Here is a 72,089-nt window from a genome sequence, read left to right on the forward strand (position 1 = left end):
GGTATATCCAAAAGCTACTGGGGTCCCGGGAACCCACATGTAATAGGCTGGATCCGCCCCTGAGTCTCGGAGCAACGGTAAAGTTGTCTCTGTGTGACCTATAGCTTAACGGTTCAAGCCGTGAAATAAGCCATTGATGTTTGCATCAGGGTAGGTTATCTACATCTCACTCCTTGGGGTGCGACTCTTTCGCGGACCATGCATGTGTTTGACCAAAAAGTATAACTTTCGGTTAAAACTATTGTATTTATATAATAAAGGGTTAAACCTAGTTAATGATAATATCTCTATATGCGGGTCCTGAAAGTGTTGATAATGTGGGACAAATTAAATCTAGCGAGAGATTGAGAATAACAAGCATTAAATGTTCCAAAAAGTATGATCAATAATGGAGGAGTAACTAGTAATAAATAGCAATAAATGGCATTTAAGTAAATAGGAGGAGTGATTTATCCAATGAAGAATGAACTAGATGACTGTTCCTCCCGACAATGATGAGTGACAGATAAATTCTAGAATGTTCGAACTATTTTCGGATTTGATGGAAAAGTATGGAATAATACCAATAAGAATCTTGATGAAAAGGTAATTTTTGTATCTTTGCTAGAGAGAATCTTTTTTCGAAATCTGTTCTTATCACCTGAATATTACATATCTCTTTTCCTTATCTTTTATTCTCCTTATATGGGACATACCCCTAGCAAACCCTAATAGTACATGTGTAGAGAATATTCTCTCTATTATTCTATTCTAAAAACTAGCTGTTACAACTTTTTTCGCGGATCTAGTACTCGACCATTGTAAGCATCCCGACCCCAAGCTTCGCCATTTCCTGATCGACCTCGACTGCCCTAAATGTTCCGTGATAGATTTCGACCTATACAACATGAACACGGGATATTTCATGCACCGGGGTGCCCTTTTACTCTGAATTCTTTATGTTATAGAACTAGTGCTACATTATAATATTATATTTTGAAATTTGTAGGGATTCTTCCCTATTTAATATATGATCCCCTTAATAATCAAAGGACTTTAGCTTCACTCGTAGTTCCGAGTTCCATCTTATTAGCCCATCAAATTTCCGAGATGGGATGAAATATGACTAATAATTTAAGACCAAAATGGTTGAAGTTGCCTTTCATATTAGGTCCCATGTTCAATATATCCTCCTTTCACTTTTCTTCTATACTTTCTTTTTTTGTTGTTTATGGCTTTTTCTTGTTATAGTAGAGGTGGACTGGAAGTAAAGCAATGTTCCATCTCCATTCCCACTTACAAGAAATTACCTGTCTCCATTCTCCGACATCTTCAACCACAAGAAAGAATTTGTAAAATAGTAAAGCAAAAAAAACTGACAGAAAATGATCCCAATTCTCATTTCTCACCCCATCTTTCCTTTTCTCAAACCTAACTCTTTTGTTCATTTGATTTCTCCATTCCTACCGTTACTTGGACACTAACCAAGTACCTAAAAACTGATCCTTCCTTTTTGGTCCCACCTTATATTCAGAGGCGGACCCGGGATTTAAAGATTATGGGTTTTGATTTTATCACTGAACCCTAGCTCGTTGTAATTGATGGGTTCACAATTAAATATTCTTACATATTTTAAGAATTTTCTAATACAGATACAAGGTTTAAGCAAAAGCTATTGGGTTCGCCCATACTTATATCTTAGATTGTATTAATCATGCTCTTTTGTCTAATGTGTGTGTCTATTTTTGGTAGTTAAATATGTTTAGTGCTAGTTAATTGACCTAACGTCAGATTAAATCATGACACCACATACAACAGGTTGTTAATTAGCTAACTATCAACAGGCCAGCCATTTAAAGTTAATTACTTTAGGGTGGTAAATCTTCCTCAATTCAAAAAAAAAAAAAAAACCTTACCTACTAGAAATGTGATTAAAATGACTCTTGTTTTGGTAGATTATGTCCATCAGTTATCTTCTGATTTACATTTCTTAAGATATTTTATGTTGGCTAACTAAAAATTAAAAATTCGTACAGAACGGAGCAATTCAACAGCATTCTAGAGTTTAACTTCTATATACGGAAAGTACATTATTAGATTACTAACAAGTTAAAATTACTGACTAGTATTGTGTCAAAATTATGTACATTATCAGTGTACAACAACAACAACCACCACCTTTGTGTAATCTCACAAGTGGAATCTGGAAGGATATTATATACGCAAACCTTACTCCTACATTGTGAAGGTAGACAGTTTATTTTCGATTGACACTTGGCTCAAGGAAAGCATAGTCGCAGCAATATTGAAAAATATACGATGGTGTACAAATCATAAAAAAAAGAATCAATATAATAAAATATCAAGATAATAAGAATATTAATGTATGTAAGTGAATTAATTCTTGCTTGAATTCATGAGCCAATATCAAGTAGTACAGCTTAGTGGATACTGATGCCGTTGAAGTTTGTTAGCATCTTCTAAAGCTGGCCAAAGGCGTAGAGCCAAAGATTTTTAATTGGAAGTTGAAATTAATGTTATAATCAGCTAGAAGCAATAAATCCTGCTGTTTTCAACTCACCTACTAAGCTGAAAATATTTAATATGCTTATAAGTAGAACGTATACACTATATTTGGAAGCTCTCATTCAATATAAATGAATTGTCAAAACAAAAAAATTGAGTACACCAAATCCTTAAGTTCTGTTCTTTCTATTCTTTGCTTTTTCTTTATGTATCTAATTGTGTTGGACGGTGGGGGAGGCGTTTAAGTTTTCTTTCTTTTTTCTTCCTTTAGGTCGGTCATCTAATCTGTAGTTTAATTAGTTTTCTCTTTAATTTGTCCCAAAAATGATCATTGGTGGTTCAGTAGTTCCATCGTTCTAATATATTGACCAATCACAAAATCTTAAAAAGTAGCATTCAAGAAGTTATTAGTCTAAACATGTTCGAATAAACAACTACTTAAGTGCATATTCTATCCAACTTAAACAAATTTCAATTAATTATACAAAGTTTTTAAGGACAAAGGTATAGTAGTCAGACATTCGAGAGTCAGAGGAAACTTAATCTAATACCCCAATCTGGAGCAGAAGTTAAAAAAAAAAAAAAAGGCAAGTGATTTTTTAGCAGAAGTAAAAAAAAAAGGTAAGTGATTTCTTAACGTCATTAGTTTTTATACGGATAAAATTATTCGGTACTTATACAGATAAAAATAACACAACTCGACACGATCTAGCTATTTCGGACACGACCAATATAAAATACTAACTAATGATCTAATATTCCAATCCATCTATAAGAATGTCTCTACTGTAGTGCCAAGTCTGCTACTGCTAGTACTTTTTTACCTTTTCCCTTTTTAACCTTTCTAGTTGGCGTTAACATGTTTACAGCTTTATGGCAATCTCTTAGTGCCACTTCTATAATTACTGCAAAGCCAACACAACATTCTCATTAGGTCAAAAGGACATGAACCACATAATTGATCCCAATCTTATACTCCTCCTTTCTTTTTTTATTTTACAGCCAATGAGGTTGCCTTTTTTTTCTTCTCACTAAATCCCATACTTAAAGATGTCACACTACTTCTATTTGTGTAATGTTTTGTGGGTTTTAGGAACTTTACTCCCAAAGAAAACCCCACCCCCTTTTTTTTCTCTTTTGATCTTTTCAACCCATGTGGAACTTTAGATCACATGCTCCCACCTCCTTTTCACTACAAGCATTATTCTTATCCTTCTTTTTTACATATATAATTCTGTCCCCCTCCCATTGGATCAATCCCATGAGCAAGCTCTCAAGTCTTTACCCCTTTTTATTATTTTTTAAAATGAGAATCATTAGTAGCATAATTAAAACTAACTTAAATAGATTTCCTTTAGGTCCAATAGCGCAGTTTTCTTTGTTAATCAGTGCATTAGGCACTCATTTTAAGTACATTAAAGATAAGAGATTATGGCTTCATAGAAAGGACATGATTCCTGGGAAAAGTAATGATAACTTTTGCAGGCCCATTTGGCTAGCTCAAAGCACTAATACAATCTTATTGTTGTTCTTTTTATTTTTGTCTTCCATAATGCATTGTCTTTGTATCAAAATTTAATATATTTTTTTATATACACAAAGTGATCAATTGACCATCCTTAACAAAAGGTGGCTTCGCCCCTGTTTCTGCTATCTTAAAAGAAAAAATATTTAACACGAATTCATATTAGTCGGGTAAGTAACCTCGAATACCAAATGATTAGACGGAAAAAAGTGCATTTCCGCCAAATCCACCAGTAGAACTTGCTTCTGGTCTGAGAATTAATACTAAACTGCTTTAACAAGGAACACTATGGCTTTTGCGCCATAAGCTATAGGTACCAAAAAGTTTTGCCATTCTACGATATCACTCTCTTTTGTATAACGTTGACATTTGCGCACAAGTTTAAATTGATGAAGATTTTCGAAAAATGGTAAACTTGACTTAAAACTTAGTGGAGCAAAATTGATTTCAGAATTTATGGAGAGTATACGTATATGCACCTCAACCATTAAATTCTAAGCTTAGTTCAGGTTCTATAACACAACTGTCCATCCCAAAATAACCCTTAGGCCCAAATTAGTCGTTCGAACTACGGGCCTCATCTTGGAGAAGATATAAATAGAAAGCCCATAAGGCCCAAAACCTCTAAACCCACATGCAATATGGCCTTCTTTTTTAACTAGAAGTTTTTTTGTTGACACACGAATGGGATTTAGTAGGCATTAGAGAGAATAGGAGCTAGGGCGGCCCAACCTTATCGGAGACCTAAAGCAAAATCTTAATAAGAGGCCTTATATATATATATATATATATATATATTATTTAATGAATATCATTTTTAAAAAAATTAGACAAGTGAGGATGTGGAATTAAAAAAAATGAGAACTTAGTTTTATAAAATACAGAAAATTAAATGAATTTAACGTTGATTGCATCACAACTTAAATGGGAGAACCCAGAAAACATAAGTGACTCCTTTTTTTAAGTAAGTCCCTTACTATATTTGGTAACAATTCAACTTTAGATTTTTCTTTTTACCATTAATGAGATGATTTCTAGCCCAAAAACTTCTATGATTTATTTAAGATTACAAGTTTCAAAAGCCTTCCTTTATTTCATAAAATCCATATCCAGTCAAACACTTTCATATAAATTGGGACGGAGAGAGTATAATTTATGTAAGAAAAATAAATAATAAGTTAGATTATTAGATATAGTTACGTGACCAACTAATGAATAGAGAAAACTATTTTAGTTAAATAAAAAAGTAAAATAAGATTGACAGAAAACTATTTTAGTTATATTAATTAGAGGAAGAAATCGAATTATTAAAAATTAATATGACAATAAAGAAATAAATTTATCAATAATAAAAGATAATTATATAAATAATATACTACTATATAAAAAAAATACTAATAATTTTGGGACCTTTAAATATTTGGGGTCTAAAGCAAGTGTTTCACTTGCTTTAGGATTGGGCCGCCTGATCGGAGCAGTAGAGCACTAGAATGTAAATCTAAGAACTTCTTCCTTAATATATCGAGTGTGAACAACTTAATTAAATATTAAGAGTTGTACCAAAATGATGAAAGAAACAAGTGATAAGAATCAAGTATCTACCCTACAAGTTGGCTTGGAGGGTGATTATTCATACAGATGATTTGGGATCGATTTTTCCTCAATGTCTTTTAGGTTGAGCTTGTCGCACAGGGTTTGCCTAGTGCGGTTTATATCCCCTGTGTGGTTTGCAGGCTATTATACAAGAGGAGGTTTACCCAGTGCGCACAAAGTGCTCACCACAGAGTGCTCACCCGCAGGGGCGGAGGGAGAGTATAATTTACGGGTTCGGCCGAACCCAATAGCTTTCGTTCAAACCATGTATTTGTCTTAAGAAATTCATTGAACATGTATAAATTATTAATTTAGAACTTAGTAACTTAAAAAGATTTAGAATCCCGAACCCATAAGTTTCAAATCCTGGCTCCGCCTCTGCTCACCCGAAGGGCAGAGGTTGTAATGGCCGCGGGTTTTTCCTCTTAAAAAAAAATCAAATATTTTGCTTAATTTAAACTTTTGCTTAATGGACCTTTGAATGTTTTACAAATATTTTAGGCCCGTTTATCTCAAATTCTGTTCCAACTCATCCACATGTTTAATGACTGCGACTTTGAATGAATATTTTGTGTGTGTTCTCAAAAAGACTGTACTATTCAGAAGAAATTACAGTACTTTTTAAACTAATCTAACAAACAACTTTACACGTTACTATTCAACACTTCCCATCTTAAAAGAAGTTTAACCTAACAAGATAATTTTTAAAAAAATATTTCGACAAATAAACAATCCAATACCTCGGAAAAAAGAAAACAATCCAATAAGGAATTGTGCAACAAATGAAAATTATTATTTCTTCCATCTAAATCTAAAAAGGATTGACAGTAAATAAAAACAATGTAAAGAAAGCTAATATATATTAATCGCCCTAGTCGAACTTTTGGCATTCTCATTTTCAGAATGGAAGGAATTGGCATTTGCTAAAAAATGTTGTTTGTCTAAGGCAAATTCATGTTACGAAAATAATTATATTGTGAATGTTCATTTATTACTCCGCTATAGATAATTTTCCTGAAGAAGATTATCCATTTAGTACTCTGTTGAAGTTTATCTACAAGCAGCTGATGCAGGCAGGTTGCAAGCAGCTCAATGAAATGATTTGCAGCAGCTTCTTATTAAACAGGTAGGTTGCAAGCAGCTCATGCAGACAGCTTACAAGCAGCTAAAGAAAAGCCTTGCAGCTGCTTCCTGAAAAGCCTCGCAGCTGCTTCCTTTCTTTTATAAATAGAGAAGTTTTCAGTTCATTATGTACATAAGTTTGAAATTTGAATAATATAACAGTTTCTCTCTATACTTGTCTTTACTTTACAGTTTTTATTTTATAACACGTTATCAGCATAAGACTCTGCCATCTCGAGAAAATACTTTAAAAGTATCAGAGGTATGAACTTTTTTTTTCTAAATAATGTCAAATCTTTCTAAACTTAAGTTTGTAGCCCTAGATATATCGGGCAAAAGCTACATGCCTTGGGTGCTTGATGCCAAAATTCATCTTGATGCGATGGGTCTGGCAGACACCATCAAAGATAAAAATCAGGCATCAAACCAAGACCGTGCCAAAGCAATGATATTCCTACGCCATCACCTTGATGAGGGCTCGAAAATGAAATATCTTACTGTTAAAGATCCAGTCATACTGTGGAATAATTTGAAAGATAAATATAACCACCTGAAGATGGTCGTTCTTCCACAGGCATGTTATGATTGGACTCATCTAAGGCTACGAGATTTTAAATCTATCAGTGAGTATAATTCTGCTGTGTTCAGATTTATTTCCCAATTGAAACTATGTGGTGATAATATTACTGATCATGATATGTTGGAGAAAACTTTTACCACTTTTCATGCCTCGAATATGCTCCTGCAACAGCAATATCGAGAAATGGAATTTAAAAAGTATTCTGAACTTATCTCACATCTTATTGTAGCCGAGCAACATAATGGGCTATTAATGAAAAACCATGAAAGTCGACCTACTGGTTCTTGTCCATTCCCTGCAGTGAGTGAGACGAACTTTCACCAAGCTGAGCGTGGAAGAGGACGTGGCCCCAGTCGTGGTCATGGCCGTGGTCGGGGAGGAAACTCTAATCGTGGTAATAACAATGCACCAAAGAACCCTCCTCACCACCAGCAGTGAAAAGGGAAGGAACAAAAGCATGAAGTGGTGCAAGAAGCAAAGCCAGAAAATATATGCTATAGATGTGGAGGAAAAGGGAACTGGTCTCGTACATGTCTTACGCCAAAGCACCTGGTTGAGCTATATCAAGCCTCCCTGAAGAAGACAGAGAAAAATATTGAAGCAAATTTTATTTCTGAAGATAATTTAGACTTTATGCATTTGGATGTAGCTGATTATTTTGCACTCCCAGAAGGAGAAATAAGTCATGTGATCAGTAGTGAATCTGTAGAAATATAAATATTTTAATTTTTGTTGTTTGCAGTAGATAGTATGATTATGTAATTGTTATACATAAATAAAAGTTATGCTTTGATAATAATATTTACTATCATATTTATTTTGTTTATGTCATTTTGAAGAATGTGGATAATCCTCAAATTATGTTTGGATCAAAGACCAATCACGAAGATATTTGTGTAATTGATAGTGGAACAACTCATGCCATATTCAAAGATCATAAATACTTTTCTTATTTGCATAAGGAAAAAGCAAATATTTCTATAATTTTTGGTAATATAAGTTTGATTAAGGCTCCGAAAGAGCTATTGTATTTCTGTCTAAGGGAACAAAACTTATTATAGACAGTACATTATTCTCCTCCAAGTCCAGAAGAAACTTGTTGAGTTTTATAGATATCCGCCGAAATAAGTATCATGTTGAGACAATAGATGAAATGAACGTGGAATATCTTTGTATTACAAAGAATATTTCTGGCCAGAAATGCATTGTAGAAAAGTTACCAACTTTATCTTCTGGCTTATACTATTCAAAGATTAGTACAGTTGAAGCACACTCTATCGTAAACCAGAAGTTTACTGATTCAAATACTTTTGTGCTTTGGCATGGCCGTTTGGGCCATCTTGGATCAATAATGATGAGACGAATTACTGAAAATTCGAGTGGGCATCCATTAAAGAACTTGAAGATTCTTACAAATGATGAATTTTCTTGTGATGCTTGTTATCAAGGCAAAATGATCACTAGACCATCACTAATGAAGGTTGGTATTGAGTCCCCTACCTTTTTAGAACGTATATATGGGGATATATGTGGACCTATTCACCCACTAAGTGGGCTATTTAGATATTTTATGGTCCTAATAGACGCATCTTCAAGATGGTCTCATGTTTGCCTACTATCATCTCGCAACCTGGCATTTACAAAGTTATTAGCCCAAATAATTCGATTAAGGGCACAATTCCCAGATTATCCTATAAAGGTTTTTCGCCTTGATAATGCTGGAGAATTCTCATCTCAAGCTTTTGATAATTACTGTCTATCAGTTGGAATAAAAGTTGAACATCCTGTAGCTTATGTTCATACTCAAAATGGCCTTGCAGAGTCATTTATTAAAAGGCTACAATTGATAGCAAGACCACTACTTATGAAAATAAAATTGCCCACTACTGTTTGGAGCCATGCTATCTTGCACGCAACATCACTTATCCGTCTCAGACCAATACATTATAATAAATATTCTCCGTCACAATTAGTTTTTGGTCATGAACCAAATATTGCCCATCTACGAATTTTTAGATGTGCTGTATATGTGCCAGTAGCACCACCATATCGCAGTAAGATGGCCCCCCCAAAGAAGGTTAGGAATATATATTGGGTTTGAATCACCCTTTATTATTCGCTATCTTGAACCATTTCCGGGAGATTTATTTACTGCTCGATTTGGAGATTGTTGATTTGATGAAATAAATTTTCCACAATTAGGGGGAGAGAAAAAGGAAATCAAAAGAGAAATTGTGTGAAAAGTTTCATCATTATCTTATTTTGATCCACGTACCCCTATATGTAATCAGGAGGCCCATAAGATCACCCATTTACAAAATATAGCAAATCAAATGCCAGACGTGTTTACTGATTTGAAGATGATAACTAAGTCACATATCCATGCAGAGAATGTGCCTATATGAATTGATGTCCCAACAGGACCATCTACTAGCATAACAACTAGTGAACCTAAAGCATGCCTAAAGCGTGGTAGGCCTTTGGGTTCTAAGTATCAAAATCATAGAAAAAGAAATTCGACAAATGATCAAAATGATATTATGAAGGGATCTCCTGAAGAGACCCAAGATCTGATTAGTTCTGAGATTCCTGAAAAAATCAATGAGCCCGAGACTCAAGTGTGTGAGGAACTTTTAATAAGTTCTACTGGTGATGGGATTAATTTAAATCGATCTGAAATAGTGGTGGGTAATATTTTTGCATATAATGTTGCACTTAACATTATTCAAGATAGTGAGGATTGTGAACCCCGATCTATCGAAGAATGTCAACAAAAATCTGATTTGCCAAAATGGCAAGGGAAAATACAATCAGAATTGAACGCACTTGCTAAAAGAGAGGTCTTTGGACCAGTAGTCCAAACACCTGTTGGTGTAAAACCAGTTGGTCATAAATGGATTTTTGTGCGAAAAAGGAATGACCAAAATGAAGTTGAAATATACAAGGCTCGCCTTGTCGCACAAGGATTCCCATAATGACCTGGAGTCGATTATGAAGAAACATATTCACCAGTTATAGATGCCATAACATTTCGATATCTCATCAGTTTAGCCTTACATGAAAGACTTGAAATATATATGATGGATGTGGTTACGGCTTATCTGTATGGGTCACTTAATAATGAGATTTACATGAAAATCCCTGAAGGATTTAAAATGCCTGAAGCATATTCGAAATCTCGGAAAATGTATTCAATCAGATTACAAAGATCTTTGTACGGTTTAAAGCAATCTGAGCGCATGTGGTATAATCGCCTTAGTGAATATTTACTTAAAGAGGGTTACATAAATGATGTTATTTGTCCACGTATTTTTATAAAAAAATGACATCATAATTTATTATACTTGCTGTTTATGTTGATGACATAAATCTTGTTGGAACTCCAGAAGGGCTCCAAAAGGCAATTGAATATCTTAAGAAAGAATTTGAGATGAAAGATCTTGGGAAAACAAAACTTTGTCTTGGATTGAAAATTGAACATTTAGCAAACGGGATCTTTATGCATCAATCTGCCTATACAGAAAGGGTCTTAAAATGTTTTTACACGAACTATTGATGCCTATGCATCAATAGTTGTTCGATCACTTAAAGTGAATAAGGACCCGTTCCGACCCCCAGAAGAGGATGAGAAACTCCTTGGTCCTGAAACACCTTATCTTAGTGCAATTGGTGCACTTATGTATCTTGCTAATGCTACAAGGCCTGACATAGCATTTCCTGTTAATTTACTAGCAAGATATAGCTCTTCTCCTATTCGGAGACATTAGAATGGGATTAAGCATATTTTGCGATATTTAAAGGGAACTCTTGATATGGGTTTGTTTTATTCTAATAAAGGTAGTACAGATCTTGTTGGTTATGCAGATGCAAGTTATTTATCTGATCCCCATAAAGCTCGATCTCAAACTGGATACGTGTTTACATGTGGAGGTACTGTCATATCATGGCGCTCCACAAAGCAGTCAATTGTTACTACTTCTTCAAATCATGCTGAGATAACAGCTATTCATGAAGCAAGTAGGGAATGCGTATGGTTGAGATCAGTGATTCATTTTATTCAAGAAAAATGTGGTTTGGAGTGTGATAAAAGATCCACAATTTTATACGAAGACAATGCTGCATGCATAACTCAATTGAAGGGAGGATTTATAAAAGGAGATAGAACGAAGCACACTTCACCAAAATTATTTTACACACACGATCTTCAGAAAAATGGTGACATTGATGTGCAGCAAATCCGTTCAAGTGACAATCCGGCAGATTTATTCATTAAATTTTTGCCAACTTCAACTTTTGAGAAGATGGTATACAAGATTGGAATGCAGAGACTCACATATTTAAAACAAGGTTTTCATCAGGGGGAGTAAAATACGCGATGTACTCTTTTTTTCTTACTAAGGTTTTTTCCCATAGGGTTTTCCTTATAAAGTTTTTGATGAGGCAGCTAGAAATGCGTATTACTAAATATGTGTACTCTTTTTCCTTCACTAGGATTTTTTTTACTGGGTTTTTTTCCAGTAAGGTTTTAACGAGGCATAATACCTTTTAATGAACATCCAAGGGGGAGTGTTATGAAAATAATTATATTATGGATGTTCATTTATTACTCCTCTTCCTGAAAAAGATTATCCATTTAGTACTCTGTTGAAATTTATCTATAAGCAGCTGATGCAGGCATGTTGCAAACAGCTCAATGAAATGATTTGCAGCAGCTTCTTATTAAACAGGCAGGTTGCAAGCAACTCATGCAGACAGCTTACAAGCAGCTAAAGAAAAGCCTTGTAACTGCTTCCTTAAAAGGCTCGCAGCTGCTTCCTTTCTTTTATAAATAGAGAAGTTTTCAGTTCATTATGTACATAAGTTTGAAATTTGAATAATATATCAGTTTCTCTCTATACTTATCTTTACTTTACCGTTTTTATTTTATAACAATTCAAAAGTTATGAAACAATTAAAAAAAAAAATAGTAACAAAACTCTCCAAAAACAAAAGTGTGTATAAAAAGTAAAAACCCTTGGCTTAGAATTGAGATATTACGGATTCTTATTTGTTGCAACCTTAGGAGAGACAGAAGGAAACATGTCGGGCGGAATTGCGCGTGGTCGTCTTGCTGAGGAGAGGAAAGCATGGCGTAAGAATCATCCTCATGTGCGTTTCTCTTACTCATCTTTCTTCTGTTCATTTTAACTTTTCTTTTCTTTTTTGTATTATGGGTGCACATTAATTGTTGCTTCTCTGGATTTTGTGGTTTAGGGTTTTGTGGCAAAGCCGGAGACTGGTGCTGATGGGTCTGTCAATTTGATGATTTGGCATTGCTCTATCCCTGGTAAACCTGCTGTAAGTTTCTTCACTGCCCATTTTTTCCCCTTTGTGAATTTCTGGAGTAAAAATGAGGAGCCAGTGTCCCTGTGATTTTTTTTTCTTTCTGTTTCCTTGAAACCCCTGAATCCTTGTACATGATTGACACCGTGTGCTAGTTACTGTAGCTGTTTTCAAGGATTTGTGTTACTGTTTCTCTATTTGCTTCTGTGAAAAGCAGTTATTTTTTTTTTTGATTTGCACCGGGTGTCCAAGTCTCTTTGAGCCCCGACTAATTCCGGGGGTGCACAGGCCCTCGGCAAGGAGTTTCCCGCAAGTGCACCACGGTTAATTCAGGTTTTACCCAGTCCGATGGCCCTCATAAATTGTTTGCACCCAGTGGGTTTCGAACTTGAGACCTTGAAAGGGAGCAAACCCCAAGGCTCAAGTCAATTGCCACCAGGCTTCTGTGAAAAGCAGTTATTTTGTGCTGTAATTGCCTTCTTGCTAAGATTCATGCTTTACTTTTTTCTGATCATGTTTAAAGAACAGATTCTGGGTAGTATTGATAGTACATAACCATTTCTGGTCTGTGATAGGTGTGCTTGTTCTTGTTTGTGTTTGCTCATTTTCTCTTAAGTGTTATGCTTTTACTACATTTCTTACTCTCTTCCTATTTAATTCGTGAAACATATGGTTGAGCCAAAAAAATTAATGGGGAGAGGAAAGGAATTTGAAGAGTAGGGAGGAGAAGAATTTAAGAGTAGGAAGCAGACTTGAACTGCAATTTCTGTCTGGTTGTATGAGACATGTTGTTTCTTATACGGTTATTGATAGTACATAACCATTTCTGGTCTGTGATAGGTGTGCTTATTCTTGTTTGTGTTTGCTCATTTTCTCTTAAGTTATGCTTTTACTACATTTCTTACTCTCTTCCTATTTAATTCGTGAAACATATGGTTGAGGCAAAAAAATTAATGGGCAGAGGAAAGGAATTTGAAGAGTAGGGAGGAGAAGAATTTAAGAGTTGGAAGTAGACTTGAACTCCAATTTCTGTCTGGTTGTATGAGACATGTTGTTTCTTATATGGTTATACCTCGGTTGGTTTACTGATGGCAGTAGCCTATATCATGTGTACTCATTGTCTCTGAAGAAAGAAGTGAGTCTTTACCAGCTTTAAAATAATTGAATCTATGAAAAAGAAAAAAAAGGTGAACCTCATTTTTTCTTTCGTTCACGGAACATGTTCTCCTTTTGAAAGGAATTTGAGACTCACCTATAATCTACTAACAGTTTCAACTAGGTCATTACGGCCAGCAAGTTTGCTAATCTCCTTCTTTATAAATGTCCACTCTAGTCCACTATCCAGTATCAAATACTCCGTATTGCCCAAGGGATTAAGCTGCCACCTGGAAAGAAAGCAACAAAGGACTGCATGTTAGGTTTGGTTATATTTTGTTCTAAGAGTAACAATTATGAACCTGGAAGAAATTTTCGGACATTTGAACAAACGACTAGGATTCATGGGCTTTGGAAGTTTAGAATTTTTTTATTCAAATTGGACTCGAAAGAGATGTAAGATGATAATATAGAAGAAATATTATATTTATCCGGACACATTCTGGGAATAGAACAAAGCCCAGTCTTTGAATTATATGGAAACATCTAACGGACACCAAGATCCATTCTCACACACTTCTAAAGGAAGACAACCAGAAGACGCCTCTTAAGTCTATTCTGATATGAAATAAGTCCTTTTTCTCATTAGTCCCAGGTGAAATACCTGAATTACTTTTTGAGAAAGAGCATGAAGGCAGAAGGCTGCTATGTAGTCACCTCTTTGATCAATCTTAGAGGTGTAAACAGTGATGATATGAATCGCTTTGCGAGCTACATACCTGAATCAATTTGCTGATGTTCTGTGATAGTGATAGACACTTAAGTCCTTGGAATAGGCTTTGCATTTTGTCATTGAGAGAGCAGTAGAGAGATTTACATTTACTGTAATCAAAATCCCTTTCTTGCCTCTCTCTACACCCTGTTCCTTCATTTGATGATTGTCAAGAATAATATACAATCTAATGACTGGTACAGACTGACTGGGAGGATGGTCACTATCCACTAACAATGCACTTCAGTGAAGACTATCCAAGCAAACCCCCAAAGTGCAAGTTTCCTCAAGGTTTCTTTCACCCAAATGTCTATCCTTCAGGAACAGTATGTTTGTCTATCCTCAACGAGGACAGTGTAAGTACTTGTTGCTGCCTTTGTGGTTATTTTATATATGTATAGCTGATTGTTTTTTAACAGCTTTCAATTGAATCTGTGGATTCGTTCTCTTGCAATTACTTGTTCTTAGGGGTGGAGGCCAGCCATTACAGTTAAACAAATTTTGGTGGGTATCCAAGATTTGCTCGACCAGCCAAATCCCAATGATCCAGCACAAACCGATGGTTATCAGCTCTATATGCAGGTATTCTACTTGTGTTTGACGTGTATTTGTTCGAGTTTCCTCAAATTGGCATTTTTATTTTTGACATTCAACATTTTACCTGGATTATTCTTTATATATCCTAATCCTTGCAAGGTTTCAATTGCCATATGTCACTCATCTATGCCGAACGCGTAGTAACAAACAACTGTACAACGTACTTGAAGTCCATAACATTTGTAGTTCTAGCCACTACTTGGTTGTAGGAGCGAAATGATAATTAAATTGGTTCATTTTTAACTTCTAGTCAAATGATTCATAATTTTCCTACTTCTGATCAAGATAAAATCCTGCATTGTTAGATACGATGCTCTATGGAAATAATTTCATAGGCCCTGATAAAAAAGTTCCGAAATTTAACTGAATGGTCCAAATAGTGTTGACTGTCATTACAAATAATGTGGCAATCACTTTTGCAGGATACAGCTGAGTACAAGAGGCGAGTGAAGCAGCAGGCGAAGCTATATCCAGCTCTACTCTAGTTTTATCTGCTTTAAGACTGTGATTAAATTTGACTGTGGGCAACTTCCTTTTGATTTTTAGCAACGTCAATAGGCCTCATTGACATAGTAAGTGTGGGTAACTTTGAGTGCCTAGCTTTTTTATGATTCAGAGATGCATGTAGTTGGAGTTTGCAACTTGCAATTGCTTTCTCTTGTTTCTTATTACTTTGGAATTGTACAAAAACAGTTTTTTATCAAAAATTGTCTCCTTACTTACTGACTGCCCTTGGGGGAGAGTTGGGTGAGGGGAGATAAGGAGAAGAGGGGGTTATGGTCTTTTATCCCGATTCTTAAAATTGGGATGAGACACTGGAACACTCCCCTCTCCTTCCTCTCATCAATCGTTAGGAGCTTATTCTATCTTAATGCTGAAAGAGTTGTGAAGTGGATAACAGTATTGTCCTGCCGAGCTGCAGCTCTTTCCTTGTTATGAGCTCCATATATTACTGCAACTAGTTTCTTTAAAAGCTTCAGATGTTCCATGTTGGTGATGGATAATTAGTATATTTATCTATTTGTACCTGCATTGTCTTTCCTATTTATGAGGTTAATATGGGGGAAGTGCACGGTTAACCACTAATTAGAGTTGTATTTACTCTTAAGCCACTGTTTAAAATGTATTTACTCTTTAGCCAGTGCTTTAATAAAATTTTACCTGCTCGGACGAAAATACCTCTGTGCTAGACATGATGTCCTTAACTTCATGAGTGTTGTATAAATATTAAGGACAAAGTGTCCTGAATTAGCACCTTCTGTTTTAAACTTTAGGACGTCATGTCCTTAACTTCATATGTGCAGTGTACATGTTAAGGACATGGTGTCGTTAACTTCATGAGTGTTGTCTAAATATTAAGGACACGGTGTCAATAACTTCATGGGTGCTGTGTAAATATTAAGGACAATGTGTCCTGTATTTGCACCTTCAGTTAAACTTTAGGACATCATGTTCTTGCTTCATATGTGCAGTGTAAATGTTAAGGACTTGTATCCTTTTAACTTCATGTGTGTATTGTAAATGTTAAGGACATAGTGTCTTTAACTTCATGAGTGTTGTGTAAATATTAAGGACAAAGTGTTCTGTATTTGTACTTTTTATTGTTAAATTTTAGGACATCATCTCCTTAAAAGAAAGAGTAAAAACGTTTTTTCGTATTAATTTTTAATAGAGTTTGTGACTATTTTTCCCCACTTAATATGGTATAGCAACTTGTTTTCTTTAAAAAGATTTTGGATGTTTCCGTGTTTTGTTCTTTAGTGTATTGATTACCTGTTTTGTGGATTTTTATTTAAATTCAGACTAGTAAATGGGGAATAGAAAGAAAATAATAAAAGTAGTCCATTATGTTTAGGAGTTGGTCTAAAATAGTCCCTTAAATATAAGTTTTGCGCAGCTTTAGTCCTTTAAGTTTACTAACTTGAGCACTTTTGGTGTATGTTATCTTTGAGAAGCGCATGAATCATTTAAAAGGAAGAAACTATCAGGACAAACATCTCCAGATTCATTTCTCCCAATTCACACCTGAAAAAATAAATCCTATGCACGTTAATTGAATCCACCATACACTTTCTTTTACCCTCCAAGTATATGAAATAGTGAATGAACCAACACTTTGTCTTTTTTGGACCTTCCTTAGCGCCCTTTGTTGTTGAAATTCTAACTTAGAAATAGGAGCTGGAGGATGAAAAATAATGCTCCAAATGTGTACTTTGTGTAGTTAGAAAATCAATTAATTTTTCATTACTTTCATACCCTCATCTTTTCATATAGTTATCCTCGTGTCCTGTCCTTTAAAAGACACATAATCCACGTATAGTATACAATCTACATCACCATTCTCTTTTTCTCACCTTCGATTCTATCACCATGGCCACAAGCTTTCGACATCTGCTCTCTTTTGTTGTTCCTCTTTCTTCACTGCTTTTGCAGTAAACTAGCAGACATCAAGTCAAGCAAAAGGGCAACATTTTTGTAAATATCCAGTACTACCTTCCAAATATTAATTATTCAGTATAATGGAGAGTTTCACTAGTCATTTTATATCGTTATATAGAAAAGCTTATAAGCCTCGCATTCAGATTTATGTTTCTTATAATTTTTTTTTAGGGTATATTACGTTTAACATTACCTTCTAGAAATAAAAAAGACTGTTTCATGATAATAAGAAATTAGATCTAGTTATTTTAGACTACATATTCGGCTCTCAGAATTTAAACTTAAACAATTTCACGCAACATTCTTTTAGTTTATGTTTCAATATTTTGAACAAAACGGAATGTAAAAACAATCATAATAAAAAATTAGACCTTAGCTTCGAATTTCTCTACGAAGCTGTTTTTTTTAGTTTCAGCTTTGTGACTTGGCTTATCGTAAGAAATGGGACCTTGTTTGTTATATTTGGTGCTTTTTTGACAAGCAAAATAATGTTTTCTTCAAAAAGTAAAAGGGTGTATTATCATATCATTGCTTCCTTCCCCCCCCCTTCCAATATAAGAATATAAAGTTGTCTATACGTTCTCAAGTTAAACTTAAAAACGTGAGAGGCAAACAAGAATTAGCTTAATTGAGCCTGCAAGTAATAAGATAATAAATCCTTTTATCTACTCAACCATTAAGTTGAGAAAATAAAGTGATCAAGTTCATGCATCTGAATTATCAAATTGGAAACACCGACACCGTATATCCCCTTAGAGATTTCACAACTCATCGCTATCTTCTTTATTCATTCTTGCCTGTCAATTCTACGCGTGCCTTTATTTTGTTACAACTTATACATTCAAAACTTTATAATAATTATCATAATTATACAAATGAGATCCCATCAAGGCATAAATAAAAGTGATTGATTTCTTCCCCTCACGTTTTATACAAATATGGTTAGTTGTCCTGAATTCTCTTCCCGGATTTGTTCCCACGTATTGATAAGTGATAAACTGAGTATTAATTAATTATGGTCAAGTGATAAAAGTTTATTGCCTTAGTTAAGTAACAATTAAGGCAATATATATATATATATATATATATATATATATATATATATATATATATATATATATATATTATGTTTATTAGTTTGATATAAAAAACGAGAGTTCGAATTTCCAGGTCGCGGGTATGAATAATTTTTTCCGTAGAAAAAATGAAGATTTTTTTTCTTTTTTCTTCTAAGGGCAGTGGCATAAGGGGAAAAGAAGAAAGTGTTAATACAAATTACTGAGTTCCATGGTTTGCTACTCGGTATTTTCCCACAAAGAATGATGGCTTGAAATAGAAAAGTCAACGCATCTAATTTCTTAGCGTATTTGTTCATTGACTTTTTAATTTTTGAAATTAAATTCACATGCTTTGAAACTACTTAAAAACATACTAAAAATTACAGTTTATAGAGCTGAAAATATTTTTAAAATGTTTAAAGAATAAAACTGCTGGCTCCCGTAATTCAACGAATGTGATCCACCAGAAAGTATTCTTCAAATCTTTTTGCCTTATTTATTTTTGTTGTCTTCTGAACTTTATTGTTGTCTTCGTACAAGAATAACATGGAAAAAGCAATAAAAACAAAAAACAAAAAAAAAAAGCCTTTTCTTTTTCTTTCATAAAAAAAGGGGAAAAAGGACTAGAGGGTGCATATCAGAAATCCAAGTAGAAAACACAAATTTTAGAACACAACAAACTGATAATGACATGGAATTAGGTGGCTTCCTCTGAGATTATGACTTGACTTCTTCTCACTTCTTAATTCCTTTGGCTCTTACGTTGACCAAAAATGGCTTACTAAAGACAAATTCTCTGTTCAAGAATAGCATCATTAATGAAATTTACAAGGCAATTATATACTATCTTGTTAGTAGTTTGACAACACCACTAATTACTATTCTCTCCGTCTCATATTATCTGTTATAATTCTCTTATACACAACCTTTAAGAAAAATTAATTAGGATGAGATTTTGATTACTTTACCCTTATTCATTAATATTTAATCTTTCTTCACTGGTATTTGAACAAAGTTAAGTGTTTGTAGTCTTCAAGGATAATTATTACTAAGGGTAAAAAATAAAAAAAGATAATCAATTTTGTCTTGAACTTCTAAAATGACAAATAATTTGAGATAACTATTTTTAGTAACCACGACTAATAAGAAAGACGTAGGGAGTATATCTTACTATATAAATCACGATTATATTTCTCTATTTAAATTCATCTTATGCCTCGAAGAAAAAGGCCAAAAAATTGACAAATGAAATGATTTCAGTAGGCAGGGAACTATCTTCTTTAGTGCCCTTAATGGTCTGCCGGATCCACATAATCTGAGGCGGACCTAGGTTTTGAAAATGGTGGGACAATCACTATAAAATAAAACTTTGAGCAAATGTTGAAGTGGAAATTAAACCCAAGTATTACACTAAAAGTCAAGTTGTGTCTCTGAAGCGACCAATGCAGCTGCCTAAGCTTTGAGTTTTAATGTGCCAATCAAAATATACAGTATTGACAATGAGGGTAGGCCTGCCTCTGCACATAATAAATTGGAACCGACAATCTAAATGTCTCATTAAAACCAAAAACATGTACAAATATGATGTTTAATATGATTCTTTTTTTATGCTACAAAGGGTTAGGAGATCTTGAAGAACTATTATTATCCAAAACAATTTCAAATAAATCACCTTCAGACTCCATATCATAATCTAATACTTGTTTCAAACTATTGACAGTATTGTTATTGCTTCTTGTTGTAGTAGTACTTCTGTTAAGCCACTGAGCATCAATTCTACCCATTGAAAAAAGTTCTTTACTGTCTTCATATCCCAAAACTGGAGAATTTGCCAAAGGACCAATGAAGCAAGGATTTGGTGTCCTTTGAAAATTTGCTGGTGGATATCTGAATACACTTTGTCCAAGATTTACTAGTACTAAAATGTCACCATTTGCTGCTAAAGTTGGATATAATGGATTTCCAAATTCCTCTGATTTGCAACGGATTTCGTGTACTAGTAGTGAATCCACTGTGAAAAACACCTTCTTTTGGCTTGGATTGTACCCACAACCAATTACCTTTTCTGCTTTTCCCCACTCTTCTCTTTGTGATTCATACACCAGTTTCATTCCTGCAACAGATTATCAAGACAAAAAAACTTGAGTTTTTTTTCCTTTGAGGGAATGATTTCAAGTATGGTCATGAACTTTATCCATTATAATAATACAATAACAAAAAATTCAGTGTAATCCACAAGTGGGGTCTGAGTATGGTAGAGTGCGCAGACCTTATCCCTATCTTGTGAGGATAGAGAAATTATTTCTGTTAGACGCTCGGCTTATCCATTATAATAGTAAAGTTACAAAAGTATTCTTTTCGTATTATAATTAAGCTTCATTTGCGATAATAGTAAAGTGACTCTACATAACACACTATAATGGTAAAGTTACAAAACTATTTTTTGTCACATTAAAATAATAAACTTTACCTAATAAAATATAGTAAAGTCATTAAACTTTAGCCACTATAACGATAAAACCTACTCATTTAGGTAACTTTACTTTTATAGTGGTTAATATTTTCTATTATATCGGATAAAGTTCAATTAATTTACTGACAACAAATAATTGTGACTTTACTACTATTTGTTGGTAAAATTCAGCGAGTATACGTGAAATTAAACATTTTGAGATTGTTGTCAGTGTGGCCAATTCTGTTTGTGGCCTTACCATTCCACAATGTTGATCATAGACAATTAAAAACATATGACAGTTTACTTATGTGACCTTTGGTAAAAAGAATTATGAAAAAAAAAGCCCACTATGAAAAGTTTATGAATATTTTTCAGTGCTGAACATTGACTTCTAGAACTCTGTTTAAGCATTATAGCTACAGCAAAATGGACATAGGAATATAAAAAAGAAAAAAACAGGAACTTACCATCAAGAAAAACAGAACCATTTGAGTTAAATCCAATAGAACCTGAATAGCTGCCTGGAATCTTAGGTGGAAGAGAACCACCATTTGTAAGCCCAATTGATAACACAATGAAATCACTTCTGAAATTGTCCTTTGATTCTTGAATTTTTTTATGTCCATTTTGCCTTTGACTACTTGTAACATGAACCAAAGATTCTGAATTGGCTTTTGAATTAGAATCCTCTCTAATAAGCTTAATTTTCTCAATATTATCCTCCTTTGCTTTTCCCATAAGCTCACGATCTTCTTGATTATAAGGCAAAATTGTAATCTCAAAATAAGCTTCTTGTGGAAATGATGAATTTCCTAAAGGGGGTCCAGGCAAAGGCAAAGAAGTTTTGATAACAGAAGAAGCTGACATTAAATTAGAACTTTTGCTTAGTTTTTTAAGCCCAGAATTGAATCTAATTTTTTGCATAAAATCAGCTGAACCTTGACAAATTTCCCAATTCATATCAACTTCCAATTCACTTCCATTTTCACCTACACCACATGATCCTAAAAGAGACCTAGCTGATCGAACGGATGGAGATGGAGCATAGGTTGTAAAAGCAAATCTTGACCATCCATTTTCAACAGCATCAGTTACTAAAGATGGATGATCAGACCAATTGAAAACATTCTTAGCCGATGTTGTCCCTTGTTTGAAAACATAATAATTTGTTTTCTTTGTACCATCACGATCAAGATGATGAAGACTTACAGTGTGAAGTTTTGAAATCCCATTTTGCAAATTCTGAGGTCTTTCTGAATTTGAATCTCTACGTTTTCGGGGACAACATCTTCTCTGAATTATTATGATCATAATTAAAACAAGAATTCCACTTGAAACTGCTACAAAAGTAATCTTCAACCATTCTTGCATCTTCAAATCTTCTGCTTTTGCTCCTATAGATGAATTAGGTTAGTTGAGATGAATTAAAGAAAGTTTTAGTTTTTATTTTGTGGGAAGATTTTGTAACAGAGGAAAAACATGAGGGGTGGCGGCAAGGGACTAGGAATGGTTCAAGAAAGGCTGCAATAAAGACCAAAAAGAGAGAAAGAGAGGGAGAGAGTTGACGAAAAATTAAAAAAAGGAAACAGTAAAGAAGATAGAATTAAATGGAAAGAATGGTGTGGCATGCTGATAAGAAAGATAACATTAACACCTTTTCTTTATTGACAAAAAATGGTGGCACTCGAGGCAATCCGACTCACAAATCATTCTGTATTCACGTAGGGTTCGGGAAGGAGTAACTTTTAAAAGTGTAATATAGACTACCTATCATAATGCAAGCATTAATGACTAATTTTATGAGAACAACTTTATTATTGCTCTAATACTCTTTCAAAACACAGGCATACATATTAATACATATATAATTATTAAAAACCGACACCATTTTTTGGGCATTAGGAAACGCGTCTTCTTTTGTTTTGATTTCATTTTCAAAGGACATAGAAAGGTCAAAATGGGGAGTTCTCTTGTGTTAGTAATCCCTTCTAGATAACCAAAATTCTTGAATGGAGGTCAAAGGATGCATGGTTGGACTAGTTTCATATTTGCCAAAGACCAAAACCAATTAGTTTAATGCGCAAAATAATATTTCCTAACTTTACTGTTACCTCAGTAAAATTTAATTACTTTAATGTGGTAAAATTAGCTTTCTAACACTAACATTACAGTAGGTAAAGTATAGCGATCATATCTGAAATTAACTTTATGGCTTTGTTAATGGTTTTTTCTCAAAAGGCTTATCTAAAATTTTCTAAAAACATACAACTCAAAAAAGGAAAGAAATTAAAAACAAATTAAATATATGAATTGCAAATCATCACTATAACGAGCATAGGCACCACATTAAAAAGTTGATCAAATGATGTTTAGTTAACATACGCAAGAACAGAAGTATCTGATACTCATACCTTTGATTTCTCTTCTTTATAAGTTTAAAGTCAAATTTGAACAAATTAGTGAGTCTAGACCAGAAAATTGAGAGGGATGAGAAGCAACGAGAAGAAAAGGCATGAAAATTCTTGCAATCGAAGAATTGGGTTACATTAGGATTCTTTTGGGTTTTTGCCGTTTAAAGTTAATAAGCATTGGTAAAGTCTTTGGAGCTACGTTGCGTAATGGTTTTCACTTATCATTAAATGCAAATCACTACTTTGGTACTTATCTTTTGGCAAATTTTAGGTTTCACTTTTTTCTGTCTATATGGTTTTCATCTATAATTCTCCATTCTCGCATTTTGCAGGCTAAAATAAGTAACAAATCCATTACAGAGGGTGTTTGGCTAAGCTTATAAGCTGGTCAAACTGGTTTATAAGCACGTTTTGGCTTTTCTACGCGTTTGGTAAACATCCAAAGTGCTTATAAGCCAAGTGCTTATAAGTTAAAATCAGCCATAAGCCATTAGTTGGTCTCCCCCAACTTATGACTTTTCAGTTTATAAGCGCTTTTAGTTTGACCAAGACTTTTACTAATTTATCTTTAATAATATTTTTAAATTTATAAAATATTTTTCCCAAAATAAATTTTTAAATTTTCTCTTCATTCCATATTCGTTGTTTATCATTTTCTCTATAAAGAAACTTTTTAATTCATAATCTTTTGTCAACAATTTAAAGGTATTTTAGTCTTTTTAACAAGAAAATAACTTATTAACACTTCTCATACCAAACATATTAACTGCTTATTATCAGTTTCAGCTAGGGGTGTCAATGGTTCGGTTCGACCAGTTATTTTATAAAATTTATACCATACCAATTTTTCGGTTATTCTATTATGTATAACCAAAATAGACTTTTCGAAACCGTCCCAATCATGTCGATTTTTCTTCGGTATCGGTACTAGGGGTGTACATAGGTCGGGTTGGTTCAGATATTTCAATTATCAAACCAAACCAATAGTGTCGGATTTTTCAATCTCGGTTTTTCTCGGGATTTTTCGGGTTTTCGAATTTTTCCCGGTAAAGTCTTCATAGCATAAAATATGTAACTTGTGCTCCAAATATTTCTTAAGTCCTAATAAAATACAATTATATAACGTGTTTTTCAAGAAACTAGCACAATAATATGAGATAAGTCATAGCATTATACTAAAATATTCAATAACAAAGATAAAATAATAAAATTACATAAAATAAATATTGCTAATTAATAAGACATAATGAAAATTAACATAATCTAAAAATACTATATAGGTCATGCTAAAATAAGTATAGCTAATAAGTACTAATATTAACTACATAACTAAGCACTAACGAAAAAGATAAACTACGTTATGCATTTTCATTATAAACCAATGTAAAACTAAAATAATTATCCAATACTATCATCATTCCTAGTATTGAATTGAATTTCTTTTGTTAGCATTACTATTGATTTGAACTTTGTTTGAGTTACTACATTTATGGGCTATAAAATTTATTTATCATTTAGGAATGTTAAGTCTAAACTTGAAATAATACGTTAAAAGATAAAACTGTAAAAAAATTTAAGAAATATTTATAAATTACATTACAATAAATAGTTATATGTATAAAATATTTTTAAAAATTATATAAATATACTATCGGGTTGGTTTGGTTTCGGTTTGAATTTTTTAGTTAAAACCAAACCAAATCAATTATGGTTGGGTTTTATTTTCCAATACCAAACCAAATCAAACCAAATCACATCGGATTTTTTTCCCCAGTTTGACTCGGATTATCGGTTTGGTGCGGTTTATCGGTTTTCTTTGTACACCCCTAATCGGTACGATTCGATTAATTTTCGATATTTTTTTAAATATCATGTAAAATTCACCAGTAGAAGTAGAATGAAATAACATACGTTCTTTTATAGGACTTAGCAAAACTCTCTAGACATTTTTACTGTTTAAAGGATGATGAATTAAAAAAATAAAAGATGGCTAGAGTATAGATCCATCAACTATTCTACAACAACGTAAACGAAACCAAGCAAAGGCAAAGAAAATATAAATCACACGAGTGGAAAGATATTAACCAAGCTGAGACTCAAGAATAAAGTCAATAGAAGATTAAATATTCAAAAAAATAAATCTAAATTATATGAAAGAAAACATATTCAATACAATGTAGTTTGCTACTCATAATAGCTAGAATACTTTGTGTCTTGCTAATGAAGAAACTTGAAATAACTTAGTTTAAGTAGAATTAGCATAATAGGTTTTAAGAATTAGTATTTTGAGTTTAATATCTTGTTGACTTGTAACAATTTTCATAATTCCAAGTCCCAAATAAAAAATGCATTATTATTTTTAAACTTACTATATAAATATATTTTCCACATGTAAAATTTATTCGGTACGGTTCGGTATTTTTTCGATTTATTTTTATAAAATAAAAAACCTATCCTAATTATCGATGGGGGTAATAGATTTATATAAAAAAAAATATGGTTTCTTTAAAAGAAACCTAAAAATCGGTACGGTGATGTACGGTTCGATCGATTTAGTCGGTTTCCGAATATCCATTGATACCCCTAGTTTCAGCACTCTATCCAAACATGTAAATGCTTATTTAAAAAAGCAGTTTCAGCACTTAAAAATATTTTTCAGCACTTTAAACTTATCAGCTATTTACAATCAGCTAATCCAAGTTCTTGCGAGGCCTATGCCCCCCTCCCCCCCCAAGAATTGTCTACCTAACTTTTCTTGGTCCATCCATTATTAGAAATTCGGTCAAAATCGTTCCTAGTCCGTCGGTTTTTGAAAATAACTTTTTAATTTTTTTTTGCGAAACCAATCATTATTTTTGCGCCAAAATACGAAATATTATTTTTGCATCCGAGCAAATTTAATTTTAAATAAATCAACCAATTTCAACCAATTTTTTATTTAAAATAACTTAAAATACATATTCAGATAATTGACCGAAATCGGTCGGTAGTTATAAAAGAAACCGATCAATTTCGGTCGATAATTTTATTTTATTTTTTACCAAAATCGACCAAAAATAGTCGATTATTTTTGCCTAAAAATGCAATTAAAGAGTATAAATAAAATAAAAAAAAGTCTTAAACTAAAAAGCACCAATGGTCTAATGGTAAAATAGTATGTTGACCAGTTTTTCGGCCGTCCTTTTTTTTTGGGTCGGGTGTAAAATTTAATTGATAAACCGAAATCGGTCGGTTGTGATGGTCTTTTGGCTCTACCGACCGCTTCGAATCGGTCGTTGTTCAGTCATATTTTACCAATACCGACCGATATCGGTCGGTTTTGCCATTTGATTTTGGCCAATTTCTAGTAGTGATCGGTTCTGATATAAGATTCAAATTCTAGCTCCGCTCAACTCTAAGTAGAAATATAATGTCTAATGGTGAATAACTTAGTAGTTAAAAAGTTACTGTTCAGAAAATAGTATTAGGGGTGTCAATGGATATTTAAAAACTGACTAAATCGACCGAACTGTACCGCACCAGACCGATTTTTAGGTTTCTTTTAACAAAATTGTAGGTACTTATATAAATATACAACCGTACCAATAATTAGGTTAGGTTTTTTATTTTATGAAAACAAACCGAACTGTACCGAATAATTTTATATGAGAAAATATATTTATATATTAAGTTTAAAAATAATAAAGTATTGAATTTTTCCTTGGGCCTTGGAATTTTAAAAATGGTTACAAGCCAATAAGTAATTAAAATTAAAATCCTAATTACCAAACCTATTATGCTACTCTTACTGAAACTAAGTGGGCATTTGGACATAAGAATTGTAAAATTCTAAAAAAAGTAAAAAAAAATTCAAGTGAAAATGGTATTTGAAAATTAGAGTTGTGTTTGGACATGAATATAATTTTGGGTTGTTTTTGAATTTTTGTGAGTGATATGAGTGAAAATTTTAAAAAATAGCTTTTTGGAGTTTTTCAAATTTTCGAAAAAATTTCAAAATTCATTTTCAAGTGAAAATCAAAAATTTTATGGCCAAACATTGATTTCGAAAAAACTGTTTTATTTTTGAAAAAGTAAAAAAAATTTCATGGCCAAACATGCTCTAAATTATTTCAAGCATATTCATTAGCAAGACACAAAGTATTGTAACGATTATGAGTAGCAAAATACAATGTATTGAATATGTTTCCTTTCGTATTAGATTTATCTTTTTGAATATTTAATCTTCTATAGACTTTATTCTTGAGGCCCAACTTGGTTAATATCTTTCTACTCGTGTGATTTATCTTTTCTTTGTCTTTGCTTAGTTTCTTTTACATTATTGTAGAGTAGTTGATGGATCTATACTTTAACCATCTTTCATGTTTCTTAATCATCACCATTTATATCTTGTTTGGCCAAGCTTCTCCAAACATAGAAGCGCTTTTTTCAATGTTGAAGTGTTTGGCCAAGCTTTTGGAAGAAAAAAAAAGTGTTTTTGAGGAGAAGCAGAAAAAAATAGCTTCTCCCCCAAAACACTTTTTTGAAAAACACTTTTGAGAAAAATACACTTTATATCACTTTTTAAAAGCTTGCCCAAACACTAATTGCTGCTCAGAAGTGCTTTTCAAGTTAACTAACCAAACACAAACTCTTTCTTTCTAAAAGTACTTCTAAGAAGAGCATTTTTGAGAAAAGACACTTCTCAAAATAAGCTGATTTTAGAAGTTTGGCCAAACAGGCTATTAAGCAGTAAAACTGTCTAGAGAAACCGATATTATCGGGACGGTTTCGAAAAGTATAATTTTGGTTATACATAATAGAATAATCAAAAAATTGGTATGGTACAAATTTTATAAAATAACTGTTCGAACCGAATCATTGACGCACCTAGTTTGATGACTATGTGTACGGGTAAAATCGGGGTTAATGTCTACCCCGATTCCCCGATGAGACAATGGAAGTAGGGGACGGACGCACGAGATTGTGATCGAGAATAGATACCGCTCGTATCGAGATCTATGAAAAGTGAATGATGTGCTCATCGTCGGGCAGGATAAAGCAACGCACCCCGGGCCTAGATCGAGTTCCGAGACCTCGGGAGACACGACAAATGGTTACACACGACGGATAGAGGGCCATGATATTCGCACCTAACCGGATATCACGGCGCGAATCTCGTTCGATGTTAGTTATGGATCAGTAATTAACGAAGAAGGAAGATTTTTACCTTTTTAGACTTATACTAGGGATGAAACTCTCCTACTATATAAAGAAAAGTTTTTTCTTTTGTAGGACACATTGTAACACGCAAATCAAAGCAATTCATATTTACCTTTTTGCTTTCCAGCTACTGTTAAAGTGCTTATTTAATTATTCTGTTCTTCATTCACAATTGGGCTTGATCCATGGGTCCAATCGAGGACGGGGTTACAGTTCAACCTAGGTTCGAGCTAGGCCATAACATTACAACTGTTTTGATCGTTTATTTTGTCTTTAACTCGTTTATCTAATATTCTTGAATATTTTTGTTGAATCAAACGACATATCCTTAAAATTGCGTACAAATTTAATTGTTATCCGATTTAGGGGTAAACAGTTTAGCGCCCACCGTGGGACTAGGGATAATAGTGATGATTTAATATGAATCTCCATAACACACCCTATTTTACGCTTGTTTTTTGAAGTCTTAATTTCAAGTCAGCCCAAAAATGTCAAACTCTCAGTCTGCTCACTTGAACGTTGACGCTGAGTTTGGCCATCATGGCGAAAATAATAATTTGGTGCCTAACAACGAGGTGTCTCCTGCTGATCCCAACAGTGTCCCTGTTGCCGATCCGGTCGATGCTAACTCACAGGTGGCCATCGACATCAATTGACCGACAGATCCCGAAAATAGTATTCGCGGGGGACCCCAACCACCAGCTTTAGAAGCCCCCGAAGGCGAAGGTGATGGGGTAAGTGTTGATACCCAATTTTGCCTCCGTATTTTATAAATATCATGTATATTTTTAAAATATCATTTTCTGCATCATCATCAATTTACAAGAGTCCTATAAGTATTTTATATAATTTTTCATAATTATTTTTAGGCTTAAAATTGATTTTCTTGCATTTAAAATATTTAATATTTATTAATTTTCCTTTGAAATTATGTTTTGTTATAAATTAATCATCCAAATTTATTATTACACCGACTTATATATTTTATAACATTTTACTTCATTTCATATAATTAAATTTGTATTTTTGAACTATTTACGTATTTTTGCAATAATACCCTATATTTTATAACTAATTGTATTTTTTTATTTTATTCAGGGTAAAAATAATTTTTTATATTTTATTACCTTAATCTATTATTTTAAAATATTAAGTTTCATAAATAGTATTTTTATATTTATTCAGCTATTTTATTAAATTATTTTCCCTTAGTTTCTTGTACTTAAAATCCCGCCCAATACACGGCTAATTTCGGACCAAACTAAAGGCCCAAACACTTCGCCCATTCATCTTTTCTCTTCAGCAACCCAACCAAATGACCCCTTTTAAACCCGGTCGCGACCCGCTCATTTAACCCGCCCCGTTTCCTATTCGATCTTGGCCGTTGATCTTAAATGATTAATGGCCCATAATAAATACCCCATTATCCTTATATCCCCATAACCAAACCCTAAAGACCATTCCCGCAAACCGGCTGCCTTTGCATTCTCTTTATTTCCCCTCTATTCACAAAACCCTAGCCGCGTTATTCCCAAAATTCTCTTTGAATCCGGCTATACTATAGAATCCCATCACGATCTACTTGCCTTATTCCGCTACTACTCACGCGTTCATGGTGTTACTTAGTACTTGCCCAATTTTAGCAAGTACAACCTTTCAAAATCAGGCCTGATTGACTTTGATTTTCAAGGATTCAGACGGTATTTCGTCTACATACACTTGAAAGGAGGCGATTCTTGCACTCTTAGTTTGATTTACAGTTGGTTGAACCCAAGTAGGGTTTGATATCTCCATCTCCTTTACCGATTCTGATTACATGAGATCTTTTCTTTCCTTTTCTATGTCTAAATTGATTAGTTTCCATAATTGTTTGTTCAAATCGATCGCTATATAAACCCCTTTCCCCGCTTCCCCTCTAAGTCTAAACGACTACTGCTATGACTACTACTACCATTGTTCTCGCACTCTCATTCATTCTATACTATTCTGAGATTTTGATTTTTGGCCGGCTGAATGTAAAGGCCACCGGATTCTGTTCATTAACCTCCTCCAGTGCAAGCACTGCTCGGAGCCCATTTCGAGGCTCCTGTGAATTCTGAAGCACTGGGGGTTTGGGATTTCATCATTCTCTAGTAATCACATCTATTCTTGAGATTTTGAGTTCATCTTTTATTTAGTTTGTTCGCAACTGGTTAGTATCTTATACTCTCGTAATTTCATTACCCTATGATTGTGTGCATTCCTTTGGGTGTTTAATATTATGCCACTTCAAGCCTGCTCTAATTTTGATTTTTGGCATAGTTAGCTAAATCGATTCATGGTGTTTACTTGGTTTACAATTAAACCTGATTGATGTTTATCGCACTTTGTTTGGATCCCTGGGAAATTGCGTCTGCCCAAAATTATTTTCTTCCTGTTGAATCCTTTATGCATCATCTGCTGTTCTACTGCAAATTATGTGATGATACTGTCTAAATGCTTAGCCTAATATGCTTCTCCTTGACATTACTAGCCTTAATGAATGCTCATTGTAGATGTCCAACTTGATTAATTGCTTATCTTCACGATTACGTCTAAATGATCACTCAAGACTGTTGCTTATCATGAATCCATGACTTAGAATCCCCTAGGAAATCAATGCATACCTAGAACCTATTGGAATGTGTCTATGCTAAATCTTTCATGTATACCTGCTATTTCTCTGAAATCAACCTGTGATTATATGAATTCTCTATGCCAATATTGTTGCAATGCCAAGGCAGAATTGTTCTTTGCTTTGATGCCATGTGCTCACTGATCGTTTGAGACTTTTAGGGTGAATTCAAACCCATGTCTAGTTTACTTCTCTTTATGTCGACTAAGACAAGTCCCTGCCCTCTTTACATGATGCCTGCTTACTTTATTTACATGAAAGCCAACCTCTTCTCATCTAAATGCTTACATGTTGATTTCAAAACCTTTGTGTGGTAAATTGTATTTGCGTGAATATTTCACATGTTAAGCTCTGTAAGTTGGTTGTTCTCATTAGGCTCCCCTATTAAAGCTTCCACGTTAAGACTGTATCTCACTGGTTATTGTCTATGACACTACTAGATTTTCATGTTCAAACACATGCCTAAAACTCTTTAAGATAGTTCTGGACCATGCTTTGTTTGAAATAATCTTGTTGCTCTTAAACTTTATTTCTGGAATTACAACCATAAACTTGCCTCATATATGCTTTGTGTGCCTTCTAATTTAGTATGATCTTGTCTATATGTCCTGGCTAGAGTTGTTGTTGGTCACAACTTAAGAACTAAGTGTTTAAGCTTTAGAACTGTTTAATTAATTCTACGCGAGGTTTGTCGCCTGTATGGCTAAGTCTGGCATCTATTTGGGTAAGTAAGTCATTCATTTGTTATTTGGGCCTAGTATGTTGGGCCTACCTTTGGTATTAAGGGTTCGAAGTATACTTTCTGCATTTGGAGTTTGGGCATGCTGTCCGCATGAAGTCCTAAACCTGCTTAAAGGCCCAGATGTATTACTGGATTATTCTACATTTGTATTGGGCGTGTAATTATTTAAAATAATTTATAACAGCTTGTAAAACCGAATGATTGGGAAATTAGTGAAAAATGGGACTGGGGGTACTCTAATACTTGCATAAAAGGGTAGAAAATATGCCTATAGGGTCTATATATTTTATTTGCTATTTCGTTTAGCATGGCTTATTTGTTATTTCGTTTAGCGTGCTTTATTTCTATACACTAATAGAATCATGCCTATAGGAATCACACTCACTTCACTCGTACACTATTCAAAGTATGTTAGTACTCGCCATACTTGTTTTCTATGTCTATTACTGTGCACACTTAGGCATCATACCTATAGGATACAATAACGTTGTTTTGCTAACACTTATTTAGATACTATGTCTATAGGGTTTCAACTAATTAATCGGTCACTTCTATTGTCTTGGTACGCTGTTAACCTGAATGTCACGACTACATGGTCTTAAGTAATTAATCAACTACTTTGTTACTTCATTGCGTTGTCATACCTAGAATCATGCATATAAGGATGAAGTCTTATAATATCAATTGCGACTATCAACTGTTAGAAATCCTGCTTATAGGATATTGTCACTCGCATAAGAAACTATTAATTTTGGGCTTTCGAAGTTGTTTTACTGCCTCATTGCGTAATATTTAGATATCATGCCTATAGGTTTATGATGCCTTAATCTGCAAATCCGTTAGCCTAAAGCTGCACTGTTGCTTGAACAATGCTGGAAATCAGAATCACCTAGAAACCATGCCTATAGGACTTAACGACTATAATGTTGCTTAACTGCTGAAACTATCTATTGTCTAATCTGCCGCGTGCATTTGTTGTTTATATGTGGAGGCTAACTTGGGCCCTAAATTATCTTTATGTGAATCCATATATGTTTTGAATGCGCGCCTAGTTTTATCAGTTTGTGTACCCTAAGCGAAGTCTAGAACCACCCAAATAGTAGGTCCAAAGCCTTCTGGACCATAGGCATGGGATGGGTAGTGCACGCATAGGACACAATTTAGAATTGAATTAGAACGCTTTAGGTAAACAACTGTAAAATAGTAATTGAGTAGCAGGAGATGATAGTCTGTGCCCGCTGAATAATATGAGAAACCCCTACCCTAAGGGAGTTGTGAAGTATTATTTATGTTACACGGGGTGATCCTTTAGGCTAAAAAACTTAGGATCCCCCTTTCTTTTATATAATTATTTGTTCACACTCAATTGTTAAAGTTAGAACAATTGAGTTGTACCGTGTAACCTCTAAGGACTTGTACTGATTATCTATATAGCTTAATTGTTGCCCGATTTCCTTTACACTTGTTCATAATAGAACATTTAAATTCTTTGTCTTCCCTCGCTTATATGATCACATAGGACAGTTATAATCTAATAATCTACATAGTGTGAACTTCATCTGGGACCCACAGTTGTGGGCCTCGAAGAGTACCTAACACCTTCAATTTGAGGTAATTTGAGCTCTTACATGATCTTTGGTGATGTAGACTAGTTAAATCAGAATTATTCACAAATAGGTGCCCTAACACACCTTAAAAATCGTTAGGTGGTGACTCTTCTCTTTTAATACCTATTTAAAAATAATTATCATACGTTGAAACCCGCTTTCGCGAGAAAACGGGGCGCCATAGTATGCCTACCGATAATCTTCGAAATGTTGCAGGCTAAACAAGCGGCAATAGCACAGCTGCAGAATCAAAACCATGTCCCCAATAAGGTCGAGCCTGAAAAATCCCGAGAAAGCACCCGATGAAACGAACAAATCACCGAGAGACCGGGTGAGCCGAGCTCGGGGTCAATCTCGAGGTAATGAATATGCTTGAAGCGTTAACGAATTGGGTAGAGTCAGGTGAGAAGAAAATTGAGGTTAATGACAAGAAGGTGGAAACATACAATTCCAGGGTCGACCAGATCCCGGGAGCGCCCCCGATATTGAAGGGGCTGAATTCTAAGAAATTTATCTTGAAGTTTTTTCCTCCGAGCGCGAAGCCGAAGCTGATCCCAAAGAGGTTTCGTATGCTCGATATCCCCTAATATAATGGGACCACGGATTCAAACGCGCATGTGACCTCCTATATGTGTACAATCAAGGGGAACGACTTAGAGGACGACGAAATCGAGTCGGTGTTACTAAAGAAGTTTGGGGAGACTTTGTCCAAGGGAGCGATGATATAGTATCACAACTTGCCCCTAAATTCCATTGACTCATTTTCTATGTTTGTAGATGCTTTCGTTAAAGCCCATGATGGGGCCATCAAAGTCGAGACTAGAAAATCAGACCTTTTCAAGGTCAAACAGAGGGACAACGAGATGCTTAGGGAGTTCGTGTCAAGGTTCCAGATGGAACGGATGGACCTACCTCCAGTTGCAGATGATTTGGCCGTTCAGGCATTCACCCAGGGACTTAACCCCCGAAGTTCTGTGGCCTCTCAACAGCTAAAACAAAATTTGGTAGAATGTTCAGCGGTGGCCTGGGCTGCTATCCACAGCAGGTATCAGTCAAAGATTAGGGTCAAGCACGACCAACTCGAAGCTCATTCTGGGTCCGTTTACACTATCAGGGCCGATGATAGGTCTAATAGAGCCGTTGATCATCAGCCAAAACCAGTTCGGGATCGGTACAACCATATAGCACAGACCAGGGGGAAATGGTTTCGGGCTTCACCCCACAAAGAACGAGAAAAGGGGCGATCGAGGGTCTAGTGGCCGAGGTCTGATGAGAAAAAATAATTTTGACAGGCCACTCGGGAGTAAGGAAGCACCGAGATTATCAGAGTATAACTTAAACATGGATGTTGTCAACATCGTGTAAGCCATCAAGCGTATCAAAGAGACCAAGTGGCCCCAACCGTTGATGTCCGACCCTACCCAAAGTGATCCTAACTTGATGTGTAAATATCATGGCACTCATAGTCACAGGACCAAGGATTTCCGACAGTTGAGAGAAGAAGTTTCCCGGTTATTCAACAACAGGCACCTTCGAGAATTCCTGAGTGATCGAGCTAAAAACCACTTTAGGAACAGGGACGCCAACAAACATGTCGAACATGAGGAGCCTCAATACGTAATCAACATTGATCATCGGAGGAGTCGATGTCCCCAAAGGACCAATGATAAAGCGCACTAAAGGATCTATCATAAGGGAAAAATGCACCTGGGATTATGTTCCGGAGGGAGCCATTTCGTTCAGCGACGAGGATATCTCGGGCATCGTGCAGCTTCACAATGATGCACTAGTAATATCCGTACTTATCAATAAATCTCGAGTTAAGCATATGTTGATTGATCCAGGTAGCACGGCCAACATCATTAGATCAAGGGTCGTAGAGCAATTGGGATTACAGGACCAAATCGTGCCGGCAATCCGGGTGGTTAACGATTTTAACATGGTATGTAAGACCACTAAAGAGGAGATAACCTTGCCAGTAAACACCGCCGGGACGATCCAAGAAACAAAATTCTACGTGATCGAGGGGGACATGAGGTATAACGCCCTATTTAGAAGGCCGTGGGTTCACAACATGAGGGCGGTACCCTCAACCTTGCATCATGCTTTGAAATTCCCTACACCGGGGGGAGTCAACATGGTCTATGGAGAACAGCCAGCCGCAAAGGAGATATTCGCTATTGAAGATGTAATTCTGGTACCTATGATTTTGACATCAAGGAATGCAAAACCGACCATAAAGGAAGAAATTAAATAGCAATCACTGATGTCGGCCTCGGCAGAACCGGAGGAACTAGAAGCAGACAATGAGGACGATTACGGTGTCTCAAGATCATTCATAGCTCTTGATGACACCGAGGCCACCAAATCAACAACTGAAGAGTTGGAGCAAGTCATATTATTCGAACACCTACCGGACTGAAAGGTATACCTAGGCACAGGGTTAACCCCCGAGCTTAGGAAAAAACTCATTAATTTTCTTAAAGCTAACGTAGACTGTATCGCTTGGTCCCATCTTGACATGACATGGATGCCACCAGAGGTAAACACTTATAAGCTGAGTTTGGACCCGAAGTTCTATTCGGTCAAGCAAAAAAAGAGGCCATAGTCCGAGGTCAAACATGCATTTATCAAGGATGAGGTATCCAAACTTCTTAAAATAGGATCCATCCGGAAACTTAAATATCCAGACTGTTTGGCTAACATAGTGGTAGTGCCTAAAAAGGGAATAAGCTAAGAATGTATATAGATTACAAAGACCTAAACAAAGAATGCCCTAAAGATTCTTTCCCTATGCCTAACATCGATCGAATGATCGACGCAATGGCCAGGCATGAGATACTCAGCTTTCTCGACGCCTACTCCGGGTACAACCAAATTCGGATGGACCTGGACGATCAATAAAAAACTTCTTTTATCACTAAATTCGGCACCTACTGTAATAACGTGATGCAATTTGGATTAAAGAACGTCGGTGCCACCTACCAGCGCCTAGTAAACTGGATGTTTGAAGAACAAATAGGAAAATCAATGAAAGTTTATATTGACGATATGTTGGTCAAGTCCCTGCGAGCAAATGACTATTTGAAACATTTGCAGAAGACCTTCGATATACTAAAGAAATACAACATGAAGCTAAACTCGGAGAAATGCACATTCGGGGTCGAATCGGGCAAATTCCTCGGGTTCATGGTATCCAATCGGGAGGACATCACCTTGGTGGACAACGTCATGGCCGTTTAAAGACTGACCGGGCATATAGCCGCCTTAGGCCGGTTCATCTCGAGGTCCTCGGATAAAAGCCATCGATTCTTCTCAATATTAAAGAAGAATAATAACTTTTTCTGGACCCCGGAATGCCAACAAGCTTTGGAAGAACTCAAACGGTACCTATCGAGTCCCCCATCCTACTACACACTCCGAAGGCAAACGAACAGTTGTACCTCTACTTGGCGGTTTCCGAGGTGGCGGTAAGTGGTGTCTTAGTCCGGGAGGAAGAAGGTACGTAATTTCCTATTTTCTATGTTAGTGGAACTCTAGGCGAGGTTGAATCAAGGCATCCTCACTAGGAGAAATTGGCACTCGCTTTGCTATGCGCTTCCAGGAAGCTAAAGTCGTATTTTCAATGCCACCCTATATGTGTTGTGACCTCTTACCCGCTAAGGAATATCATGCACAAGCTCGAGATCTCGGGACGGTTTCCTAAATGGGCCGTTAAAATTAGCGGGTACGATATTAAGTATCGACCCCAAACCGCCATAAAATCTCAAGGGAACTACTGCTAACCTCAGGGACTACTTCGAGAATCTGGACCCTCTTCACGGATGGTGCCTCCAATGCAAAGGGGTCTGAGCTCGGTATTGTATTAAAACCACCTACATGAAATACAACTAGGCAGTCTATTAGAACTGTGAAATTGCCTAACAATAAGGCCGAGTATGAGGCCATGATTGCAGGTCTAGAGTTGGCTAAAAGCCTTGGATCCTAAGTGATCGAAGACAAGTGCGACTCCCTCCTCATGGTAAATGAAGTCAACATAACGTTTGAAGTAAAAGAAGAATATATGCGGAGGTACTTGGACGAATTATAGGTAACCCTACACCAATTCAGGGAATGGACCTTGCAACATGTACCCCGAGATCAAAATAGTGAGACCGATGCACTGGCTAACTTGGGATCATCGGTAGATTCCAATGAGTTCAGCCCGGGAGCAGTGGTGTAACTAATGAATTCAGTGAAAGAAGAAGGCCACACCAAAGTAAACTTGACAAGTTTAACTTGGGATTGGAGAAATAAATACATAGACTACTTGAAGACATGAAAATTACCTTCGGATCCTAAAGAATCGAGAGCCCTGCGCACCAAAGCTGCAGTTTTAGCATGATCGAAGGGGCATTATTCGGGAGGACCTTTTTTGGCCCACTAGCCAGATGCTTGGGACCGGGAGAGACCGAATACGCCATAAGAGAAGTTCACGAAGGCACTTGTGGGAACCATTCGGGGACAGAATCCTTGGTTCGGAAACTAATCAGGGTCGGCTACTACTGGACCTAAATGGAGAAGGATGCGAAGGACTTCGTAAGGAAATGCGACAAGTGCTAAATACACGACCGTAATGATCCATCAACCGAGAGAAATACTCCACTCAGTCATGTCCCCGTGTCCATTTATGAAGTGGGGAATAAACATCGTCGGACCCTTACCATGAGCACCCGGTAAAGCTCAATTCATATTATTCATGACCGGTTATTTTTCCAAGTGGGTTGAGGCTTAAGTGTTCGAAAAGGTCCAAGAGAAAGAAGTCATTGACTTCATCTGGGATCACATAATATGTCGATTTGGGATACAAGGCCGATATAGTTTGCAACAATGGAAAACAATTCATCGGGAGCAAGGTGAGCAAGTTTTTCGAAGATCACAAGATCAAGAAGATACTATCAATGCCTTATCACCCTAGTGGGAATGGGCAGGCGGAATCAACGAACAAGACTATACTCTAGAACCTGAAAAAGTGGTTGACCGATTCGAAAGAAAAATGGAAGGAGATCTTGCCCGAAGTCCTGTGGGCGTACCGTACGACTTCGAAATCAAGTACCAGGGCCACCTCATTTTCTTTAGTCTACGGAGCTGAAGCCTTAATACCAGTCGAGGAGGGGGAACCGAGCCTCAAATTCCAGTATGCTACCGAAGAATCAAATGGTGAGGTCATGATTACAAGCCTAGAACTATTGGATAAAAGGCGGGAGGTCGCCATGGTCCAGTTGGCCGCCCAGAAGTAGCAAATAGAAAGATACTACACCGAAGAGCCAACCTCCGACATTTTCAAATCGGGGACTTGATATTGAGAAGGGTAAAACTACACACCAGGAACCCGAACGAGGGGAAACTCGGCCCGAATTGGGAAGGACCGTATCGAGTCGTCAGAATAACCGGCAAAGGCTCATGTAAACTCGAAGCAAAAAATGACGTACAACTACCAAATAATTGGAACGTGATACACTTAAAGTGATACTACTACTAAGGTACGAACTCAATCCCTTTTTAATTTTGTTATAAGTCGAACTAACGTATGCACGCAATCGGCCAAGGACAAATGTGGCTATTAGGTCTGAAAGCACGTGTTGCACTCATTATCCCTTGAACCGGTTTTGTCCCGAAATAGGTTTTTCGGCAAGGTTTTTAATGAGGCAATAATAAAACGTGCTACCTTAGATTTGAAGACCGGCTCTAAACCGAAATCAGTGATCGTTGGCATAAGATCAACAATATCCGAGTCCTCACCAGTTCGGCCTCGAATACTGGGGGCCATTACCCCTGGATTTAGATCGTTAGCAAGGGGAAAGAAAATTTTATGTATCAAAAGCTAAGACTTGGTGGTTCGGATTCATTGTAAGGTTTAAATGGTCATGCAAACGATGCCCACATAATCCACTCTAGCCACGACACAAGGTTTTTTGCGCCTCCGATCATATACCTTACTTCCCTTACACTTTATTACTACGCATTTTTGCTTCTTCGATCTTGGATCTTAAAGCCCACGGGCTACCCTTACTTGGGGATTGTCAAGCCCACGGGATGCCCCCACTCGGGGACTATCGCTCGATGAAAATTCGGACAATCTGGGCTACCGAATCCCGGAGGCACTAAGCCTATTAGACAGTGCCCGAATACGAAAAGTTACGGCCACTCTAAAAATGGCTCGGAGACGTCCAAAGTCCATAACTAGAAAGTAAGGCCCTTACGAAAAATCAAAACCTATTTAGAGGTTACCCTCGACAAAAACATCGACTATAGTTTATACTTGAACATCTTAAAGGCCTTCGGTTTTACCAAAGATTCAAAGGCACAAGTAACCGAAAATTGCATCGAAGTTGGGCTTCGATCGACCTCCGAAAAATGAAGGCTCTAGAACTACATCTGATTTTATGCTAAGGCATTAAAAATAATACGAAAATAGAAAATTACAAATATATGCTAAAAGAATAAAGACACAGTATTGCCGAAAAAGGGGAAAATTTTATATATTCAAAATATATTTACAAAGGCACAATAGAGCGACCTCAAAATAAAAAAAATACATAAGGAAAAATTGAAAAAGAACTAAGTTATCTACGCCTGGTCTTCACGGGGGCCCGACTCGTTGCCAAGATCGTAGGAGTCCTCGGAGCCCTCGGAACCCTCGGAGCTTTCGGGACCCTCAGGCTCGTAGAGCTCCTTTGCCTTGGCCTCGAGCCTCTTAGCTTCCTCTATCTCGGCCGATAAGTCAAAACCTCGGGCATGGATCTCTTCGAGGGACTCTCTCCAGGATAGCTGCTTTATGTACTCAGTTTTCGTCTTTAAGCGGGTCTCGGCTACCACCACATCAACCTTATACTGGGCCACCATCTCCTCGGCATCAACAAAGGTTGCATACAATTTGGACCTCAGTGCTGCATATTCTTGTCCGAGAGCATCCCGTTTTGAGACGACCGAGCTCAGCTGTGCCCGGAGATCATCATTTAGCCAGACTATTTTTCGGCTTTGACCTTCTCTACTCAGAGTTGATTCTCAACTGATTCCAGCTCCAATTTAGCAGCTTCTTTCTCCAAATCCAGTAGTTCCATCCTGCCTTTCTACACCTCGGTCGTGGCCTTGACCTCATCCATCTTAGACCGAAGCTGGTCGATCATGTCTATCTTCTCTTGGACCTGCAAATTTGTGCTGATAGTAATCACGACTAGCTGCTTGTTTTTAGCCTCAAATATCTTTACATTCTCAACCAGGTCGGCTTGTTCCCGCTTCAGGGTCGAGGCCTCCTTTTGGGCCTTTTCTAGCTTGGCTTGGAGAATCGGGAGGTCCTTGAAGGCCTCTTCCTGCTATTCACTAAGAGCCATGTACATGTCCTTCTTCCGGACCTGCTCTTTGAGCTCCAACTCAAGCTCGTTGATATCTAAGCGGGACCGGATAAAGCTTTCATGATGAAGCACTGAAGCCTGAAAAAATAATAACGTTAATATATCACATCAAAAACCAAATTGAAATTCTCAAAGAGGTATAAAGGGATGACACCTTACCTAGTTCAGCGCCTGTTGTGCCTCTTGAAGAGGCTCGACGTGCCCACTTTGTTCATCTTTGCCTGGTCCTCCTCCGTCACCAGGCACCGAAGGTAGCTTGCTATACCTACCAGAGCAAATAAGACCCGGACATCCTCTGGGATTGTAAGGATGACCATTCTCTTACGCTCGGGTCCACGCTCGGAGCAGGAAATTATTTTACCAATTTTGGGAGCGAACTCGGTCAGCCCACTGCCTATGGCACATCCTTCTTCGAGACCTCTAGGTGGCCAAGTCCAAAAACATCCTCCAGTGCGGCCATATCCATGCTATCGAAGAACGTGTTGAGGGCGTTGTCAGGGCCCTGTGCTATCTCGCTTGACTTTTCTTTGCCTGCTTGGGCCTCTTCGAGAATGGACTCGGTATAAGAGGGTACTTCGCGACTTCAATAAAATCAGCTGCCTCATTCGGGACAGGAGCAGTTTCTTGGGGGGTCGCAACCTCTGTCTCTCCCTCTGGTTCCCGAGTTAGAGGGGGATCAACCTCATGGTCCTCTTTCTCAGTCGTTGCCTGCTCCCCCTCGTTAAGGTTCGACCCATGAGAAATAAAAATGTCGTCGTCTTCGGATTCTTCCCTGAGCCGGTAGAGGGAATCGGGGTCCGGTACCCCGGACTTGGTGCTCTTTTTGGGCTTCCAGACCCGGATTGTCACCTTCTTCTTCGCCTCGGCGTCTGGGGAACTCGAGGAATTTCTTTTCTTCTTCTTCTTCTTCTTCTTATTCTTCTTCTCCTCCATTGCGGCAGCCCCGGGCTGCCCCGAAATAGAGGGTTCGGTGAGCTAGGACGGATCCTCGTCCTCATCCAACGACCTGAGTTTGGTGGTCTTATGCAAACCTATGAGAAAGGAGAAAGATTTAGCATTGTGTGAGATAAAAGCGTGGACGTAATTATTCAGGAAAGATCCTCACCATGGGATGGGACCTCCCATTTGCCCTTCGAGAGCTTGCGCCATGCGCGCTCGGAGTATGACATCTGTTTGCAGATTCCATCTATCCAATCCTTGAAGCGGGGAATTGTATTAGGAACTTGGCCACCAGCTGTACGACAACAAACACATGCAATGAGAGAAAGAATAAAAAGAAATGAATACTCAAGGAAGATAATACTTACGGGATGCGTTCTACTTCTTAGGGAACGACAGGAATTCATGACGGATCAGGTCTTCGGTTTTCACCTGAACGAACCTCCCCTGCCAGCCTCGATCTCGGTCATCATCTATGCTCGAGATAGGAGCCTTGCTTGCTCAGCAAACAATCTTGATCAGCCCCCCATTGGAAGATTCAGGGACTGTATAGGCGGAGTAGATGGTAGAGGGTAAACTGAGGGGCTTCGATATTGTTCATAAAATAGCGTAAGAGGATCACGATCCTCAAAAAGGATGGGCAGATTTGCCCTAGGCATACCTCGTACATTTTGTAGAAAGCAAGGACTATAGGGTCTACCGAGGCGAGCGTGAAGGGGTAAGTATAAACACTTAAATATCTCTTCACGTGAGTAGTAATATCGTCATCATGCCCGGGGGCAACCACATCTTTACCCTTCTATTTACAGTCTGCTCGGACTATGGGTAGGTTTTCTTCAGTAACGGAGCATATGTATCTCCATGCTCCTTCGCCTCGGTCCTGTTTACTAGAGTCCTTCTCGACGTTGAAGTCGTTCCCGATAAAGCAGCCCCCAGTTATGAAGCTCTTCATGGGGGCTCCTGAGCCACTTCGGGAATGGCCACCTCGGCATCTGTGGATGGGTGGGAAGATGAAGGAGCAGCCTGCTGAGGCACTGACTTGGAGGTTTTTGCCATTGTAATCTGAGAAATATGAAGGTTTGTAGAAGAATGTGAAGGTTTGAAGAAAAATATGAAGATTCGAAGATGGTATGAAGGTATGAAGGTCTGGGTTGAAGATGAAGATGAAGGTATGAAGGGTCAAGAAGCAATGTATGAAGATTTGAAGGAGTTGAAAGCAATTAGGAAGTTCGAGGGTAAATTTTTGAATCGGAAAGTGAAAAAGGTAAAAAAGGGTCGAAGCTTTTATAGAGGGGAAATAATCAATACGCGACATTTTGCATTCGAGGACAATCAACTGGTGGCTAACACGTGTCTGAAGACAGAACGACGCGACTGATGGGACGTTTCGATTTACCCGTCATTGTGATTGTAACGTACGAAGGAAGGAACTGGGGTTCATCTATCGCTTCCCATCGTTTCGGTAAACCTACTCTCCAGAAAATGAGGGGACTATCTGTGTATAGTAAAATCGGGGGTAATATCTACCCCGATTCCCCGATGAGAAAATGGAAGAAGGGGACGAACGCACGAGATTGTGATCGAGGATAGAAACCCCTCGTATCAAAATCCATGAAAAGTTAACGATGTACTCACCATCGGGCAGAATAAAGCGACGCGCCCCGGGCCCATAACAAGTTCCAAAACCTCGGGAGACACAACAAATGGTTACACACGACGGATAGAGGGCCGTGATATTCGCACCTAATCGGATATCACGACGCGGATCTCGCTCGATGTCGGTTATGGATCAGTAATTAACGAAAAAATAAGATTTTTACCCTTTTTAGACTTATACTAGGGATGAAACTCTCCTACTATATAAAGAGAAAGTTTTATCTTTTGTATGACACATTATAACACACAAATTAAAGCAATTCAAGTTTATTTTTCTGCTTTTCCGCTACTGTTAAAGTTCTTATTTAAATGTTCTGTTCTTCATTCACAACTGGGATCGATCCAGGGGTCCAATCGAGGACGAGGTTACTGTTTAACCTAGGTTTGAGCTAGGCCATAACATTACAACTGGTTTGATCATTTATTTTATCTTTAACTCGTTTATCTAATATTTTTGACTATTTGTGTTGAATCAACTACATATTCTTAAAATCGCGTACAAATTTAATTGTTATTCGATTTAGGGATAAACGTACTTACTTTTATTCAACCGGACCTTTTTATATTTGTGTTAATTGTGTAAAAAGTAGATCTATAATTAAAAAGGAACAAATCACAAAGAATGGGAATGGAAATAAAGGATAACAATAAGAGGGAGAGGGTCCAGTTTTCATCAAACAAGGTGAATGGTAGTTTTTTGTCGAGGGCAGTTAATTGATGGTTATAATAATCATTATTACAATTCTTTTGCGTAGGGATGCTGTTGAAGTAATGATATAATCCTCTTTTCTTTTGCCTTTTTCTTCTTTATCTTTTCTTTTCACTTTTCTTTTCATTTCGTTGGATTCATTAGCATGATCCTTAAAAGACCAGAATAAAGAAATCGACAAGTTCATGCCAAAAGCTGGTCCAATCTTCAGACTTTTCTTCTTGTTATACAGAAAATTTTACAAAAGACTCAACTTTTGAAAAAGTAAAAGATAGACAACAAGAAGGACGGGCCAGCAATTTCGTGAAATTATAACTATTATTCATTAAAATTTGAGCTATTTATAAATACTTTCAATAACTATTAGCTGAGACAATTGAAAATTATAACAATTTTCAAATAAAGATTTTATTTTTATTTTATCTCGGCTTCAAATTAAGTATAACACATCCTTCTAATTAACGTGGTCAATTGTAGAGGAGGATAAGTTTTCCTCTGTTCTACTTGGTAGTACTACCATTATCTAGAGAGTCAAACTATTATTTTCTTTTGGCTATAACATTTTTCAAATAAATTTGAGTTAGTTTTAACTACAAAAAATTATGAATCATAGTATTTTTTCAAATAGGAAAATTTTAGTTCTTAAATAAGATAATACAATGTTTGAGTTCTTATATGAGCTGAATAATATTGTATTTCCCTGGCCCTTCAATCTTATGCTTTAAGAATATAAAGATTATCAATTAGGTCAACCTCTTTTTCCTTATTTTGTCTTTATATTCCCAAATTTGTTGTTACTATGACTTGACGTCCCAAGAAGGAAGAGGATAGTACATATCCTAGTTCTTATTGTACTTGAATAAATCTATTATTTCCTGGCGCCAACCGCAACTATAGAACCTAACGACCACGAATTGAAAAGAATTATTTCCTCCTTTTCAATTTATAACCTAGTTTGACTCTTTGACTTGACACGATATTGAAGGAAATGTTTTTCTATGTCACAATATTTATATGGATTTCACTAAAGATAGAAAGCAAAATTTAAACTTAAATTGTTTTTAAATATAAAAATATATTATTTTTTTAAACAGTAAGAAAATAAAGTGATGCTCGATTTAGTATATACCGAGATTAATAAATCAAGAACAATTAGTATACGCTAGCTATAAGAAAATAAAATAATACATTTGTCTCATGTACTTCACAGAATACCTTAACTAATATCACTCTTGTCAAAGTGTGTTTGATACAAATTATTAATTGGCAGATTAGAAAGTATAATGTGAAGATAATAGGCTTCTATCAATCAAAGGCAAGAATTTAGTTAAAGCATCGGACCAGAAAGTTTGAGTCTCCTAATTAAGCTAATCAGACATTCTTTTTCTCGCAAAAGATGCAAATAAAAGGTTGTTTGCTACAGCTACTTGTGTCGGGAATAACAACAAAAAAAAAAAGAGGGAAAAGGAGGAGAATAAGTGGTTAATGTCCATAAATATATGGAGAAGATACTGAAAATTGTGTCTTTCCATTTCTGGTGTAGTTATTTAATGAATAGTATTGGCTATAACGTGGTGTATTTTTGTACTCTCTTTTCTTTTTTCTTCGTTAGGGAGTGGGGAAGTTTGTGTAATTGCATCCATATTTTTTATAAAACTCAAACAAACAACTTTATTAAACTGAATCAGCCAACAACAAATTTACAAAAAAAGTAGGAGTATGCTCCCAATAGAAAGGACTAATATAATTTTTTGATTCTCCTGCCATATAATGAACGACTAGATTTACTCGCTTTTTAACTCAAACCAGAGAAACGATAGAATTTCTCTTTAACAAGAAATGCCAATCATTTAACGACAATTCGAACTCTATAAAATCTTCACTTAAGGAGTTACAAGAAAGCACAATTGTAGGAGCATCACATTCAATTATACCTGAGTTATCAAAATATTGGAACAATCAGTCGAGATCAAAATATATCCATATTCCTCAATTTATTTGAAAGCGATCTTCATTTATGTCACTTGCTCCTTTTAATTATGTTTTACTAATAAGGAAAGAGGGAAACAAAACCTTAACTGAAAAAAAGTACTGTTCTTCCACAAATTGTTTTAAAAAGATATAGGGCTTGGGAGCTTGATAAAGTTAGGAATTAAAGGGGAAAGAAGAGATATGGGCATATTTTATCGTAACCCGATAGGATGAGGAGTGCAGTAAGATGACACATTAACTTAACAAGAAGACGAAATTATAAATTTCACTTATATACAATAAATTGTCCAAAATGAAATACCTTTTTCAATCCTTAAGAGGTTATTTGGTTCAAAATCAAGTTATTCAAGGATTATAATCTTGAAACTATAATCAAAACTAAAATCTGGATAATTTATCTAACCTTTTGTATGGGATAAATTATGCGAAGATCTTAATATAAAAATAATATTGGTTTTTAATACGTTCATGAATAAGTTTAATCCTAAAGTTTATACTGAGATAATTAACCTACCTAATCCCCTGAACCAAATAAATCTTTTAACTCTTAGAAAGCTGTGTTACCAGTTAAACGCGGAGATATCTCACTAAATAAACTGAATTAACTTTCTTGTCAAATGAAAATAATCATGATGAACTACATCTAATAAGTAGTATTATAGGAATTAGGAAAGCATGTATACCGTTCTAAGCACGGCAAAGGACCATAGCTAAAGAAAGTGAAAGTAAAAAAGGACAGACAAGAAAGAGTGGCGCAAAAAACAAGTAGATGGTAAAAACATTCCATAGGAGTCATAGGATAACAGGAGTAAACAAAAGCATGAAAGAGGGAGCCTTTGTCCCTTCATTTTGTTTCCTGCTTTGGGACAAAGATATCCCCTTTCAAATTATTGTGGTTGTAAGGTACACTAATAGGAGCAAGCTTAATCTCGTACTTGGTCGTAAGATTTGTGTTCGAATCAGGTTGTATGCATATTAATTAATTTCATTGTGTACCTACAACTTGCAACACAAATGAGAAGAAATAGTCTAGTAATTTTATTTCTACAAGGATGATTTAAACATAAATAGAGGTGAAGTCAAGATTTAAAGTTTATGAGTTTGATATTGTGGTTTCTTTAAATTACTGGGTTCCAAAATAATAATTTATACATATTCAATAGATTTTATAAGACAAATAATGTTATGGACCAAAGCTATTGGGTTCGACCGAACTCGTAAGGCGCATGCGTGTTCCACCCCCAAAAAATAAAACTTCATGATTTTCTGCTATTTTATTGACTACTAGGTCATACCCTTACTAGTTTTTATTTTGTAATTAATCAAGATATTACAGTAGAAGAATAAATAATGAGGCCTAAATATTTGTCACCTACACATCAACTATGTGTCAGCAAGGGGTCACCCTAAAGCTTGGGTTTATACTTTATATATGCCAGATTAACCAACTTTTAGTATGCATTAAATCGCCAAAAGAGTTTACCCCTTATCAGAGGAGATAATCAAAGAGAGAAAAGTATTCCATATGAATTTAATGAAAAGAACAAGAAGTCATGGGACCTATTCCTTTCTCCAGTTTAATTAAGGTTTTTCTGCTTCCAATTCGTAATATGGGACTAGAGATATTAATTAGTAATGTCATTCTAATCTGAGACTTATTTTTCCTTCATAAATGTATAGTAATATCGTTCTAATCAGAGTCTTATTCTTCCTTCATAAATGTTTGAGATATCTGTCGTATCAATTTTTTAAACATGAATTTTCATAAACCATTATAATTCAGAGTCTAGTAACTCTAACTTGTCTAATTACTATTTATGGATATTATTCAATTGTTACTAACTTGTATCACTTATATTCAAATGTGCAACGAATACATCTTATGTCAACTGTATTCATTCGTTGCAACGAATACAACGTGTATCAACAGTATTCATTCGCGTAATTGTGTGAGCACATAATTTTTGACTATATTTGAATTTTTACCACCTTCTACTATGTAAATATTTTTAGAAATTTAATATATATTTTTTAGCTTTGTTACATTTTTTTTATATAGGGAAAGAATTAAAAATAATTTAAAATGTCAAATTATTACTATTAGTATTATTTTTATTTTTTATCTTTATTTTAAAATAACATAAATTAAAAAAACCGAAAAAATTAAATATTTTATTTAATTTTTGGATGGGAATAAAATAATAGAAAAATTAAAAGTATGGAATTAAAAAGTAAAAGTAAAAGTAGGTGAAAATTGTTTAATAAAAATGTAAAAGAAAGAGAAAAATTTAAAAAATAAAAGTAAAAAAATGTGGAATTTTTAAAAATGAAAAGTAAAAGAAAGTTGGAATTAAAAAATAAAGTAAAGGTAGCTGAAAATTTAAAAACAAAATTAAAAGAAAGTGAAAATTAAAAAAAAGAAGTAAAATAGGTGGAAAATAATAAAAAAGTAAAATAAGTGGGAAATAAAAAAAGAAAAGTAAAAAAAAGTGGGAATTTAAATATAATAAAAGTAAAAGATGAGAAATTAAAAGATAAAAGTAAAGGAAAGTGGAGAATTATTTTTTTTTTAAAAAGAAGAAAAATGGGAAGTGGGAATTCTTTTTAATGAAAAAGTAATAATAAAATAAAAACAATAAAAAAAAGTCTGAAAAATTTCGAATTTTTTTCTATAAATAGGAGAGAAAGGAAAAAAGAAAGAGGAGAAAGAGAAAAAAAAGAAGGGAGGAGGGAATTGAGAGAAATTATTTTTTTTCTTCTACGCTAAGGGAATTTCTGCTTGTGTCATTCTTTCTTCATTTTTCTTTCAAACAATCCAGCAAGTCATCACCCAAAACCCAACAAAAAATACTTCAAAATATTCCTTTTCACACGCCAAACAGTGAAGTCAATAGTCGAGGTCGAGAATTCTGTTGGAGCTCCGTTCACTAGCTTTGATGTTCTTCTTCGCTTATGCTTGTTCGACGTTCGTCTAAGTTATTGTACCTGTTCTTGAAGACTCATTTAATTGAAAATTTTTCATTAAAGGTTTATTCTTTCCTCTATTCTTTTTATCTTATTTCATGTGATTTTATTTATTTGCCTTTAAATTTTATAAATAATAATGTAAATTAGTCCTTAAAAGTTATATGCTTAATTTTGTTTCTAGAAATATGGTATTCAAGCTTACTTTAAAGTTGGAAAGATTTGGACCCTGATAAGTTTGGGCTTCAATTGTTGGGTTATAGGGTATTGGTATATGATGGTTTATTTATTTATTCAAATATCTAAAATCATACATTTCTTCAACAAGTAATTCCATAATTCATAACCTCACAATAATCTCAAAGTTTAAGAAGAATAATGAACATCGTTAGAGTGCTTTAGGCGCGCTTTTAATTAGTTTTATCGCGATTATGTATACCTTCGCGTGGCATAATTGTTATTTTTAAAATTAAAACCGAAGTATGTGTTCATGCAACTTTGGTCAAAACAATCTTAATATAATAAAATGCTATTAATTGTGTACACATACGCGTGACATGATTTTGGCACAATAAACAAAACGGATTCACACATGTGATTCGTTTAAAAAATAATTTTATATTTTAATAATTAAAAGCGGATAGATAAAGCACGAAAATTAATAAATTACAGTTTATCCAAAATTAATTCAAGCCAAATGTAGTCAATAAAGCGACCATGCTAGAACCACGGGACTCGGGGAATACCTTACACCTTTTCTCCGGTCAACAGAATTTCTTACCCGGACTTTATTTTTGCAGAACAATAATAATAGAGTCAAACCTTCCTTTGACTGGGGATTCAAATAAAAGGTGACCTGGAACACCCAAAAAAATCAATTCCAAGTGGCGACTCTGTAAATAAAACAATCCATGCTCAAATTTGTCACTTTAATTGGAAAAACTCTTTAACCCACAACAAGCCAAAACACATACTCCCTCCGTTTCAGTTTATGTGAACCTATTTTTTTTTGGTCTGTTCCAAAAAGAATGACCCCTTTCTAAATTTGGAAATAATTTAGCTTAAACTTACAATTCTACTCTTAATGAGAAGCCTTTATAACCATACAAATACTCTGTGCTACTTTTTAACTTGTTTAGGACCACAAATTTCAAAAGTCTTCATTTTTTTCTTAAACTTCGTGTCCAGTCAAACAGATTCACATAAATTGGAACGGAGGGAGTATATCTTTTTGGGGGGTATAAAAGGGGTGTGACAGCTCTGGCGACTCTGCTGGGAAAAAAACCCAGAACTTCTGGTTTAGGGTTCATAATTCGAACTTGTAATGTGATCTATACTTGAATTTTTTGATTATTGATATTACTGTGTTTGCAGGCCTAATGTGCTAATTGCCGCTCATTTACCGCTTTGATATTATTTGAACTGTATAAACTGCCTTCTTACGCCTCCCTTCTGAGTCTTCTGAATTTATGGTGCACACGTACACGTGGCCCACTTTCTGTTAGAGGTCATACCAAATAGAACGAGGCTGGATCAATAATTAGGCCGGGTAGACTTTCGTGCTCCTGGTACATTGCCCCCACTTCTGCTCGAGCTGTCCGCTTGGGTAAGCCAGGTCTAAAACACTCCCCCTAGAATTTTAAACATATAATAACATAGCCCCATGTCGGATCCCTAGTAGGAACGTTTATTTGTATCATGTGCATTTGACTTTGGGGACTCAACACAGGGGTTGGGTCCGTCTAGGACAGGCGTACCCAAAAAATAAAAGATTATCCTGATACATCCTATGTGCTATTTGTGCATTTATTTGTTTTTGCTTGCATGTTGATCGACTTCTAGAATATGGGAGGAAAATCAAGGAAAACCAAGAGTGGGGTAGGAAAAGGAAAATTCACACGGTTCTAAAAAATCGAGTTATTTGAAAAATTCTTAAACTGTGCCAAAATTTTGAAAAAAAAAAGAGAAAAAAAGAAAAGTCATTTGAAAATGAGTCAAAAGAAAATTATTTTTTCCCTGTTGTGTCAAAATTGGCCGAACCACGCGGGTCTGATTCTCACCGAATGTGAGATACGTAGGCAAACCTCATCGGTTCCGGCCCCAATTTTTAAAAATCCAAAAATATTTTCATTTAATTCCTTTTTTAGAAATCTTTTATTAGAAAATTCCAAATAAAAAAAATTAAAAATATTTTCTTTCTTTTTAGAAGTCTTTCATTCGAAAAAGAAAACCAAATCAAAATCCAAAAATATGTTTTTTCCTTCTTTAGAAGTCTTTCTTTTACAAACTTCTCAAAATAAATAAATAAATTAAAATCCAAAAAAAAATATTTTCTTTCTTTCGAAAATTACCAAAAATAAAAAAAATAAATTAAAAATAAATCAAAATCCAAAAATATTTTCTTTATTCTTAAAGAAGTTTTCCTTTCAAAAATTTCTCCCAAAAAAACAAAAATGAGTTAGTTTATTTACTATTCCTAATCTTCTCTTGAACTACGCGAGTCTGATTATCATAGGATGTGAGATACGTAGGCAATCCCCATCGGATTCGATCATAACCATAAACAAATTGAGTAAAAAAAGAAAACAAATTGAGTGAAAAAGAAAAAAAAGAGTGACAAAAAATAACAGAGAAAAACAAAGAGCGAAAAACAGCAAAAAGAGAAAGAAAAAGAAACCAAGATATGGAAAACAAAATCAAAAAAATAAATTCAAAAAAAGAAAAAGAAAAAGAGTCTCCCTAGAAGGAATCAGTTCACCACTTTGGTGAATCATACTCGAGCTTGTTCCAAAAGCTAGTGAGGCTAGGTCTACTGTAGCCAATAGCCCTGAACCGGCCAAACCCTGAGTCCCCCTCGTACCGGACTAATCCTAGATATGAATACCACTCTGGAGCAGTGGGACATGATACGGAAGACTGTTGGACTCTTAAGAGAGCAGTGGAAGACCTCTTCGAGGTCAAGGCAATATTGCTTAGGGATGAAGAAGCCCCTAATATAATAAACAATCCTCTGCCTACTCACACCAATGGGCCAGTAGTCGGAATGATCAGTGAAGATGAGGAATTTGATCCAGCACTGAAAGCAACAGTAGCCATTGCCGCGGCAGAAGAGAAACCTGAAAATGGGCGCCAAACTTGAAAAGTTCTCTGTAAGATGGGAGTCTCGGTAGCCGGTCTTGCTATCTTTTCTGCGTCTGGATTATTTCAGGGTGTAATTCGGACGTTTTACTTTTATTGTCTTACTTTCTGATGTAAACCCTTTTATCTTTAAATTTTTTTTTTAAAAAAAAATTCAAATCACACGAAATTAATATTTCATTGTACATGAATGTTTCTTTTCTTAATCTTGTCACCTTCCTTATTCTCTTTTCAGTTCTGTTAATGTAGATTTTAATAACATGACATGCTTGCGGACTTTATGCTCAGATCTTAATACGTTATCAAACTTCGAAATAATGAATCAGGAATCAAAATGCAATGAAGATAAGTTTAAGGAAATAAAATAAAGAACTAGAACAGCTAAAGGAAAATTGGCTCCAAATTGGAAAGGTCCATACATTATAGCGAGAGTACTGTCAAAAGGGAGCGTTGTACCTGGGAAGCATCAAAGAAAATGTCCCTGAAATAATTGTCAACGCGGGTACAGTCAAAAGGTACTATGTTGGATCCTCTATATAGCATTAATGTTCTCCGGTTGGGATGAAAAAGGCTTTCATTCTCGCTACCCAAACATTATCAACCCTTTGCAAACCCTTTGAGCCAGTTACTTTTCTTTGATCACCCTCTTTGGAACCTGAAAGTGTTATTGAAAAATAAAAAAAGAGAAAAAAAAACAAAAACAAAAACAAAAGACAAAAGACAGAAAGAAAATGAAAAATGAAAAAAAGAAGAGGAAAAATAAAGAGAAAAGAAAACAAAACAGAAGAAAAAAAAAGAAAAAAAAAGAAGAAGTCATTGAACTACGTTTGACTTAATTTCGAAAGGATACGTAGGCAGCCTCTCTCTGGGGTTCAGTCACACCAAAACAAAAATTCACATTTCCCCAAAGGTTGAAACTAGGGCAGATTTTACAATGGTTCGGCGATGGTTTCGCCCGAAAGATTCCAAAGTTGAAACTCAATCCAAATCCTTTTTACCCAAATCCTTTTCAAGTCCTTCCGATCAATCAACGAGAATGTTCAATAATTGGAGGATACAGTCACTTGGATCTGATACAACAAAATGAGAGAAGTAAAATGAGAGTCTTATTGGTGAAAACTCTCACGGGCACTACAAGGCGATGTTGAGTAAAGAAACTAAAATGAGAGTCTTATTAGTGAAAACTCGCAAAGAGCACTATAAGGCGATTGCGAGAAGAGAAATGAGAGAGGTCAGCTGGTGAAAACCCGTAAAGGGCGCCACTGATTGAAAAAAGGATCCTCACAGTCACTGGCACCGACACAGTCCTGGGCAAGGTCTCTCGGTTTCGAGGCAAAAGTTGTGATGAATTTCTGAGAGTCTAACGGTTCACACAGATCACGCATCCAGTCCAAAAGGCATGTCATGTTCATTGAAGTCCACATGTACTCCAGATAAGTCCTTCTTTATCTTCCCCTAAAGGGACATCTCTAGTCTAAATTCATTGTCCATTCTATTATTTATTTTTCTTTGAATCCCTTTCGGTCTAACTCTGTTCCAAACTAAGGCAAAGAAGAGATGGCAAGGCTGATTTACAGGGTTCTCATTTGATACAAGCCAATATGCAAAAGGGCACCTAGCCTCAGTAGGGGCATCAAGTCAACCCCGACTGGCCATGATGGCTGATGCTTTGAAATCAAAAACTCACAAAAGGAGGAAATCGAATTGAAAGTGTCTACAAGGGCAAAATGAAGTTGAAAAGGTTAAGTCCCAAGTGGCTAACCATTTTGGCAAAATTTGAAAATCCAAAGGTTCCCCAATAGTGTGAAAATGAAAGTTTAAGAATAAAGAAGTCTAAAGTGAATTACCACAAAGGAAAAATAAAGTTGAAAAGGTTAAGTCCCATACGACCAACCGTCTTGTAAAAGTTTGAAAAGTCAAGCCTCTCCGGGGGAAGATATGCAAGTGGTATTCACGAACCGTCTAGTGACAGGTTGAAATCATCATCAAATGAAGATAGGCACAAAGTCAAGCTACCAAAGATATCAGGGCCACATATCGACCACCACTTTTAAAACTCACAAATTTTCTTTATTTGCAGCAGGAACAAAGCAGTGCAGAATGGTGATTCATAAAGGACGAATGTCACCAAAGGTAAGTTTCCTTAAAATCTCCACTTTCCTTTATTTTTAGCATGTATCACTACTCTTAATACCTCTCATTATCGTAGCTTAACCGAGGTAGAACTTTTTCGATTAGGGGGATCCAGCTTAGTCCCGGGTAGAAGTACTCTTCTCTCAGGTTGTTTTACGTAGCTTAACCCAGGTAGAACCGTTTCGCCAAGGGGGATCTAGCTCATAGTTCCGGGTAGAAGTACTCTTCGCTCAGGTTGTTTTGCGTAGCTTAACCCAGGTAGAACCTTTTCTCCTAGGGAGATCCAGCTCATAGTTCCGGGTAGAAGTACTCTTCGCTCAGGATGTTTTACGTAGCTTAACCCAGTTAGAACCCTTTCGCCTAGGGGGATCCAGCTCATAGTTTCGGGTAGAAGTACTCTTCGCCTAGGCTTGTTTTTCATAGCTTAACCCAGGTAAAACCTTTTCGCCTAGGGGGATCTAGCTCATAGTTCCGGGTAGAAGTACTATTCGCCCAGGCTGTTATTCTTAGCTTAACCCAGGTAGAACCTTTTCGTATGGTGGGATCCAGCTCATAGTTTCGGGTAGAAGTACTCTTCGCCCAGGCTTGTTTTTCGTAGCTTAACCCAGGTAGAACCTTTTTGCCTAGGGGATCCAGCTCATCGTTCTGTGTAGAAGTACTCTTCGCCCAGGCTGTTTTACGTAGCTTAACCTAGGTAGAACCGTTTCGCCAAGGGGGATCCAGCTCATAGTTCCGGGTAGAAGTACTCTTCGCTCAGGTTGTTTTACGTAGCTTAACCCAGGTAGAACCTTTTCTCCTAGGGGGATCCAACTCATAGTTCCGGGTAGAAGTACTCTTCGCTCAGGATGTTTTACGTAGCTTATCCCAGTTAGAACCCTTTCGCCTAGGGGGATCTAGCTCATAGTTCTGGGTAGAAGTACTCTTCGCCTAGGCTTGTTTTTCGTATCTTAACCCAGGTAGAATCTTTTCGCCTAGGGGGATCCAGCTCATAGTTCCGGGTAGAAGTACTCTTCGCCCAGGCTATTTTTCTTAGCTTAACCCAGGTAGAACCTTTTCGTCTAGGGGGATCCAGCTCATAGTTTCGGGTAGAAGTACTCTTCGCACAAGTTTGTTTTTCGTAGCTTAACCCAGGTAGAACCTTTTCGCCTAGGGGATCCAGCTCATAGTTCTGTGTAGAAGTACTCTTCGTCCAGGCTGTTTTACGTAGCTTAACCTAGGTAGAACCTTTTCATCTAGGGGAATCCAGCTCATAGTTCTAGGTAGAAGTACTCTTTGCTCAGATTGTTTTATGCAGCTTAACCCAGGTAGAACCTTTTCGCCTAGGGGGATCCAGCTCATAGTTCCGGGTAGAAGTACTCTTCGCCCAGGATGTTTTACATAGCTTAACCCAGGCAGAAACGTTTTTTCTAGGGGGATCCAGCTCATATTCCGGGTAGAAGTACTCTTTGCCCAGACTCGTTTTTCGCAGTTTAACCCAGGTAGAACCTTTTCGCCCAGGGGATTCATTTTCATTTCAGTAATAGAGGGCACTAACCCTTGATTACATTTCTTTTCCGTAATACAGGGTATCAACCCTTGGTTACATTTCCCCTTACCAGTATCAGGGTACACCAATCCCTAGTCATTTTTCCAATGTAGAGTCTCCACTCCCTAGTTTCTTTCATTTTTAGACATAGGGTCTCCATTCCCTAGTCTCTATTTTTTTTTCGGGGTACACCATTATCGACCTTTTATTGCTTTCAATAAAGAAGTAGTTTAGAATTTTGTTACAATAACTCACGAAATTTTCTAGTGCAAACTGGGGCAGAAAAATTTCATTCGTTTGTTTTTTTGGTGTTTGGGTAGGTTTTACCTCGAGGAACAGGGTTCGATATGACCAAAAGAAGAAGCCTCAATTCAGAATAAAAGAAAAGAAAAAATAGGTGAATCTAAAATGCAAAAGCAGTTGAAAAGATATGGAATGCTCAAGACATGACTGAAGCCACGAACATTGGAGTCCTGTTTTGATTAGAAGAAGCTATAGTATAATGAACTAGCACCTACAGCTAACGAGCATCAAGGTTTAGATCAGAGTCTGCATGAAGAACCAGTCAAGACTCAAGATCAAGTTTCAGAAGACTCATAGATTGGAATCTTGTAACTCATAGCTGATAGGCTTGTTTAGTTTCTTTTTTATAATAGCAGGACCGTGGACCGGAGCCTCGACGGAACCTCACTCGACTCTTCAACTCATCATTCCACCATTTTCCTTAAACTACACGTGACTTGATTCCCCTATAACCCAGGATATGTAGGCTGTCCAATTCCAGGACTCGGTTGCACCCTATCTTTTATTTCTTTTCCTTTTGAATAACGGTTTGGTAAAAAATTAGTCACATGGCTCACCTAGTATTTGCGTGAAAACTTTTCATGTTTCCAAGTGAAGAGGGGCAGCTGTGAGCACATAATGTTTTACTATATTTGAATTTTTACCACCTTCTACTATGTAAATAATTTTAGAAATTTAATATATACTTTTTAGCTTTGTTACATTTTTTTATATAGGGTAAGAATTAAAAATAATTTAAAAGGTCAAATTATTACTATTAGTATTACTTTTATTTTTTAATCTTTATTTCAAAATAAAATAAATTTAAAAACCGAAAAAATTAAATATTTTATTTAATTTTCGGATGGGAATAAAATAATAGGAAAATTAAAAGTAAGGAATTAAAAAGTAAAAGTAAAAGTAGGTGGAAATTGTTTAATAAAAATGTAAAAGAAAGTGAAAAATTAAAAAAATAAAAGTAAAAGAATGTGAAAATTTAAAAAATAAAAAGTGAAAGAAAGTTGGAATTAAAAAATAAAGTAAAGGTAGCTGAATTTTTTTTTAAAATTTTTAAAAGAAAGTGGAAATTAAAAAAAAAGGGTAAAATAAGTAGAAAATAAGAAAAAGAAACTAAAATAAGTGGGAAATAAAAAAATAAAAGTAAAAAAAAGTGGAAATTTAAATATAATAAAAGTAAAAGATGGAAAATTAAAAGATAAAAGTAAAGAAAAGTGGAGAATTATTTTTTTTAAAAAGAAGAAAAATGGTAAGTGGGAATTCTTTTTAATTTAAAAATAATAAAATAAAAAAAAATTAAAAACAATAAAAAAAAATCTGAACAATTTTGAAATATTTTCTATAAATAGGAGAGAAAGGAAAAAAGAAAGAGGAGAAAGAGAAAAAAAAGAAAGGAGGAGGGAATTGAGAGAAATTATTTTTTTTTCTTCTACGCTTAGAGAATTTCTGCTTGTGTCATTCTTTTTTCGTCTTTCTTTCAAACAATCCAGCAAGTCATCACCCAAAACCCAACAAAAAATACTACAAAACATCCCTTTTCACACGCCAAATAGTGGATTCAATAGTCGAGGTCGAGAATTCCGTTAGAGCTCCTTTCACTAGCTTTGATGTTCTTCTTCGCTTATGCTTGTTCGGCGTCCGTCTGAGTTATTGTACCTGTTCTTGAAGACTCATTTAATTGGAAAATTTTCATTAAAGGTTTATTCTTTCCTCTGTTCTTTTTATATTATTTCATGTGATTTTATTTATTTGCCTTTAATTTTTATAAATAATAATGTAAATTAGTCCTTAAAAGTTATATGCTTAATTATGTTTTTAGAAATATGGTATTCAAGCTTGCTTTAAAGTTGGGAATATTTGGACCCTGATAAGTTTGGGTTTCAATTGTTGGGCTATAAGGTATTGGTATATGATGGTTTATTTATTTATTCAAATATCTAAAATCATACATTTCTTCAACAAGTAATTCCATAATTCATGACCTCACAATAATCTCAAAGTTTAAGAAGAATAATGAACATTATTAGAGTGCTTTAGGCGCGCTTTTAATTAGTTTTATCGCGATTATGTATACCTTCGCGTGGCATAATTGTTATTTTCAAAATTAAAACCGAAGTATGTGTTCACACTACTTTTGTCAAAACAATCTTAATATAATAAAATACTATTAATTGTATACACGTACGCGTGACATGATTTTGGCACAATAAACAAAACGGATTCACACACGTGATTCGTTTCAAAGGTAATTCCATATTTTAATAATTAAAAGCGTATAGATAAATCACTAAAATTAATAAATCACAGTTTATCCAAAATTAATTCAAGTCAAATGTAGTCAATAAAGCGACCGTGCTAGAACCACGGGACTCCGGGAATGCCTTACACCTTCTCCCCGGTCAACATAATGTTTTATCCGGACTTTATTTTTGCAGACCAATAATAATAGAGTCAAACCTCCTTTGACTGGGGATTCAAATAAAAGGTGACTTAGAACACCCAGAAAAATCAATTCCAAGTGGCGACTTTGTAAATAAAATAATCCCTACTCAAATTTGTTACTCTAATTTGAAAAACTCTTTAACCCACAACAAGCCAAAATGCATATACCCTTTTTTAGGGGGGGGAGGGGGGAGGGGAAGGGGTATAAAAGGAGTGTGACAAATTGTATTCATTCGTGCAACAAATACAATATGTATCAACTGTAACCAATGCGAAATACAAGGGTGTATACGATGGATACAAGTTGTATCGACTGTATACAGAGGTGTATACAAAGGATACAACATGTATCGACTGTATTTGTTCGCGCAACAAATACAACTAAGGCGAAATACAGAAAAATAAAATGTTCCTTGTTGAGAGTCAAACTCAAGGTCTTTGCTAACTGAACAAGCGTTCTAACCAATTGACTTACGAGAGCTTGTTGCTCTTTTGTTTCAGTTCAAAACAATTAATCTCTTATTTCATGGATTTGCTTTAAGATTCAAATATAGCTATGAATGGTAAACTTGCTGAAAGTATATGTATGAATAGTAAATACAGTTTAAATGTTTGATGTGTCGCATAATTTTTCCTTATTTAAATAACAATATAACACTTTTATGCTTCATAGCAACCAAATTTTATAGAAATGACATCAAGTACCAACTCTAAAGGGCTGCTATTTAGGAAGTAATCAACGTGTCGTGAATTTTACTTTTTAGTTCAAATTTTCGGGATATAAATGTTTTGAATTGTCCTGAATTAAGTTATTTAGTTCAAAATTTCAGGACAAAATAAATATTGGTTAATTCCTACACAACTGCCCTAAGAATGGTTGTTTGTACTTCCCTCGGAATTTTACATAGTTCTTACAATACAGTTGGCCCAAGAGAACTAGTGATGCAATAGAGTGGAAATGACACTAGGTAGACATTTTTAAGCATGTTGTTTAAAATATATCCATAATTTACAATGTATTTAAATATTAGTCAATTTCTCTCAAATTTCAGGACATAACGTCCTAGAGTTTAAACCTCAAAGTTCAAAATTCAGGATATCGTGTCCTAAAATTTAAAAATTGTGTCAAGAAGTTCGAATCTTATATCCAGAATTTTAAATTAGTAATTCGGAAATTTAGGACACTTAGTCCTGAATTTCATATTAGCAGCTCTAAAATTCAGGACACTAAGTCTTGAATTTTCAAATTCAGAATACTTATTCCTAAAGTTTGGGTGAATTGACTAATATTTAAATATATTATAAATTATGGATATATTTGAAATATCGGGGGTTAAAATAGTTATTGTTGTGTTTACCCGAAAAATGGATAGAGTTAAATTTGTACGTAGTTCTAAGGATATATGGTATAGCTTAATACAAACCGTAAGGATAAATAGAAATATCAAATATGGATTGCAAAGAGTGAATAGTAAACAAGGTTGTAAAGAAGATGATTTTTAGGACTGAACAGGTTGAATCAATTTATGAAGCTTAAAAGAATAACTCTTCACTATAGGAGAATATGGTGCTTGAATTACAATGTAAGCAAAAACTTGGTCCTTACAGAAATAATATCCATCCCTTTTATAGTAGATGGATCTTACTTTAGATATAATTAAAAATACATAGTGGGAGATCCATGATAAATCAGCTTTTTCATAATTCCTGCCAGGATTCTCTCCTCTAGTGGAATTGCAATGGCTCTTGTCTATGAGCTCGATATTGACTCGAGTTTTTGGTCTTGACTCGAGCTCTCGATTTTGACGTGAGCTCGATTCTGACTCGGATCCTTGCATTGATTCGGGGTTAGTATTGGTCGGTCTCTGAATCATAAGCTCGATAACTTTACTCTGTATCATAGTTCGATTTGGATTCGAGCTTGATAATGATATCGAGCTCGACTTTGATCAGTCCCTCCGGGTCGAAGCTTGTTTGTACCATCTTCGGAACCCATCTCGAAGTCTTACTCCGATCCATTACGTTATGACCTCGATCAATCGTACGAAGGACGAAATCTATTTCGACCATATACAGATAGTCCCCTCGTTTCTCGGGAAGGATGTGGTGATAAACAATATAATTTTTCAACGGCTCGATCGGATTATAAGCTGACATTTACATTGGGCTCGACCATGATGCATGTGATAGTTGTCCCATTGATTTAGTCTTTCAAAGTATTTAATGCATGTCAGACGGTGGTCGGCCACCGCTGATACTGAACCGCCATTGCTTTAATCTATAAATAGCCCTTCTTTTTATCATTTACCACTTTTACATCATCAATCCTCCAAATTTCCCAAGTTCTTTTTCGTATTCTCTGAGTTTGTTCGCAAATTTGTGATTCTTCTTTGCAAAATTCTTCTTCTAAACCACCAAATCTTTGTCACCTTCTTAAAATCCAAAATGGTGAAGACATCAAAAACCGTCCCCCAAAAAGAAAAAGCTTTTTCTTTCCAATCCGCCGCCGACAAAACACCGGTGGATCCACGACCTGAGGAGTGAGTTCCGGGGACGTGTGTTCTTAACTCCGATTTCAAACTCGATAAAGGCTCGCCGGTTCCTGGCCGATTTGAGCCCTTATCAAGATATATTTGTTCGATAACCCGGGAGCATATCGAGCGGATAAAAAAAGATTGTAACTGGGAGAAAAAAGAAGTGGTAGTGCCGTCTCCCGAAGAGGATATTACTACTCACGTGAGAGGGTTTTTAAGCGTGTATACTTACCCTTTCACGTTAGGTCCCCTCGTCCCCGTTATCATAAATTTTTGTCGTAGATACCTAATAACCCTAGGCCAGATACATCCTTCCTTTTGGCGGATCGTTATTTTGATCCAATATTTTGTGAGTAAAATCGAGGGGATGCCTTTCACCCTCGATCATCTTTTCCGATTATACCGTCCTTGACTTTTTCAAGGAGGGTTAATAAAACTCTAACGTCGAGCTACCAAGGCTCTGTTCTCGAGTATAGACGAGGATAAGGATCGAGGCTGGATGGGCAGATTCATTCGAGTAAGGACTTCGGACCTGATTCCGACCGAAAAGATACCTTTTGTGATGCAGCGGTTCCCTGGATGCCCGGCGCAGTGCCCGATCTCAAGAATTGGGTACATAATCTGGTTTCGACCTCCTCATACGTCGAGCGCTCATGGCGTGACTTGTCGAAGGGCAACGGGAGGCCAAAAATCACGGTAAGCACCTTTCTCATATCTTTTGGTAATTTGAATAAGATGTTTTTCACACACTTTAATAAAATTTTCCGTGTGTAGGTATAGGCAAAGATGCAGTTTTGAGGCCCTCATCCGTCGAGGAAGAGGCTTTAGCCTCTGTCCCAAAGCCAGTGAAAGATAATAAGAGGAAAAGAGCCCCCGTCCTCAAAGATCCAAAACTGAAGAAGAGGACGGCTCGTAAACCGAACAAGAATATCATTCCTTTGACCGTAGAATCAGTTCTACGTATGAGGGATGAAGAAGAAGAAAACGAAGGGAATGATGGGTTTGCGTTGGCGGCCCAAATAAAGAAGACCACTGACGTTCCACAGGCAGCTGAATCGATGGTGGTTCATAAGGCTCTGCCTCGAACTGAGGATATATCGGAGAAAGATTCGGGCAGAGTCCTCGAGTTGTTGGAGATCGAAGACGCTTCCCATCGAAGCCAACATATGGGAGATATGTCTGAAGGGGCTCTTCTCGAATATTTTTGAACCGAAGAGAATGCCCCAGGTGATTCACTTGGGGCAGTAGCAATCGAAGACTCGCCCACCTACCCTGCTTTTTTCGTAGGGGCGATTCAGGAGGCACAAGCTTTGGGGGCCCTCGGATTAGATAGGCCTCATGATGGAGAGGATCCTTTTTGTGACCTGTTTATTAGTGTTGAGGACACCACCGGTACAAGTGACGCATCAGATCTTTTTCATGGAGTGCAGCAGGCTTTGAATTAGGTAAGCCTTAAATTATATGGCATTACCTTTAAGTTTGCTTTTCTTTTCTAACTTCATTTATTCTTTCTTTGCAGGACGTGACAGTTCATTGAGAATAATGTTCTCGGTCCCGAACCGAACTGCGCCGATACGAGGCCGAGCTTCAACGGGTTACGGAGGAGCAGAACTCCCTAAAACTCTTCTTAGGCCAAAGGGGGGAAGAAATAAAAGACCTCTGAGCTAAGTTGGCCAAGGCTCACCAAGATCAGATTGATCTGTCCGAGCAGGTAATAATACTTTTAAAAGCCTATGGGCTCGATACCAGAACTATGGCTAATCTTTCGGTCTCACAGCTGCAGCAGAAAATTGAGATGATCGGAAAACTCCGTGAAGAAGTCGATGTGATAAAAGCAGAGTCTTTGAAGTGGAAAGAAGGAATGGACGCTTTGCTGTAGAGAAAGAAACTGCTCGAGCCCAATTGTCATCGGCCGAAAACCAACTTCAAAAAATGAAGGAGAAAGGCTCGGTCCAAGCAAGAAAAATAGAGGAGCTCGAGGCTCGGTTGGACTCTGAACTTGCCAAGGCCGAATCTGACGCCGAAAAGGCAAAGGCTGATGCGGATGCACTCGTGGCCGTCTATCGGGCCGATGCTGAAGCTGCCCAGGTCCAAGCAAGAGAGGCAGCCGAGACTGCCGATACTCGAGCACATTGGGTCGCTGAACTTGCTAAGTGCCGATCTCGGAGGGAGACCCTCGAGGAGATCCATGCTCGAGGTTTCGACCTCGCTGAAGAGATTAAAAGGGCCAAAGAACTCGAAGTCGATGCTGAAGCCTTGGTTTACGATAATGATGATGATGATGATGATGATGGGAGTAAGATCGGGTATGAGAACGGGGGGGGGGGGGGGGTGATAGAGAAGAGACTGCTCCTGGGGATAACTAAGAAGCTTAGTCCTTAATTTTTATGTTGTAATCAATCATGTAAACAATCTTGTATATATAAGAATATCCCTTTTTACCGACTTGTTTCTGTTCTGTTTCCTGTCTTGTGAAGATTTTATTCACGCCTTATGAATATTTTCATAAGAATTAAGGCAACTTGATCAAATTTGGACTTCGTAGCCTTTGTAACCGAGTGAGCGCTTACTCATACTTGAAATAAGGTAGCTCATAGGCTTAGTGGTCGAGTTGAGTGATTGTTTGAACATAGGCATACTCAAACTTGAAGTGATGTAGCCCTTAGGCTTATTAGTTGAGTGAGTAATTCGAACTCGAAGTAATATAGCCAGTAGGCGTAATGATCGAGTGAGTGCTTGCTTGAACTCGAAAATAAAAATAGCCCGTAGGTTTAGTAGTCGAGTGAATGATTCGAACTCGTAGTAATGTAGCCCGTAGATGTAATGGTTGAGTGAGTGCTTTCTTGAACTCGAAATAAAAATAGCCCGTAGGCTTAGTAGTTGAGTTAATGATTCGAACTCAAAGTAATGTAGCCCGTAGGCGTAATGGTCGAGTGAGTGCTTGTACGAACTCGAAATAAAAGTAGCCCGTAGGCTTAATAGTCGAGTGAATGATTCAAACTCGAAGTAATGTATCCCGTAGGCGTAATGGTCGAGTGAGTGCTTGCTCGAACTCGAAATAAAAGTAGCTCGTAGGCTTAGTAGTCGAGTGAATGATTCGAACTCGAAGTAATGTAGCCCGTAGGCATAATGGTTGAGTGAGTTCTTGCTCGAACTCGAAATATAAGTAGCCCGTAGGCTTAGTAGTCGAGTGAATGATTTAAACTCGAAGTAATGTAGCCCATAGGCGTAATGGTCGAGTGAGTGCTTGCTCGAACCCGAAATAAAAATAGCCCGTAGGCTTAGTAGTCGAGCGAATGATTCAAACTCTAAGTAATGTAGACCGTAGGCATAATGGTCGAGTGAGTGCTTGCTCTAACTCGAAATAAAAGTAGCCCGTAGGCTTAGTAGTCGAGTGAATGATTCGAACTCGAAGTAATGTAGCCCGCAGGCATAATGGTCGAGTGAGTGCTTGCTCGAACTCGAAATAAAAGTAGCCCATAGGCTTAGTAGTCGAGTGAATGATTCGAACTCGAAGTATTGTGGCCCGTAGGCATAATAGTCGAGTGAGCGCTTGCTCGAACTCAATCCTGTTTGCATAATAAATCTCGAAATAGAGGAATTTTTCTTGGATATAAGATATCGGTACAGAAGAGAAATTTTCTTTGCAAGTCATTATACATGTGTTCATGTTTTGCGTCAGGGCTCGGGACAACTACATGAGCATGGTTCATTTTGACCATTTTGCTCTTACAACTTTTCCTATTGGAACCCTGTTGTTACGAAATAACTTTCTTGCATCAGAACTTGATATATTTGAGGGCTAATGCCCCCCAGTATTCGGGGTTGATTGTAAAGAGGCCTCGGATACTGTCAAATTATTTCTAAGTTTAGCACGATCACTGGTTACCTCATTAAAAACCTTGCCAAAAACCCATTTGGGATAAAACCGGTCTAAGGGAAAAAGAGTGCAACGCGTGCTTTCAAACCTAGGGCTTCATATTGAAGAATCCATCCTAGCTCATGATCGGACTCCTGCAGGGGTTAGTTTCAAAATGTAAACGAATATGGGAGGGTCGTACCTTAGCAGTAGTATCATTTTAGATACGACACATTCCAATTGCTTGATAGTTGTTTTCCGTTTATAATGTCGAGCTTGTACGATCCTTTTCTGACGTTTTCGAGAACCTGATACGGTCCTTCCCAGTTCGGTCCTAGTTTTTCTTTGTTTGGATTTCTCGTACTGAGGGTGACTTTCCTTAGCACTAAGTCCCCGAGTTTAAAATGGCGAAGCTTGGTTCTTCGATTATAGTATCTTTCGATTCGCTGCTTTTGGGCGACCAATTGGACGAGAGCAGTTTCTCGTTTTTCATCCGATAATTCGAGGCTAGTGTTTATAGCCTCGTTATTTGACTCTTCTGTTGTATACCAAAACCTGGTACTGGGTTCCCCGACTTCGACTGGCATCAAGGCTTCAGAGCCATATACTAAGGAGAACGGGGTCGCCCCCGTACTAGATTTTGATATTGTTCGATATGCCCAAAGAACTTCGGGTAGGATTTCTCTCCATTTTCCCTTAGCGTCATTCAACCTCTTCTTTAGATTTTGAATGATAGTTTTGTTTGTTGATTCGGCCTGTCCGTTCCCACTAGGGTGATACGGTGTTGATAATATCCTCTTTATTTTGTGGTCTTCGAGGAATTTCGTCACTTTGCTGCCGACAAACTGTTTCCCATTGTCACACACTATTTCGGCGGGTATCCCGAATCGACATACCATATGATCCTAGATAAAGTCTACAACCTCTTTCTCTCTTACTTTCACAAACCCATTTAGAGAAATAGTTAGTCATAAATAAAATAAATTTAGCTTTACCTGGGGTCGATGGCAGAGGGCCGACGATATCCATTCTCCATTTCATGAATGGCCATGGGGATAGGACTGAGTGAAGTTGCTCTTCGGGCTGATGGATCATTGGTGCAAACCTTTGACATTTGTCATATTTTCGAACAAACTCTGCATCTTTGACCATATCGATCCAATAATACCCTGCCCTGATTATTTTTCGGACTAATGAATCGGCACCGAAGTGATTCCCACAAGTGCCCTCGTGTACCTCATGTAGGATGTAATCAGTGTCTCCTGGACCTAAGCATACTGCTAATGGTCCATCTAATGTCCTTCGATATAGCGTTCCATCTGCAGTTAATGTGAATCGAGCAGTTTTGGTTTGTAGGGCCCTCGAATTTTTAGGGTCCGATGGGAGCTTTCCGTTCTTTAAATATACAATATATTTATTCCTCCAATCCCAGGTTAAGCTCGTATAATTTATCTCGGCATGACCTTCTTCGATCACGGATCTTGAGAGTTGAACGATAGTTCCCGAGCTTATCTCGCCTTCCTCGATCGATGATCCCAAATTTACAAGTGCATCAACCTCACTATTTTGCTCTCGTGGAACATGCTGTAAAGTCCATTCTTTTAAATGGTGCAAAGTGACCTGCAGTTTGTCCAAATACCTTTGTATTCTATCTTCTCAAACTTCGAAGGTTTTGTTTACTTGATTTACCACCAGCAAAGAGTCACACTTGGCTTCGATGACTTCTGCTCCCAAGCTTTTAGCTAGCTCGAGACCTACAATCATGGCCTCATACTCGACCTCATTGTTAGTCAACCTAGTAGTTTTGATAGATTGCCTAATAGTGTTACCCGTGGGTGGCTTTAAAACGATGCCTAGCCCGGACCCCTTCACATTCGAAGCCCCGTCCGTAAAAAGGGTCCATACCCCCGATGACACACCCAATTTTAATAAGAGTTCTTTTTCGACTTCGGGTACGAGGGTCGGCATGAAATCGGCCACGAAGTCCGCTAATATTTGAGACTTGACGGTCGTACGGGGTTGATACTCGATATCGTACCCTATTTGTCCAACCGATCTGATAGTTCGGGCTTGGGCAAAATATTATGAAGCGGGTAAGTGGTTAATACGCATATAGGGTGACATTGAAAGTACGGTCTTAACTTTTTAGAGGCGCTTATCAATGCAAGTGCCAATTTTTCTAGGTGTGGATATCTAGTTTCGGCTTCTCCTAAGGTTCGACTAATATAATAAACGGGAAATTGCGTACATTGCTCTTCTCGAACTAGGATACCGCTTATCGCGATCTCCTACTACCAAGAACAAGTAAAGTTTTTCATCTGTTTTTGGAATATAAAGCAGTGGTGGGCTCGATAGATATCGTTTTAGTTCCTCTAACGCCTGTTGGCATTCCGGGGTCCAAGCGAAATTGTTCTTCTTTTTGAGTAGAGAGAAAAGCTTGTGACTTCGATCTGACGACCTCGAAATAAATCGGCCTAAGGCTGCAATCCGTCCCGTTAGCCTCTGTACGACTTTCACGCTGTCCATGATGGTGATGTCTTTGATGGACTTGATTTTATCGAGGTTAATCTCGATCCCCCGATTTGACACTATGAAGCCGAGGAATTTGCCCGAACCGACCCCGAAAGCACATTTCTCGGGGTTGAGATTCATGTTATATTTCCTTAAAATCTAGAACGTTTCCTGCAAATGGGTCAAATGGTCCTCTGCGTGCAAGGACTTAACTAGCATGTCATCAATATAAACTTCCATTGATTAACCTATTTGTTCCTCGAACATTTTATTTACTAGGCGTTGGTAAGTAGCTCCCGTATTTTTTTAGCCCGAAGGGCATAACATTATAACAATATGTTCCATATTTGGTGACAAATTAAGTCTTTTCCTGGTCTTCTGGGTTCATTTGGATTTGATTATACCCGGAATAGGCATCGAGAAAAGTAAGGATCTCGTGGTCGGCTGTGGCATCGATCATGCGATCGATGTTGGGCAGCAGAAAGGAATCTTTGGGGCATGCTTTGGTCAAATCCTTATAATCTACACACATTTTAAGTTTGTTCCCTTTTTAGGCACTACAACTATATTGGCTAACCATTCAGGATATTTCACCTCTCGAATGGACCCTATTTTGAGAAGTTTGGTTGCCTCGTCCTTTATGAATATGTGCTTTACCTCGGACTGGGGTCTTCTCTTTTGCTTTACCGATCTGAAATCAGGGTCCAAGCTCAGTCGATGTGTCATTAAACCTGGTGGGATTCCTGTTATATCTAAATGGGACCAAGAAAAACAATCCATGTTATCGATAAGAAATTGAATAAGTCTGTTCCTGAGTTCGGGGGTTAATCCCGTTCCCAGGTATACCTTTCGTTTGGGCAAACGCTCGATTAATATGACTTGTTCCAATTTTTCAATCATTGATTGGGTGGCGTCAGAATCATTGGGAAATAGGAAGGATCGAGGAATCCTATGATTATCATCTTCATCGATCTTCTAATTTTCTGGTTGGGTTAAAGCTGGTATCTGTGATTGCTATTTGACACTTTGTTCCCCTTTTGATCTCGATCCCTTTATTGGCGAAGGCGAGGATATCAGATTCGCTTCCTCGACGGAAAATATTTCTCTTGCGGTCGGTTGCTCCCCGTACATTATTACGTCCCCCCTCGATTTTGGGAATTTTAAAACCTGGTGTAGGGTCGAGGGTACAGCTCTCATGCTGTGGATCCATGGCCTTCCAAAAAAGGCATTGTACCTCATGTCGCCTTCGATTACGTGGAATTTCGTTTCCTGGATGGTCCCAGCCACATTTATCGGCAGAATTATCTTGCCTTTGGTGCTTTCACACGCCATATTGAATCCGTTTAGGACCAGGGTCGCAAGTATGATCTGGTCCTGTAGACCGAGTTGCTGTACGACCTTCAACCTAATGATGTTGGCCGATATTAACACACACTTAACTTTAGTTTTATTCATAAGTACGGATATTACCAGTGCATCGTTATGAGGTTGTATGACTCCTTCTGCATCTTCATCATTGAAAGACAAAGTTCCTATGGGTGTGTAATCCTGAGTTCAAGATCGCTTTTCTCTCACAATCGATGTCTTAGTGTGTTTAAGCACCGGCCCTTGAGGGGTATCAACACCGCTGATGATCATGTGAATGACATGCTGTGGTTCTTCTTGTTCGTTCTGCTTACCGAAATCCCTATTTTTGAAATGGTTCTTCGCCCTGTCGCTTAAAAAATCTTGAAGGTGCCCTTTATTGAATAACCGGGCTACCTCCTCTCTTAGTTGCCTGCAATCTTCCGTTCTGTGGCCATGGGTGCCATGATATTCGCACATTGGATTGTGATTTCTCTGGGCAGGATCAGTCTGCATGGGTCGAGGTCATTTAGTGTCTTTGATGCGTCCGATAGCCGACACGATGGCGGATGCATCAATGCTGAAGTTATACTCCGATAACCGAGATGCTTCCTTAGATCCGGTAGGCCTGTCGAACCCACTTCTGTTCATCGGTCCCCGAGACCCCTGACCTAGATCACTTATTTTGTTGATTTGTCCGGGGTTACATCTTGATTCATTGATTCCGTGATTTTTATTATACGGTCGATATCGATCCATGATCGGACCTTGTTCTTGATTGATATCCCTTCGAGCAGCAGGTTCAATCCCCAACTGATCGTCTTCGACTCTAATTTTTGATTGGTACCGATTGTGCACGTCGGCCCAAGTAATAGCCGGGTACTTGATCAACTTATGCTTCAGTCGTCGTGATGCCGTCGAACTTCGTTCGTTCAAACCTTGAGTGAAAGCTTGAACAACCCAATCGTCTGTGACTGGTGGCAGGTCCATTCGTTCCATTTGAAAACGAGATACGAACTCCCTTAGCATCTTGTTATCATTTTGTCTTACCTTAAAAAGGTCTGACTTCCTCGTTGCGACCTTTATGGCCCCGACGTGTGCCTTTACGAAAGAATTTGCTAACATGGCAAATGAATCGATCGAATTCGGTGGTAGGTTATGATACCAAATTATTGCTCCCTTCGAAAGGGTCTTTTTCAGCAATAGAGATTCTATTTTATCGTCCTCCAAATCATTAGCCTTGATGCGCACGTGTAAGAGGTGACGTGTTCGTTGGGATCGGTCGTTCCGTTATATTTGGGAATTTCTGGCATACGGAATTTTTTGGGGATTGGTTTTGGGCCTCACTCTAGGGGAAAGGATTTTGCACGAATTGTTTGGAATCTAACCCTTTTATCATTAGTGGAGCCCCCGGGATCTGGTCGACCCTGGAATTATATGTTTTCACTTTTTTATCGTTGGCTTTGACTCGCTTTGTGAGCTCCTCGAGTATTTTAGCGATTTCGGGAGTAGTCCCCGATTCTTGCTCATTTGACCTTACTATGGCTGGCTCCGTTCCGTAGGCAATTTCTCGGGGTGGACTAGGCTCCGACCTACTTGGTAGTTGGGTTTGGCTCTGCAACTGAGCTATCGCTACCTGTTGGGCTTGTAACATTTCAAAAATCATACACAAGCTGATGCCATTTTCCTCAATGTCATGAATGTTTCGTGTTGCAGACCGAGTGCCGCCATGAATGCTATATTCAGGTTCAGAATGTATGTTTGCCTCAATGGCCACATGTGAATTAATATCTATCGGCACTCCGATCCGAGGTCCAACGGCGTTGACAAGTGATCTTTCGGTACTAGGTGTCAATTTGTTGTTCTCATTTTGAAGACCAGCTTCATTGTCGATAGGTAAGGCCATTTGATTGGTAGTTAGTCGTTGCTAATCCTAAATCCGAGATAGTTTCAGAAATAAGCGCAAAACGGTGTGTTTTTACAGATTCGTATCAAATAACCATTGTTATCGTTAGCCCCACGGTGGGCGCCAAACTGTTTACCCGAAAAACGGATAGAGTTAAATTTGTACGTAGTTCTAAGGATATGTGAGATAACTTAATACAAACCGTAAGGATAAATATAAATATCAAATATGGATTGCAAAGAGTGAAAAGTAAACAAGGTTGTAAAGAAGATGATTTTTAGAACTGAACAAGTTGAATCAATTTATGAAGCTTAAAAGAATAACTCTTCACTATAGGAGAATATGGTGCTTGAATTACAATGTAAGCAAAAACTTGGTTCTTACAGAAATAATAACCATCCCCTTTATAGTAGAGGGATCTTACTTTAGATATAGTTAAAAATACATAGTGAGAGACCCATGATAAATCAGCTTTTTCATAATTCCTGCCAGGATTCTCTCCTCTAGTGGGATTGTAACGGCTCTTGTCTATGAGCTCGATATTGACTCGAGTTTTCGGTCTTGACTCGAGCTCTCGATCTTGGCTTGAGCTCGATTCTGACTCGGATCCTTGCATTGATTCGAGGTCAGTGTTGGTCGGTCTCTGAATCATAAGCTCGATAACTTTACTTTGCATCATAGTTCGATTTGGATTCGAGCTTGATAATGATATCGAGCTCGACATTGATCAATGCATCGGGCTCGAAGCTTGTTTGTACCATCTTCGGAACTCATCTCGAAGTCTTACTCCGATCCATTACGTTTTGACCTCGATCAATCGTACGAATGCCGAAACTTATTTTGACTGTATACATGCTGCACTTCTCCCCGCAATGGAAGCCAAATTGTTCTCGTATCCATGACTAAACCCATAAAACCCAGCTTAATAATATTTTTTTTCTCTATTATTTAATACTTTCGTTTCACGATTACAAAGAGGGCTTTAACTTTTTAGTGTCTCTACCAAAAAAACAAGTGAGGACTTGTAGAAGATTCCAAAAATTAAATCGCAGTACTGCCACCTCTATA

General features: G+C 36.7%; 2 protein-coding genes across 2 annotated transcripts; one reads left to right on the forward strand and one right to left on the reverse strand.

The window, feature by feature from the left end:
* Positions 1 to 12,317: 12,317 nt before the first annotated feature.
* On the forward strand, positions 12,318 to 15,833 carry LOC104112303 (SUMO-conjugating enzyme SCE1-like). The gene is made up of 5 exons (XM_009622181.4): positions 12,318 to 12,473; positions 12,579 to 12,662; positions 14,718 to 14,870; positions 14,983 to 15,096; positions 15,534 to 15,833. Exons 1-5 carry the CDS (start codon positions 12,405 to 12,407, stop codon positions 15,594 to 15,596), a joined length of 483 nt encoding a protein of 160 aa, XP_009620476.1. The 5' UTR covers positions 12,318 to 12,404; the 3' UTR covers positions 15,597 to 15,833.
* Positions 15,834 to 20,139: 4,306 nt separating this feature from the next.
* Positions 20,140 to 22,853, reverse strand: LOC104107191 (uncharacterized). Its single transcript, XM_009615927.4, has 2 exons — positions 21,531 to 22,853; positions 20,140 to 20,721 (listed from the first exon to the last, which is right to left on the reverse strand). Exons 1-2 carry the CDS (start codon positions 22,432 to 22,434, stop codon positions 20,219 to 20,221), a joined length of 1,407 nt encoding a protein of 468 aa, XP_009614222.1. The 5' UTR covers positions 22,435 to 22,853; the 3' UTR covers positions 20,140 to 20,218.
* Between the last annotated feature and the right edge of the window lie 49,236 nt (positions 22,854 to 72,089).

Source organism: Nicotiana tomentosiformis, chromosome 4 (assembly GCF_000390325.3).
Source record: "Nicotiana tomentosiformis chromosome 4, ASM39032v3, whole genome shotgun sequence".
NCBI classification, from domain to species: domain Eukaryota; kingdom Viridiplantae; phylum Streptophyta; class Magnoliopsida; order Solanales; family Solanaceae; genus Nicotiana; species Nicotiana tomentosiformis.

Coding starts and splice junctions, on each gene's coding strand:
- LOC104112303 (XM_009622181.4), top strand. CDS start 12,405: ATGTCGGGCGGAATTGCGCGTGGTCGTCTTGCTGAGGAGAGGAAAGCA. Junction 12,474..12,578: donor GGCGTAAGAATCATCCTCAT/GTGCGTTTCTCT, acceptor TTTGTGGTTTAG/GGTTTTGTGGCAAAGCCGGA. Junction 15,097..15,533: donor GTTATCAGCTCTATATGCAG/GTATTCTACTTG, acceptor TCACTTTTGCAG/GATACAGCTGAGTACAAGAG.
- LOC104107191 (XM_009615927.4), bottom strand. CDS start 22,434: ATGCAAGAATGGTTGAAGATTACTTTTGTAGCAGTTTCAAGTGGAATT. Junction 20,722..21,530: donor TGGTTCTGTTTTTCTTGATG/GTAAGTTCCTGT, acceptor AATCTGTTGCAG/GAATGAAACTGGTGTATGAA.